At 46.7% G+C, this 72,089-nt stretch overlaps 1 long non-coding RNA gene across 1 annotated transcript; it reads left to right on the top strand.

The window, feature by feature from the left end:
• The first annotated feature begins 45,319 nt into the window (after positions 1 to 45,319).
• LOC128315437 (uncharacterized) lies at positions 45,320 to 54,660 on the top strand. The gene is made up of 3 exons (XR_008298184.1): positions 45,320 to 45,452; positions 51,040 to 51,184; positions 54,540 to 54,660. It is a non-coding gene; the product is annotated as an uncharacterized LOC128315437 (long non-coding RNA).
• Positions 54,661 to 72,089: the final 17,429 nt, after the last annotated feature.

Below are 72,089 nucleotides of genomic sequence, written 5' to 3'. Positions count from 1 at the left end.
AGTTATCTTCAGATTTTTGCCTGCTTAGGGGGCTGGATCCGTAACCCCTGAGTCGTTCAATGGTTCAATCTGGGTGGCTTGAAACAATTTATTGTGTCTCAGTTTGGAGGCTGAAAGTCCAAAATCAAGGGGTCAGCAGGACTGGTTTCTTCTGAGGCTGGGAGGGAGAATCTGTTCCGGGTCTCTATGCTGCTTCTGGTGGCTTCGGGCATTCCTTGGCTTATAGTGGCCTTTTCCCTGTGTCTTTAAGTCCTTTCCCTCTGTGTGTGTCTGTGTCTGTGTCCAAATTTCTGCCTTTTGTAAGAACACCAGTCGTTGGATCAGGGCCCACTCTATGGACCTCATTTTATCTCGATCATCTGCAAAGATCCCATTTCCAAATAAGGCTGCATTCGTAGGTCCTGGGGGTTAGGACTTCACCCTCTTTTTTTGGCGGGGGGGCACAGTTCAACATATTAACAGTAGATTTTTCTTCTCCTCTGGCATGGGCCCAGGTCCCTGCCTTTGGGGGCTTGGTTTTCACCTGGCTGTGGGGAAATTGAGGTGGACCATTGCGTCCCAGGAAAACAGGGGCCCTCTGCCTGTATCCGCACACAGGGCCTGGGTGGAGGTCTTGTGCAGGCTGAATGGACAGGTTGCTGGGAGGCAGAACCGTGCTGGTACCTTATCCTTCCATCCCAGTCCTGACTCCTTGAGCTTGGTGCTGCTGATTACAGAAGTGACCGTTGGGGTCCAAGTGGCAACCTAGCCCATGCACAGTCCCAGAAGGCCAGACTTTCAGGGACGGGAGGGTGAGCCAGTTTAGGGTCCGACGAAGGGCTGAGGATCCAGCCCCCATTTCCTCAGCTATGACAGGGGGGTGACAATGCTTACCTCCTAGGGTTGTTGCGTTAAATGAGATAGTTTGCAGGCAGCGGCTGGTACAGAGCTCGTCAATAATTAGGAGCTCAGCAGAAAACCCCACCCCAAAACTGCCCTAGACTGTCGAGCTGTGAATTGACGCTAAGTTTGCTCAGTTCCTCCTGACTTCTTTCCTCCCCCCTCTCCATCCCCCCACCGTGGCTGGGAACCCTGCAAGTCAACGGCTTTGAACTAGGACTTCAAAGGGAAGCCAGCTCTGTTCTTCAAACAGGTTTATAAAGAGATTTTGATACAAGACAACAATACTTGTCAGCGGTGCCCAGTTATCGTCCTTCCCTTTGTAGTTTTATTAGGAAATAATTTCCCAGCTGGTGAGGCTCCTGCCGGCACGTCTTGTTTCGCTATTTGCGATCGGATCTGCCCATTGGAGGGGCTGCCCCTGTGCACAGCGGTTTTGCCAGCTGGGCACCCCACCCCCCTTCTCGAGAAAGACATCACCGGAAAGGTCTCTGCCGCCGATTTACCATCTGCCCCACCCCCTCTTTGTAGCAAAAAATGCAACTCGTTTGACCTCTGGGGAGGTGTAAAACCTCAGCCTCTTAATTGCCCCCCCCCACCTTATTATTGTTATTTATTTATTTTTTTTTTAAGAGGGGGGAGAAAGAGGAAACCATGGCCAGAAAATACAAGTACCACGTAAGCCTTCCTTTCTGTCGTGTCCTGCATTCCAGGCTGGCGATAAGGATTCCAACAGATGAATGCTACAGAGCCCCGTTCACCAGGGGGAATAAAGCCGGGCCTTTTTGCAAGGTCCAGCTTTTCCAAGCCGAGACAGGGTGTGGTTTTCCAGAAGTGATTATCCCTTCTTTTCTCCTTGGTGCTTTTCCCTGCAGCTCAGGACACGCGACGAGGAGGCTACCGTGTGCGAAGCACTGTGGCAGGTTCTGAGACACGGCAATGAGGAGGGTCCTCTGGGTACATTTGTCAGCACGGGCTGGGGGGAGCTGGACTGAGGAGCAGGCTTTTCAGGGACCGTTCCTCAAAGGGCTCTCTGTGCCACAGCAGAGGAAGGCTCCCCGGGGCTTCAGGAACATACTACTTCAGGACCACTTGCCAGAACTCCTAGAGGTGGCTCTTGACCATCAGCTAGACGGGGAGGCGGGATCCAGTGGGGGGTTTCGTGGCGGTGGTTTAGGAATGGGGCCACTGGGATGCGTTACCACAGCCAGGAGAGGGGACAGATAGAGAGGGAGCTTGAAGACTCAAACAGGAGGAAATAACTGATGTTATATGAGGCCATCTCCTGGGGGTGGGGTGGGGTGAGATGGCCTAGCGGGATTTAGGAAGTTTGAGGCAGGAGTTCCTTAGAGATCATTTAGTTCAGGGTGCCTGGGTGCCTCAGTTGGTTAAGCATCTGACTTCTGCTCTCACTTCTGATCTCACGATTCGTGAGCTTGAGCCCCGCATCCGGTGAACCCTGTTATGGGTGAACCCTGCTTCTCTCTGTCTCCCTGTCCCCCCCCACTCTCTCTTTCTGCCCCTCACTCACTTGCACCACCCCCCACCCCCGTCTCACACACACACACACACACACACACACACACACAAGATAGATCATTTAGTTCCGAGCCCTCATGTTATCTGATGAGGTTCAGAGGGATTGAGAAACTTCCTAAGGTAATGTGTTGCCGAGTGAGCAGGACAGGGACTCGGACTCAGGTCTGCTGGCTCCCGGGTGGGGACCACTGCTCTGCAGGATGCTTGTTACCTCCCTGAGGACTCAGGGCTGTTCTGCACAAAACTGAGAGAAGAGTTGCTGTAGGAGAGACGGGTCAAGGCCCTCTGAGATTTCTGGCCAACGGGGCGTTGGGGTTGCTCCCAACGCCCCTGGTGTGTTTAGAGAAAAGGGGTCAGTGCAGAGGGGAGCTTGGCGTGGTCCAGGATCACCTCAGATCGGCGCACGATAAACAGAACACAGCGGAACGGGAGTCTCGGAGCCGATGCCATTCCCGACTCTGAAATATTTTGCTGACTCAAGATCACTCACCCTCCCATCAACATTTCCCACCGTTGCCAAAGGAAATAGTGAAGGCTTCCACTGAAAAGCCACAGAGTAGGAATTGACCTAAAAGCTTGTTGTTACCGAGGAGAATGTGCCAGACCACAGGAACACGAGTAACCTACTGGCCATCCTGCCCGGGGCCCACGCCAGCGTTATCGTACCCATTGCGCAGATGGGGCGACTGAAGTGGAGAGGTGGATGCTCTCCAAAGATCCACCCAGAGGCAACAATAAAATCCATAGTTTAATGTTTGTGGCGCTCATTCCCAAATCTCCCTCCTGCTGCCGGCTTCCTGTGCCCACGGAGTATGCGGAAAGCATTGACGAGGACAGTGTAAGCAGACCACGGGCCCTTCCCCATGAGGTCTGGCTGGGGTCTGCTGGGCCTCAACTCCAGTCACTTATATCATTTTTTTGAGGCAACCAGCAAAAAAAAAAAAAAAAAAGAAAGAAGCTATAATAAAATGGTTGTAATATATTTTATATGTCTGAAATTAGCGGATGGCGAACTATGGTTTGCAGGCCAAATCTGGCCTGTGGCCTGTTTTTGAACAGCCTGTGAGCTAAGAACGGTTTCTACATTTTAAAAGGGTCATAAAAAGCAACTCCCCCTCCAAAAAAAAAAAAAACCAAAAAAAAAAAAAAAACCCAACAGAAAACAAAGAAGAATAGGCCACAGAGACTCTCTGTGCCCACAACGCCTCCCAGGTTTGCTAATTAGCCCTTACAGAAAAAATTTGTTGACCCTCGATAACAAATGAATTCTCTTATCACAAGAAGGCAACGATGCGGCGTTGAATCATAAACAAGAATAGGATGTATTCAAAATGCTCATTTATTGTAGACTAGGAGTAGGGTGGCTTGTAATGAGATGGATTTCCACTCACGTCAGTTAATCTCATTATATTCACTTGGGCCTGAGTCCCAAATGAATCACGGAGGCCTTTGGAAGCCTGAGGTTTGGCCACACGGCCCGCGTGACCCCCGGTCTGGCGTTACACGTTCTGGGTCTCCTTTGAGCTGGAGGCCAGAAGCAGTCACCCTGGGCGTCCTCTGCGTAAGCCTGTGGCACCTCGGTTTGCCTCGCCCGCGTTACGAAGCTCATCCGTCTGGAGGGCAGGGTCCTTCCCATAGTCCGAGGGCAGCTGAGCCAGGCTGGGTTTGCCAGGCCTGTGACGGACGGACACACGGATTCTCCGGCCAGCATGAGCATCCAAAGCCTTGCGGTGCCTGTTGTAAACGAGCTGGAGGGCCAGGTCACTGCAGTCAGGGAGACCTGTGTTTCGGAACTGCCCGGCCTGCTGGGCTCAGGCTGCCAGCAAGTTCTGGAACCGCCCCACAGCGATGGCCAAACGGGGATCCCATGACACCCAGCGGCTGGCCGGGGGGAGCCCAGGCACGAGGACAGTGCATCAGGGTCACGTGAAGCACACCTACCTCCCTCTTCTGGGAGCCAGAGAGGCAGAACTGTGGCAATGAAGGAATATAGTGGTGAAGTCACCCAGAATGGGATTCAAATCCTGTCTCTGCCGTTTAACTAGTCATGTCAACTTGGACCGACCCCTTCATGACTTGGATCTTTAGCTTCCTCATCTGTAAAATAAGGTAATGAGAGTCTACCTCGAGGAGTTTTTGGGAGGCTGAAAAAAGATACTGGATGTAAACGAAACAAAAAAAACAGACAAGAAGACAAAAAAGGAACAAAAGTCACTGGGGTCTTTGTTCTATTCCTATCCTCTAAACTTTGGGCTTTTTTTTCTGCATAAATACTTCACTCAATGGCCTGAGAGTTGTTTCCAGGGAGGAGAGGAAGAGTGAGAGCATGAGATGTTGCAAGGGAGAGAGGGAGAGAGAAAGAGAGAGAAACAGAGAGGAAGAAAGGAAGGAAGCAGGGAGGGAAGGAAGGGGGGAAAGAAAGAAAGGAAGAAAGAAAGAAAGAAAGAGAAAGAAAGAAAAGAAAGAGAGAGAAAGAAAGAAAGAGAAAGAAAAGAGAGAGAGAGAAAGTGTGAGAGAAAGAGAGAGAAAGAGAAAGAAAAGAAAGAAAGGAAGGAAGAGAGGAAGAAAGGAGGAAAGGAAGGAAGAAAAGAGAGACAGGCAGTTTGTGGTGCAGAAATGACACATTCTGGAAAAAAGACAAATTCCGAAGCGAGCAGCTGAACAGCCAAAGTTCATCAGTTCTTCTTAAACAAAGACAAGAATCAGAGGAACAGCTGCTGGCAGGTACCCAGCGATCACAGAGGCCAAACATCCTCAGACATTTGCGAGGGAACATTGCTTGGTTGTTGTCTCCTGAGGCAGACAGTCCTGGGCTCCGACCCCAGCTCTGCCACTTGCTGGGACTGGGCAAGTGACTGAAGCTCTCTGAGCGTCCACCTCCTTGTCTGTAAATAGGAAAATAACAATAATAGTAAATAGGCACAAGGTTACTGTGAATGTTAATTGTTGGCCTCAAGGTTGTGATAGGAGGGCAGGTGAGGGCCAGGTGCCTCCATATGCCGGGTCTGACGATAAACGGGGGGACTAGGGCATGGGATCCAGCTGGGGCCCCTCGTGACCCGGGTCTCTTCTTAAAGGTGCTATGTGGAGGCCTGGACAAGGTCTCTCTTTGTACAGGACCAGCAGATCTGTGCAGATCAAGTTCCATCAAATGACGACAGTAACAACTCAGAACCTTCCAGTCTATGTCACTGCAGCCAGATCTGTGCGGTTAATTTCCTGTTTCTTAATGGGTTGGTTACCTTCGCTTTGGGTGGAGGAGAAGTCAGTTTTGAAAACACCCCTTGTAATAGGTGTTTCGAAAACACTGTAGCATCGGTATGAGCCTAGTAAATTCTAACAGCTCTGCTGGCCGGGCTTAAAAACATAACCGTACTGTCTGCCTTCTGGACTGCTGGACCATTCTGAAGGGACTTCGTGCTTAAGGTCAAGGAGTTTTGAAGGGTGAACTTCATTCCTCCAAATCACTCTGCTCCCTATTGCCCTTCTATGCAGTATAAATTCTAGGATTGTTTGTCTGCCTCTAGTTGAACCCCGTCTTTCTGGAAACCCATAGCTCCTTCTCAACTAGATACATCTATTTGTGAGTTGTTGCCATCTCAAAGGGATTATGCCACCTCCGGCCTTTTCCTATTCTAACTTTGCCCAAAGATTTGCATGTCCGGAAGCCGCAGATAAGATGATTTCAACCCCAACATTCTGCAGGGTGGGATTCTGACACGTAGTAAGGCTGTTCGATTGCGCAAGTAAGTGTCCCAGGGCCAGAAGTTTTTGCGGAGGGAGAAGGATCTAGACTAGAAAATAGAGAGGTTAAAGCAAGGTTTAGCTTCCCGGGAGACAGGAGGAGGAGAGAATAAACGAGTACTTGCAGAGGAGGCTAGGTCAGACAGGGGAGGGAAGGAAAGGGTAACAATGGCTGCCAGGCTCAGAATGATCTACAGTCTTCTGGAGCCAGGAATTTGGAACCAATGCATTCCAGAGCCAGCAGACCTGGGGGGCAGTGACGTGCGCACTGGAACATGTCGGGACTTCGGACGTGCATCCTAGGAGACTGCAAACTGTTCCATCCCACATGTTGACCTGTGGTTTTGAGACAGCAAGGCAGCAAGGGACAGACTGTCTGAACACCAGCTGAAGTTTTCAACATGGCGGAGAGTCATGAAATGATGTCAGAACTTCAGAAAATGTGTTCAGACTAGCCTCTGTTTTGCTTTGTGGGAATTCAGTTCAAAGCATCCGTAATTTGTTCGTATGGCTAATGCCATCGATTTACAAAGAATTCCTCTCCCAGGCAAACATAAAAAGGCATAAAGCCCCACAATCAAATGCCGGCTCTGACCACAAAGTCAGACTGTCTCAAACCGTCTCTTTCATGCACACAGAAGGACGCATCTCTCAGCAGCCACTGAAAACTTATGAAGTAGATGTTCTCCCTTTATTCTTCCTGGTACTACGGTCTTCTGAGATGGACCAGCACCGGGGGGGTGGGGTGGGGTATGGGGGGACGGTATTCTGAGTTAACGCTTTCCGCTTCTGGAGCGTCCTCTACTGATGTGTAGAGTGACGTGGACCCGGCCACGTCAGGTGGTTCCAGAGCAGACAACACGGTGTCGCGAATAACGAGGTTGGAGGTGGTGGATTCTTTCCTGACTCCGTGTCTTGGGGTCCCGCTGCAACCGTTGTCACCTTCGCATATGCGACTCTGGGGCTTTTAGAGGCTCCAGCTCTGCGAGATGAGATGGAACCAGTATAGCGGCCTGAAGGGCTCTTCCAGGTGAGAGAGGGGCAAGCTCTTGGACTGCTGGCTGCTTCCGGGGAGCACTATGCTTGGCCCGCCCCTTCCGCCGAAGTCACTTATCCCAGCTCTGGCTGTTGTCGGCTGAATGGTGGCCCCCAAACAGAGCCACATCCCAACCCCCAGACCTGTGAATGTTATCTTACCCGGAAAAATTATTAAGATGTGGTTACATGAAAGACCTTGAGATGGGGACGGGTGGGGAGGGGACTATCCTGCGTTGTCCAGGTGGACCCTGAACATAACCACAAGCATCCTTATAAGAGGGAGGCAGAGAGACCCTTGACTACGGAAGGGGAAGTCGCCATGTTGACGGTAGAGGAGATTGGAGGGAGCAGCCATAAGCCAAGGTATGCTGACTACCCGCTGGAAGCCGGAGGAAGCAAGGAAGGACTCTCCCCTGGAGACTCCGGATGGATCGAGTCCTGACAATACCTTGATTTTAGCCCTAGAAGATTCCTTTCAGACTTTTGACCCCCAGAACAATAATAATAATAATAATAATAATAATAAGTAAGAGAATAATAAGAATAGGAACAAGCAACCAGAGAATAAATTCTTGTTGTCTACAAGTCACGAACTTGGGGTGATTTGCTACAGCAGAAATAGGACACTAGAACACTCTTCTCTCCGGACTTGCTGAGAGTGAGGGGACACCCCTCTCTGGTCCTCATCTGGCTGCTGCGGGCTCACTAACAAGCCGCCTGGGGCCCCGTGGAACACCCCGGCACGTGTCCTGAGGGAGACAAAGGCACGTGTTCCCGATCTGCACACTTGGACCGTTTCTCAGAGCAGAGCCCTGCCGAGAATAAAGCAGCACTGAGCAGATGACAGCTCTTCCAACAGAAAACATCAGCATTCTGGCGCCGATCTATTTGCTCTGGTCCAGGGAGTAGGCGACGTTGTTCAAGCATATCTTAGAAACGGGTCTAACTGTAAAACTAGCCATGGCGGGGAACTCTACCCAAATACAAAAACAGAGTGCCCCCAAAACATTTTGGACAGGCTGTCTGTAGGGTTTATAGCCAACTACACTTGAAGGTGCCTCATAAACCCAGCTCGCTCTGTCTACGTTGATACTTGGATGTTTTATTCTCCCCCGGGAGTGTCCGTGCTTTGGTGGGGTAAGGAGCTGACCACAGGAGCTGCCTCCCTTTCCTTTTTATAGTCATGTTTGCTTTTTCTTTTTTCTTTTCCAGGTCCACACCTACTCCTCAACGTCCCGTAAAGCCACCTGGCTCCGTGTCTCATTCGCCGAGAGGCTGGTGCGATTAGCTCCCCGAACCACTAATCGGTGTAGCAGAGTCCAGACTGCTGTCCATTTCCCCATCGTGGCGAGCTCCTTCCTCATCATGTAAACCATGCCCTTTAACATCCGCCTCTCGGAGATGCCGTTATCCTTCTTGCTTGACAGAGTCATTGAATTGCAGAGTTAGAAGGGACCTTTATTAAACACATCTATTCCAAGTCCAGTGAAATAATGAACTTGGGGCTCAGACAGTCTGGAGGAGGGGTAATGGGGCCCAGGGACCCCCCAGCTGAAATGCATACCCCGAGCAATTCTGAGACATGTGTGTTGAGACGCAACATTTGGGAAATGGTGGCCAGACTGGGAACTCAATGGAGTGGAAGCAAAGAGTTGCGACCTTCCTGTTTGGGAACAAATTCTCCATGACAGCCACTCTCGGGCCCCCTTTTCTTTGTTCCTGCAGAATTAGCCAACAGCCCCAGGACGCATGCCCTGATTCACCCCCTTTGGCATGTGCTTGGTAGGTCCGTAGTCGGGTTTTGTTAACCCTGGGACCCACAGGAAAACCTGGGTGCCCACTGCACCTGGGCAAAGGCAGCAAAATTGTAAGAACCCTTCATTGACATGCGGGGCTACCTGGAAAAGGGACAAGCAGTCAGGCGAACCAGAAAGATCCATTTAACCAACTCCGAGGATGGGCATTTTTGATGAGAGCATTAACCTTCTCCGGGCTGGCTGTCATTTCCAGATGACAGCTGCGTGCATGGCATTTCCAAGAAGTCTTTTATCTCTAAGAAGAGAGGGGAAGCAAGGGTCATATCTAATATAGTAGAAGCTGAAAGGAAACCTTTAAGCAATTTGGTACCCTTTGGCCTGTGGGTACTTCCCCTCTGCTGAGGTGGTACGTATTTTAAAATCCTAACCTAGGAGATGTTTTGAAAGAATAGATTCAAACAAAAAACAAAAAATAAAAACAAAACAACAACAACAACAAAACCTAGCTTAGACCTGCTTTTAGGATGTCAGCAACTGTCTGCTCTCGTGGTTAGGGGATACATTCTTTTGGGAGCAAGTTAGGTCCCGAATCAGTTAGGATTCTGTTGGTTGCAAGTGACAGAAAGTCAAGTTTGTGTTTCCTTCGTTAGAAAAAGAGAAGTATGTGTCTCAGGTATCTGGATAGTCTCATTACAGATGTGGCTTTAGGCACAGGTGAACCTAGAGGCTCAATGGTGTCATTGAGGGCCTCGATGGTCTCTTGCTTCTTCTGTGTAGACTTGGGTTTCATGCAGGCTTTCCCTTTCTGTCCACAACAAGGAAGTACAACTTCTAGGTTCAAAATCAGTCACTGTGAGAAGCTACTTCCTCCCGTTCGCTAACATGAAAGTGTGGGCAATCGATCTCCTTGGTCCCAGGTGACCTATTTTGTCACCGCTGGGACAATTACCACGAATTGGGCTTTGATTCCCTGTGTCTCACACTTTCATGTGCATATGAATCACCTGGGAATTTTGTTAAAAGACCCATGCTGACTCGGAAGGTCTCAGGGGGGACCTGAGATTCTGCATTTCTAATAACCTCCCAGGTGATGGTGATCCAAGAACCACGCTGCGAGTAGCAAGGATATAGATGAGGCTTGCCGGCTTCACAGAGCCTGATGGGGGCCTTGAACTCACAGACCGCGAGATCATGACCTGAGTTGAAGTTGCCGCTTCACCGACTGAGCCACCCAGGCACTTCTGGGTGGGATTTTCTTTCTCTTTCTTTCTTTTTTAATGTTATTTACTTTTGAGACAGAGAGAGAGAGAGAGAGCAGAGGAGGGGCAGAGATAGAGGGAGACGCAGAATCCGAATCAGGCTCCAGGCTCTGAGCTGTCAGCACAGAGCCTGACATGGGGCTCAAACTCACGAACTAGGAGAACATGATCTGAGCCGAACGGAGTTGGATGCTCAACCGACTGAGTCACCCAGGGCTTCTGGGTGGTATTTTCTATATCTGTAGCCTGACTGTAGACTCCGATTCAAATGAAGACAAAAGCAAAGTATTGGGGTAGGGCATGGGGAGAGCATTCCCTCAAATCAAAATGTAATAGTGTTGCCACGTGACGAGTTGGGTTCTGGTGGCAAAACAAACGAAAACAACCCCGCCCTCCACATTCCCACCATGGGCTCTCTGGGCTGTTTAGTTAACTGCAACGTTAAACTTAGCTAGTGATGGTCAGGGACGTATGAGTGTCTATGCCTCGGTAGGACCCCGCCCACCCCCCCAACCCAAGCAATGAAAGGCACGACCCTGAGATAAATGACAAAAGATAAACTCTTTAAAAATTCGCTCACGATGATCATCATTACTATTAATTATTAATTGAGGAAGGACTAGCGTGCGCTTGATGTGGGCAGAGATTTTGTTTAAGTACCAGCCCAGAGAGACCTGGAAAGGAAACCAATGGAGAAGCATGAATTATAAATACGGATCCTGCCATAGGAAGTTGATGGAAGCATGAACGTCTCGGGGCTGCAGGCTCCGGAACTGTTATATGGAGTTAATGTGCAACCCAGGAACCTGAACGCAGCAGCGTGTTAATGCTTGTTAGGGGACCAGGGTTCATGCTGCTCGTGACGGAGAATCAATGCAGAGGCAGGGACCGCAACTTTGTGAATCTTGGGAGGCACTTACATTTCTTTGACTCCTATTATACAGGAATTAAAAACTGATGTCTAGAGTGTTGTTTGTTCCTTAATTGCTTTGAATATCATGGAAAAGAGGTAGGCGGACCTGAGCTACTATATAATTTGTCGATAAACTAGGAACACGAGACGCGCTGTTCTGGAGAGCGTTTATTTAGTATGTGGCATTTAAGGGGATTGGTTGCACAATGTAGATGTAGAATGTCAAGACATAATACATATTAACAATGGCCACCCCAATCCCAGCTTGATGGGGGCCCTGCTGGTTATAGAATGTTCTTGTGAGGTTACCAGGTGGAGCGTTGGCATCAGGCTCATTCCCTGGTAGTTTGAGAAAGGAAGGCAGCGTCGCTTTTGGCCTCTGACCGCTGCACCCATCCCTTTGTCTCTCAGCATCCTGTTGCCTTTGGGCTGTGGCAAGCAATCTCTCCCTCCTTCCCTCTCTCTCTCTCCTTCCTCCCACACCCCCATTTTTCTCTCTTCTGGAGCCTATGCTGTTAGTGTTTTGCTGCTGGGAATCCTGGCACCGTGCGAGTTCCTTACATGTATCTTATCAAGTAAGCCCCGCTCCAGCTCTCAAATCCCTGCAGTAGGAGGATGTCAAGGTGTTAGCCGCACAACAGATGAGTTGTCAAGGGCATTTCTAATGCGGTAGATCCACGTTTGGAGTGATCCTCGTCTCTCCTCAAACAGATCCTTGTTTCCACAGCAGAAAAGTTAAATCAGAGTCATTTTTTTCTTGTTTTTGTTCAGCCAGGTAGGCAAGTTCTAGAAGCTTCCTTCTATAGATTCTGAGGGCCTAGACACCAGAGCTCTGGGAGACCACGACCTGCCACCGTCCTCAGGCTGCTGCCCTCTGACTTTCTTCAGCAAGACGTGTCTCCCACTTCCTCTGTATCTTAGCAGTGCCCTCCCACGCAGACTTTTCTGCTGAAAATTCTCTTTCTTCGTAGACGCTCCTTCCCAATCCCCCCTTCCCCCTCTCATCGGCTGTTTTAGAGGGTCTAGTTCTGGCTCAGAATTAAGTCCAACAGGAGATGCTGAACCGGGCCAATTTCCTACGCTCAATTCGGGGTGACAGGTTAACAAGAGGAAACAATGAGAGGCAAAATTGTGAGTCGTCACGCTCTGTGGTCCTAACTGTAAGTGCCACCGACCTTCCGAAGCGGGGAAGAAAAATGTGGTCCCCAAGACGTGAGAAGAGACATCTACCCTGCTGCGTGATCCCCGAGCATCCTGATGGCACTTCACACGCTCTGCGACAACTGCTTTAACTGTGAATTTCCCTTGTTAGACAGCGAACTCCCCCTGGCCAGCACTGTGTCTGTCCCTCTCACCTGCCCGTTTCCGGCACCCAAGCAGGTGCTCAGGACACATGTTTTGAATGAGTTTATTAATTCATCTCTCAGGGGAGGCGTACAAGGATGAGGAGAGCCAGCTCTTCTGCTTTTAGAGTAAAAGGAATCCGTTATAATGGTACTTTTTGAAAAATAGCCAGCAAAGTTGTGACCGGTTCAGAATCTGGAGAATGAAAGTGAAAGAAAGGCGGAGGGGATTAATAGGAATCACCGAGACACTAGGGGATTCTCCATGATTAAAAATTACATTCCACAGGATTAAAAATTAAATTCTATATTATTCTCCTCCTTAAGTCAATTTCCTATTGAAATACAACCATGTGCACAAATCACATGTATACCACTTGATTACTTTTCACAAAGGGAACTTGGGTGATGACCCTCAGATCATGAAACGGAACCCTGGCAGTATACTAAAAGCCCCCCTCTGGGACCCCCTCCAGTCACTTCCCTTACAAAGGTAACTCTCGTCTTGACCCCTGTCGCTATAGATTAGTTTTGCCCGTTTGTGAACATTGTATAAATGAAATCACACAGGGGCGCCTGGGTGGCTCAGTCGGTTGAGCGTCCGACTTGGGCTCAGGTCATGATCTCACGACTCGTGAGTTCGAGCCCCGCGTCGGGCTCTGTGCTGACAGCTCAGAGCCCGGAGCCTGCTTCTGCTTCTGTGTCTCCCTCTCTCTCTGCCGCTAACCCACTTGCATTCTGCCTCTGTCTCTCTCAAAAATAAATAGACATTAAATGAAATCATACGGTATTCTCTCTTCTGAGCTTGACTTCTTTTCACCAGGTTATTACGTCTAGAAGTAGTTCATTCCTTTTGTTTGTTGTATAGTTTTCCATTGTAGAAATACGCTGCTATTTGTCTACCTTATTGTTGATGGCATTTGTTTTGTCTGTAGTTTTTGCCTATTAACAGAGGTGCTGCTATGAACATTCTTGAATGTCTTCTTTGATGCCTGTGCATTGGGTATATACCTGGGAGTTTGCATGATTGCAGAATATGTACATTTTCCGCCTTAGTAGATGTTGCCGATTTTCGGATTGCTTGCACCAATTTGCACACCAGCCAGCGTTCGGTGAAAGTTTCAGTCCCCCCCCCCCCCACCTTTAAGACATTTTTTGGCCAACACCCTCATATCATATCATCATCTTGTAAATTTATCCCTCCTGGTGGGTATGCAATGTCACTTTTCCTTGCTTTGATTTGCATCTTCCTGACATCTAAAGGAGTCAAACACCTTTTTAGGTGCCTATTGACTATGTGGGTGTCTTTTATGAGGTGCTTGTTCAGGTCTTTGTATGTTATTTTGCATATCCCTTGGGCATTGTAACATTTAGTCATTTTACTGAAAGTTGGAAGGAGAATTCCTGTTGGGGGACTTTTAGACTCTATGAATTTGGTTGGCTTTCTTACTTAAAAAAAAATGTTTTTTTTCTTTTATAGCACCAGAGCACAATTTTCAGATAAAATCTTTGGGAGAAGACCGACATGCAAAGCAGAGAAGGTCTCACAGAAGGCAGGATAAAGGGCTCACATCCTTCCCCACCCTTGACCCCTAATATTCCATTCAGCCTTAAATACTGCCTTATGGCAAAGATAGTTTTTAAGAACCAAGGTAACAAATGAACCAGTAAAAGTCTTCATAAACACTTTATTAAATATTTGCTAATACAAAACGACAATCATAACAGGAGAAATAAGGATACGAAAGGCATTTTCGCAACTTCAGTGGGTTATAACGGACATTATACTATTAATTTCCATTGCATTCTCTTGCTTCATGAAGACGTTTCGTGATCTCTTCTTCTCACAGTCACAAGACGCTTTCAAGTTTCTTTCTTTCTTTCTTTCTTTCTTTCTTTCTTTCTTTCTCTCTCTCTCTCTTTCTTTCTTTCCTTCTTTCTCCTTCCTTCCTTCCTTCCTTCCTTCCTTCCTTCCTTCCTTCCTTTTTCTTTCTTTCTTTCTTTCTTTCTTTCTCCTTCCTTCCTTCCTTCCTTCCTTCCTTCCTTCCTTCCTTTCTCTTTCTTTTTTTTCAAGTTCCATTTATTGAAATAATCTCTATACCCACTGAGGGGCTCGAACTCACAACCCTGAGGTCAAGAGTCTCCTGCTCCTCTGATGGAGCCACCTGGGCGACCCGACGCTTTTCTGATGGTATGACTGAGACTTGGAGATGCCTGTGTTCTGAATCTTGCCTCAGTCTCACAGACACAAAAGTACTTGGATATTTCAAGTGGAAACACTTTGTGGTGAGCCTTACTTAACACAGCCGGGGAGGCATTTTTGTAGGCATTTATGTTTTCAATGCCGGAGCCCCACACTTGTCACACAGAAGACCATCTACTAGTTCCTTTCACATCATGTCATTTCGCTGCCTCCCAGGCCCTGGGGCGGGGGGGGGGGGGGCAATGCAGGGGCTCAGGCTTCTCTCTATTCCTCTCCTTTAATCTCTCCCAGACCTTCACGCCCAAATTTCTTTTTCTTCACTGCCATCTGCTTACTTCCCCTTAGTCTTTCCCAGCGCCCCAGTTTCCTCTTTTCTAATTATTCCCAACGGGAATGACTTGGAATCTGTAGATAGAAGAATCTAAAAGAAATAGGGAAATAAATTTGTATACAAGGGAATCTGGCAAAGCAAGGGAGCTCAAAGCTAGGGGGAGGGCTTTCCAGAAGTGTCCGTGGTGGTTACTGGCATGATCTGAAGGAGTGCACTCGATGAACAATTCTCTAAAAATTTGAGGAGTTACATATTTATTTTAAGGGTATTAATATATTTCTTCCATGTGTGGTATTCATCTTCAGCTTGATAAAAGGTCTTTTAAAATATTTAAGTATAAGAAATGGCTATATTTCTCGGGTGAAACTTGTGAATTAGTGACATTTGGGGAATATTGGACGGCTCATGCTCAATAAATCAACACTAATTTTATTAGAGGACTCTCTTCTCACATCAGATCTAGATAAGCAGACGGGAGCACATAATATTTCAAATTCTGCTCCCCCAGTGTAATATGACGTATTAGAATTAAGACGGTCTATTATAGTGGTTTTCAAGGTATAGTCATAGGGCCCTGGGGGGTCCCCAAGACAAGTTGAATATTTTCAAAATAGTACTATTTTCAAAATGTTTTCAAAATAATACTAAGGTGTCATTTACTTTTTTCAACTGTTGACATTTCCACTGTTGATGCAAAAGCTTCAACATGGTGGATGGAGTGCCCGTGTCTTAAGATGGTTCCAGGCATTGGCACCAGATTGCACCAGTGGGGACTGTAGTATTCTGACAAACAAACAGAAAAGCCAGGGTCACTCAAAGTGATCTTGGCAGAGCAGTAAACATGATTAATTTCATTAAATCTCAACACTTTACATCTTTTTACTGTGCTATGTGATGAGACGGGATGGACAAATCAAGCATCCTGCGTACCAAAGTTCATTGGATGTCTCGAAGAGAAGCACTCCTTCTGAGTTGAATTAGCTCCCTTTTTCCGTGGAACGCTATTTTTATTTGAACGAACAACTGACTCACATTGGCTCTGTAGACCAGGTGTTTGGCAGATATTTTCTCAGAAATGAATGAAGTGGGCCTGTTACTTCCAGGAACAGAACTAGTAGGGTTTATAACCAATGACGAAATTTGAGCTTTCAAGTGAAAAATCAGAATTTCGGAAACCTCATGTCATGCACCAGGAAGCTGCTTGACTCCTTTCTAACACCTCCAGGTTCATAATGAGATTGATTGCGATATTTATGAATGTGGGATATTTTTTTTTTTTGATATTTCAGAACAAAATCTGTCACCGTGTGAAGATCTGTGTATCTCAGTGAATCGATATATATATATATATATATATATATATATATATTTTTTTTTTTTTTTTTTTTTTTTTTTTTTCAAATGGCCAATGCATGATGTTACAAATCATGCATTGGTAAAAGATCCACTTTATGAATGAGGTAGGCCAGTGGATTTTCGTGTAACAGAAGGTGAAAAGAAGTCATTATTATGGTTTCACGTTGCCTTCCACAGCATTTAAGAAACTACCATTGTCAAATTTGGGGGTATCAGAAAAATATCAAAAAAGAATACCTATAATTACATCAAGAGGCTATGAAAAGATTTCGCTTTTTCCGGGCGCCTGGGTGGCTCCGTCGGTTGAGCAGCCGACGTCGGCTCAGGTCACGATCTCGCGGTCCGTGAGTTCGAGCCCCGCGTCGGGCTCTGGGCTGACCGCTCAGAGCCTGGAGCCTGTTTCCGATTCTGTGTCTCCCTCTCTCTGACCCTCCCCCGTTCATGCTCTGTCTCTCTGTCTCAAAAATCAATAAACGTTAAAAAAAAAAAGATTTCGCTTTTTGTCAGTGACACAGCTGCATGACTGTATGGCAGATTTTTTTCACGTACTTGCACCAAAACAATATACTGGTGAAGCTGGAGTACAGAAGGAGATGAGGCTCCACCTGTCTTCTCTGTAGCCAGACCCGAAAGAGAGTTCTAACAATGTAAGGTATTGGGGCAGCTGGGAGGCTCGGTTGGTTGAGCGTCCGACGTCAGCTCAGGTCACAATCTCACAGTTTGTGAGTTCGAGCCCCGCATTGGTCTTGCTGTTGTCAGCCCAGAGCCCACTTCAGATCTTCGGTTCCCCCCCTCTCTGTCCCTCCCCCACTTGCGTGCTGTCTCTCAAAAGTAAATAAAACATCAGAAAAAATTTAGAAAGGTAAAACATTGTCAGTTTTCTTAATATTTTTTTTGTTACAGAAAAAGCTAACTATTTTTACTTTTCATGAAAATATTTGCTCGCGTAGAGCAGGTCTATTATTTTTAAAAGAATAAATATTTTTAAATGTCTCAGTTTTCATGTCTAACACAGCATATATCCGTGGATATAATTTACACAAAGAGAAGCTCTTCAGAGTCGTCAATGATTTTTAGGAGTGTAAAGGGGTCTGAGACTAAGAAGTGTGAGAACCAGTGTTCTACAAGACAAGAGTATTATCCTGTCTAATCAAAACACTCCATCTCTCACAACTGACAATGGACTAAAATGTGGTGTGTGTGTGTGTGTGTGTGTGTGTGTCTGGGTACGAGTGACAACATAGGATCTTACATCATAAAAATGGTAAGGGAAGGAGGGGCACCTGGGCGGCTCAGTCAGGTAAGCGTCCGGCTCTTGACTTCAGCTCAGGTCATGATCTCATGGTTTGCGGTTTTGAGCCCCACATTGGACTCTGTGCTGACAGTGTGGAGCCTGCTTGGGATTCTCTCTCTCCAACTCTGTCGCTGCCCTTCCCCTGCTCATGTGCTCTCTCTCTCTCTCTCTCTCTCAAAATAAATGAACTTAAAAAAATAAGGGGAGGGTATACAAAGACTATTGTAGAGAGACTGTTGTAAGAGGGGAATAAATAAGGAGAACCTGGTGCAGACAGACAATTTCCGGCAACTTGTGAAAATGTAGAAGACTTTGGGCGAAACCAATCCTTGGGACAGAAACAAAGAGAAAATACAAACATCGATCCAGAAATAAAAGATATGATGAAAAGTACGGATCATTTTCCTCTTCACCGTGTGTTGTAGCACCCCGCAAGATGACCGACCACCCCCAATGATCCCCACTTCCTGACATTCACATTGTGTGTAACCTCCTCCTCTTGACTGTGGCCCAAACCCAGTGACTGGCCTCTGACCAACAGAATACAGCAGAAGGGATGGGATGTCACTACTGAGATCAGATCGCAAAGAGACTGTGACCTCTGTCTTGCTCACCCTCTCTTACTGTCCCTGGCTGGTTCTGCCATGTCATGAGCTGCCCTTTGAAAGACTCAAGTGGCAAGGAACTGGTAGGTCCCCAGGCAACAACCCATGAGAAACTGAGTCCTGTCAACTACCTTGTGAATAAACTTAAAAGTGTATTTTCCTTTACTGTGGTCTTTGAGTGCAACACAGATCCCTGACCAATGCCTTGATTATTGCATTTTGAGGGAGGCAGAAACACCTACTTCATCCATGTCTGGATTTCTGATCCATAGAAACTGCTAAATAGTTGATTTTTATTGTTTAAAGTTGTTAATTTATGGGGTAATTTGTTACACAGCGATTGATAACTAATACGTGTGTGTGTGTGTGTGTGTGTGTGTGTATATTTTTTTTTCATGCAAAACTTGCACACAATTTCAAGAGACTTTGAGAAATCCCTGAAGCCCATTAATGGATAGTCTATAGACCCTGTTAATAAACCTGCTGTAGGAAAGCATGAAAAGAAAAGACATCAAAGGAAGAAAGAAAATAAGACCAGCCAAGAAAGTAGTAGAAGGGAAAATCTAGACAGTATAATTAGAGACAGTTATATCAGGGAAGTAAAACAAGAACCCAGTGTCTTAATGAGAAGAAAGTTTCGCTAGAACTTTCCAGGGGGACGGATCCCTAAGGATAGCAGCTAAATTGGTAAGGCAAGCACTTTTGTCATGAAATGAAATTGGCTGGATCTGTACCCAAGAAAAGAAAAGACCAGTGTTCTGTATTTAGGTGTGTGGGAAGAAAGTTTTCAACCCAGCCTTGTGGGTAGGAGACATGTTGAGTAATAAATTAAGGAGTCTAAAAGTGGGATCTGTGGAATAAAAAATGTGCATGTCATAGAAAAGACTCGAAGTTACAAGAGCTTTATAATGGCCCGGGTAAGTTGGCAGTGCAGAGGTTGAAGTGGCCTCAAGAATGACCAGATCCAAGGATCTAGCTGATGTCATCAGGTCTCTACTTTATCTTTTTGGTTGGCTTTCAGATAGCCAGGGGTTGGGTGTGGGGTGGGCAAGTCTTCAGAGGGAGCTCCAGGCTTTCTAAAGCCACAGAGAGTGACACTCAAAGAATAAGACTGTCTTCTCTCAGTGTCCACATGTAAAATCCGGGGAAGGTCTCAGATGGTTCCCCTTAGGCAGCCATTATCTCTCCAGATACCCCGGAACCATATGAATTGGCACGAAAGATAATTACCTAAAAGAAAAGGGGGTGCTTGTGTCTGAAAAGGAGAAACAATGTGGGCCAGATAATATGACATATGTCTACTGCAGCGAGTGACAATAATCAGAGGCTGGGAAGGTTGTTTAATATTTAAAGTTATGCCAATACTATAAACTTGAGACTTGAGACTGAACACGGATGTGTAGTGTTTGTGTCTTAACAGTCCCTCATTATAGGAGATTTGGACTCTTTGAACTGACTTGGGATGATGGAGTCTCATGAATAGAGCTCTGGCAGGGGAAATACTGGAAAGGGGCTTTGGGGATGAAAACATGAATTCGGAGGCTTGGATTTTTAAGGAAAAATTCAGCCCTTTCTCCTTCTTGCGCGTCAGCATCTGTTGTTTTCCTTCTAGAACACAAAGTGGCTCGCAAAGCCCATATCCATCTGAATAAAGACAGAACAACCACTGTAGCAAAGGCTTAGCTGCCAGATGCTCTCCGATGTGACTCTGTTGAATTTCTACCACTCTCTGGAGTCCCTGGGAGAGCCCTGGGCTCATGTGGGGACTCCCAATATTTTTGGAACTGGAAATTTGGTTCCAAATGGCAGAGATTTAATTCCTAAGCACACAGAAAGAGTTGGTGCCGACTATTCAGTTTAGCTATTCTTAGGTTGTAAATAAAGACTTGTGATTTGCTAAATTGAGAATCATTGTGGGGGGGAAAAAACCTGACAGTTCAGCTGAGACCAACAGTAACGTAGAACTTGGCAGAAGAGATCTCTTTGGTGGGCGATCTTCCTTCCCAATTTGCCTGCAAAAAAGTGTCACGGTGGGATTTGGTTGGACACGGGCAATGCTAGAGAATCCATGAAAGAACCAACAGATGAGAGATAAGGCAACACATTTCTAACTTCTGTAAAGGTTTTCAACTCTTAATTGGTCACCATCATGACATATGGGCAATATAAATTTCCACTTAAAAATTACGTTGTACTGAATTTGTTTACTTTAAGAAAGGGACATAATTTCAAATCGAAAGGCATGCCCTTGGTTACATTTTATGACCTTGTTCAAAGCCAGTCCCTTCAGTAAGTGTCTGATAAGTGACTGCTTGCCCTGTTTTTCTACATACACCACCTTTTTCTCGATGGCCCAGGCACATTATAAAGATACACCGCTTTATCTCTCCTCTCAGTACCTGAATTAAGTAGACGTTCATGGTGTATACTTGATCAACACTCAAGATGCTTCCCACTGGATATATTTATCTTGAGGATCCCATCAGATATTAACGATCTCCCTCATTTAAGTTTTGCCTTTTCTCTCATACCTAGGCATCTTCTATGTTTTTACCGACAGTCTATCTGGAGTTAAAATAAATAATTTGGATACCCATCATATTTGTGTTCTGTGCTCTGGCCAACATTTTCCATGCATGAAAATCGCCAAAATTATGAGAGGAAGAGGTCAGAGAAATGAAAGGGAAGATTTTTTTTTTTCTAATAACCACACTTTTCAACGCCTGAAATTACAGGAGGGATTTGCTTTGGCTCTTCTGGAATATTTCTTCTGATTTCTGGAAATGACTGCCTTAGAGATTCTGTGCAATATTGACTTTGGGGAAAGAGGGAAAAGAAACATTCACGTGTCCCCTAAATGTCCTTTTGGTGGCTTTTCTGGTAGTTCATTTTGGCTCAATAATGGTTTGTTGAGTCTAATGTATGCACCGCAGTGCTAAGCACCCAAGATACAGATGCAATTCTCGCTTTCCAAAACATTCTGGCCTATAGAACCAGAATTAAGGGAAGAGGCCGAGGGAAGCAGCACTTGGTGATGTCTAACTCTAGGGACACCTTGTGGCAAGCACCCTCATAATTACCTTCACATCACCTTCAGAACCACACTGTGACCTCGGGCATAGCTGCCCTCATCTTAGAGATTCAGAATTTAGAGACTCAGATTCGGATTGTGTGTCCAGGCCATGCAACTGATATGTTGCCAATTAGGATTCAAGCAACATGGGATTCCATACTTATTATTATTTGGTACCAATCCTTCTCCCACTGCTGTTCCGTTTGCCCTGAAACTAAGTCCATTTCTCTCTCTCTCTCCTGGCTGAAGTCTAGAACTGATAATGTTAAGATTGGTTGGTCGGGGCGCCTGGGTGGCTCAGTCGGTTAAGCGTCCGACTTCGGCTCAGGTCACGGTCTCGCGGTCCGTGAGTTCGAGCCCCGCGTCGGGCTCTGGGCTGACAGCTCAGAGCCTGGAGCCTGTTTCGGATTCTGTGTCTCCCTCTCTCTCTGCCCCTCCCCCGTTCATGCTCTGTCTCTCTCTGTCTCAAAAATAAATAAACGTTAAAAAAAAAAAAGATTGGTTGGAAAAACATGCTTTCCTCGAGCCTAAAAACTGATTAGTCTTTGTAGGTTGTGAATTTCAAATCTCACGTAAGCCTTTCGGGATTTGAGTTCATTCAAATCTGACTTTCTATTTCTGAAGGAAGAAATTATAATGATAGTATGCATACATACTGTGGCTTTCTAGCAAAGTATCTTTTTAAAAGAGATTATGAAGACATTGACAGTGCTTGTGGGGCAATAAATAGCTTTTTGCAAGGTAACATTTAGAAGCATTAAAGAATCAGGCATTAAGAACAAAGGTGCTGGAATTATTTGTAATATATTCCACAAATCTTAAATCATATCTGGATTTGCCCCTCATTATCAGCAGAATCTTTATTCAAGCCTGCTTTATCCAATAGGTTTTGTCAAATTCAATGGCTCCATCCCGTGTCTTAGAATTAGCATTATGAAGACAGTCTCCAGATTGAGGTCAGCGAGCTGATCAAGTACAGTTTTCAAAGAGTTCATATAAGGCACTGTTTGGTTTGAATACTGATTAATGAGTGATTTGTGTTGGTAAACACAACCATAACATTCATTATTTAAACACACAGGAATAATTGTAGGAGTACAAGTCAGTGCCATGATGGGCAATTGGGCTATTTCATGAATAATATATTAGTGAGCATTTCTTTTTATTTATTGTTTAGGCCTAAGAGTGTTGGTCTGACTCCCCAGGTCCAGCCTAAACCTGGCACATGTCCATAGTGGCCACACTGTCCGTGAGAAGTACATTCAGGCTGCAGAATGGAGCGTGTGTTTGTTTAAGAAGGAGGGCAATGACATCACGTCATTGACCTTATACTCCAGAAGGCCCAGGAACCCATGAAAGAGCACAGCCTCCCTGCTCAGTTAATGCAGACCTAACACCAGGATTTCTGTCTTCGGATTTGATTTCAAGGAGAACCAGGTTGGAGAATTCAAGGGGAGACTATAGATTTTTTTTTTTTTTTTTTTTTTTTTTTTTTTTTTGCTTCCCACATTGGTTGGTTGGCCTTGAACATGGTATTTGATTAATGTCGGAGAGCTCTAATTAGCAATGGCTAATCAGGTCCACATGCACCAGGATATTGATTCCTGCCTCCAGAAAACTAATCTAATTATGCTCCTTATCATTAGCAAATGGTTGGTGTATTAAAATGATGACCCATCCGTGTATCGGAAAGGCTACTCCATTATGACAGTTCTGGAATGGAAGCGAGTCTAGAAACTGCCCAACAGTAGTGTTAGGAAAAATATCTCTGATCCCCAAAGGAGAAGAGTCACAAATATTCAGGATGAAGTCTTCCTTTTAACTTTCCCCACAGAGGAAAACTGGCACGAGACTCAAACGCGTCCTTTGGGCCACAAGAGGGAAGGAAGTAAAGCAGCCTTTGCTGGCCTCTCTTGGCTTTTGAAACGGTTGTCCACACACCTGTGTCTGTCTTCCTGCTACCCTCAAAATGCTGGTGTTCGTTCTGCAGTAATTAAAGCAGAGACAGAGACAGAGTGCAAGCCGGGGAGGGGCAGACACAGAATCCGAAGCAGGCTCCAGGCTCCGAGCTGTCAACACAGAGCCTGACACAGAACTGGAACTCACTAACTGTGAGATCATGACCTGGGCCGAAGTCGGCGCTTAACCAGCTGAGCCACCCAGGCGTCCCTCGGTGACACTTTTAAATCAAGAGCACCATCCAGTGAAGATGGTCTTCTTTGTCTCTCTAAACACAGCACTAGTCTTTTTTTTTTTTTTTTAATATTGACATCTAAAATGTGATCATTTGGAAATTTTCTCTAGAAAAGCCCATAGGCGCCATCACTCCAGCCACGGTGGAATAATCCTCTGATAGCCGTGTCTGCTTAGTGCCCCCCTGGAGCAAGTATTACACATTGCTGCCTTTGTGTTATCATTCTTATTAGCTATTCCTGTGAGAGCACTTATCACACTGTATTGCCATTATTTGTTTATCTGTCTGTCTCCCCAACTAGGCTGGAAAGTCCTACAGGGCAGCGGCTTTATCTGATTCATTGGTGCAAAAACTGAATGTCTTAGGTGCTTGTCACAAAGTGGTGAGGTCACCTCTCTCTTAATACTGTGGATTACAGCAGGTAGGAGCTGCAGCCCACCCCCCCCTTCCGATGTCCCCTGGCCTCTCCAGTTCTCTCAGAGTTTCTCAGGGTGCCCCACGTCCAAGGTGCCCAGTTGAGGTGAATCTGTGAGGTTGCCTCTGTCTCTTCGCCCTGAGGATCTGCACTGAGATCCCGCTGTTGTCTCCCAGCAGGTCTAAGACCACCCATTCCCCTTGGGACAGTGCTGTTACTGTTAGTCCGACATGCAGGGTGTGACGGTGAGGTTTCCCTTCCCTTGAATGGAAGCCATCATGGTGGAAGTGAAGGGGAAGGGGAATGAAGTTAGAGAGGCAGGTGGCTTGCAGACATGATAAGGAGTTTGACTTTGATTCCAAATGCAGCAGGAGACCTCAAAGAAGGTCACGATTTGCTAAAATTTATTTAAAAGATTACTCTGGTGTTGAGTGGTTAAGCAGGCAGGCCAGTCGGAGGCTGTTGGAACAGCCTTGCGTGATAGCAGCGGAGATGGGCATGGGAAGGAGTGGGGGTGCATTGGACATGGAACCAAAAGCAACCTTCTGACCGGCTATGAATGCAGGAGAAAAGGGAAGAATTGAACCTGACACTCACTGTTCATTGAGCAGATGAGTGGGCTTATTACAAGCAGAATATCTATGGAAGAAAGGCTTGGGACCCACAAGGGCCATCTTAGAAGTTCTGGTTGAGATGACTATTGACTAGCAAGGGTCCACGTCGAGAAGGCAGTTAGATATGCAAGTTTCAAGTTCAAGGAAAAGTTAAGGGCTGGAGATATAAATTTAAGAGTCATCAAAATAGGGATGGTTGTTCAAGCCCCAGTAGAGGCTGAGGCCACGGAGGCACAGGGTGCAACTACAGACGAGAAAAAGACCAGCCACCAGGGCCTGAGGCCGTTGAACTTGAGGAAGAGGGCCAAAAAAGTAGTTTGAACAAGAGGATCCAGGGCTGTAGGAGGAGAACCAAAAAAGAGGACAGTTTGAGAAGCCAAACGAGGAGAGAATTTCAGGATCGAGGAAGCAGTCAGGCGGAATGTGGAACGCTTGCACAAGAAGACAGAGAAACGTCCATGGTTTCCTTCTTCCGCCAGGCCTGGGGCCACTTCTCAGGCTCTCGTTTCTGTGTTCTAAGGCAGTAGGAAGAGCCCAACAGGCTAGCACAGGGGAACGCGGTATTCCAACACTGACGCATTTCCCAAGGCGCGTTTTATTTGGTCTTGAATAACGCGGTGTGCAGGACACCCACGTCTTAGAACAGCCTGAACCGCAAAAAGCCCATTTCAATAGTGAACCTTCTTTTATCCCCATGTTAGGATCACGCCTGAATGTCCTTCTCTCCTCAAGAGAAACAAAGGCTCGCTGGCGCGGGGTACGACCAGATCCGCGTAGAGAAAAGGCCTATCCCTGCCACTCAGTCTCTAAACGAATAAGTAAATAAATAAAAGAGCACCAACAAAAGAAGCAAAGCAACAAAAGCTTTGGCTCAACCGCAGGTAAAAATTTACAATTAGAGAAGGCTTTTGTTCTCGTCCTAAAACACGGCATCGCTGTCATTTCTGAGCGTCCGCTCTGAATAACAGGTGGGTGTTTGCTTTGCATTTGGGCAATTAAAGGGTCCCCCCAGGTTGTTTATTCCAAACATGGGGGACAATCAGACCCAAACGTGAATGAATTTCGGTCTCTCACTCTTTTGCTGAGATTCAAAAGGACCGATTTTGCAGTTTCAAGTCCAGTCATTTCCCCCAGGCCTAGGATAGTGCCCGGTCTGTTACGCGATCAGTGGCTGCTTGTTGCAGGAGTGACCGAACGAGAAGGCCTCGTGACGAAGTGGGATGGAACGCTTGATTTAATTAGAAGATCTGGATTCTCGGGAGGGTCATTTATACACTCGGCACCTGAACATTCTTAAATGTGCCGCCCGAAAACCCAGGAGTTTTAAAGCGATGTGTTGAAGGAGCAGTTCAATAGGCAAAAATAACAAAACCAAATTCTACTAATTTCTCACATGTCTCAGATGAAGTCAAAGGAGATGCAAATACATAGTCCATAACATATATTAAAATGTTCCTTTGCTCATGCCCCACAGCTGCCCCAATGTCTCTCTGTCCTTAACATCCTGTCTCAGAGGACTTGTCCTCCACTCTCTTAACTGTAGCTGGTGAGACTTGCCCATCCTCAGCACTCTGGTTGTGCCTCCCTCCAGGAAGGATTCTGTATCTCTAGGAGGGGAAAGCAAAGGAGAAACTGGGCCCAGAGGGTTATCTTTGGCGGTGTGGGAGAGGAGGTAAGTCGTAGGCGATTCTCATGTAAGTAGGTTTTGCACCATCACATATGCAAAATGGGAAAAATAATTCCTGCTCCCTGGTCTTGTTGGGATGATTAAATGAGATATGACCATGGAGCCGTAAACTCCCCACAGACACCCACTGTCATTGTTCTGTGCGCTGCGTAAGCATCGTTTAGAGCCCTTAGTGCAATTTTTGATCTTATTCTCATGAAAGATTAGTTTTACCTCATAAGAAGCCTGTATCTGCTGTCCTATTGAAAAATAAGTTCCAGAGCACCTGGGTGGCTCAGTCGGTTAAGCGTCCGACTTCTGCCCACGTCCTGATCTCACGGTTCATGGGTTCCAGCCCCCTGTTGGGCTCTGTGCTGACAGCTCAGAGCCTGGAGCCTGCTTCAGATTCTCCCTCTCTCTCTGTCCCTCCCCAGCTCATGTTCTGTCTCTGTCTCTCTCTCAAAAATAGACATTAAACAAACAAACAAATAAATAAATAAATAAAAATAAGTTCCAGGGGCACCTGGGTGGCTCAGACAGTTGAGCGTCCCACTCTTGATCTCAGCTCAGGTCATGATCTCACGCCTTCGTGGGTTCAAGCCCTGTATCCAGCTCTGTGCTGACAGCATGGAGCCTGCTTGATATTCTCTCTCTCCCTCTTTCTCTGCCCCTCTCCCACTCTTGCTCTCTCTCTCTCAAAATAAATAAACTTAAAAAAAAATAAGTTCCAAAATAAATAAAAAACAAACTGATAGCCTTACAAAAAAGCCAACACAAGACATATCTGGAAGTGGCTTTGGATGCATTGTTAAGGTTTTCATTGTCAGCCCCAAACATAGCAGTTTAGAGTAGTGAAAATCTGTGCTTTTGCCGCTCATTTAAAAATAATTTTAGTGTCCATGTGAATTTGTTGAGTATACCCAGTACCTTCGATGAGCTATTTGTTTAAAGGAACCACATTCGAGAATTGTGTCTTAAGTAGAACATCAATGATAAACATCCAGAAATGCTATTCTTTCAATTAAAAAAGTGAGACTTGTGGGTTTTCTGTTTTCTGTGTTTGTTTGTTTTTAAATCATTGATTTCATGAGGATTGTTGATTCTCAGAACAGACAAAATAGAAAATCTTAACAAAAAAAAAAAACAAGAAAGAAAGAACATCTGCTCAATTCTGTGTTCGTTCCTTATGGTTGCACCAACATTACCTTAAAGCTTAGTGAGTTAAAACTCACTCATGGTCTTTTGGGTCTTTCTGGCTTGGAGTCGCCTATGAGATGGCAGTCGTGCTGTCAATGGTGGGATCTACCTGTGAAGGCTTGACTGGGGCTGGAGGGTCTGTTTCCAAGATGGCTCCCTCACGTGCTGTTGGGAGGAAGCCTCGGGTTCTCACCATGTGGACCTCTCCGTAGGACTGCCTGAGTGTCCTCATGACATGGTGGCGGGCTTCTCCCAGAAAGAGTGATATAAGAGAGAGTAAGGAAAAAGCCACAGTGCCATTTATGTCTTTATCTCGGAAGCCAGGCGCTGTCACTTTGTCGACATTCTATTTGCTAGAAGTCAGTTTGCTCGCACTTAAGGGAAAGAGAATTAGACTCTACTTTCTGAAGGAAGGAGTATCAAAAAGCTTTGGGGACATGTGGTAAAAGCAACACAAGTTCTTTGGCATAAGTTATGTTGGGAAATTATGTTCCGAACAAAATATGAGTCTTTCACAAGCAGGGTAGCAACTTACATTACTAGATTCTCAGGATATAGAACATAAATCTCTTTATTGGTTATGGAGAAATTGAGTTCAGAAGCCTAAGTAAGCTTCTTCTAGGTATAGAAACATTCAGCGTCCAAATCTGGACTTGGATTCGATTTTCTGATATATAATTCCATTGTATATAATTCCAGTGTGGAATTCCAAAAAATGATAGCAAAAACAGGGCTCTTTTGCTATTCTGCACTTAACTTTTCTAACTTTTGGCTACTTACATGATCTCAAACAGCTGGATTTAAATTGGAAACATTTCATGAAAAATTCGGATGTTTCCAAACATAGGAGAAGTAAAAGAGCTATCCAGACCCTTTGGTAAATGCGTAATTCTGCATGCTGCTGAACACTTCATTCCCCTCCCCAACGTATATTATTCTATGTGGGAAATTTCCAATGTCACCAAATGTTAAACTGGATATTCGGACCAAGGAAACGAGATCCCATAAATATCAGATGGCAGAGTGAGGTGTGAGACAGGACCAGCCTGTAAGTTCTGAGACAAAAATATTTGTAAAATTATCGCACAACTTCTGTGCCCTACTTCCTGGGTCCTTCACCCAGCTGTGGCTAAGTCAAGGCAGAGCTTACAAGGAGGGTTTTAGAATAAGGCAACCAATCCCCCCAAAGCAAGGAAGGACTTTGGTGGGACCACTCAGGATTCATAAGTGTCTTCTGTAGGCAGAAGGCACAAGGAAGTGGTCCCTCGCCCTGGACTGTCAGACTTTACCTAAGAGAACCGGAAAAATCATGGGGATTTCCAGAAGTTTCATCCAGCAACAGTGAAACCATTATCCCACAGCACGGATTTAAAGAGATAGTGAAAAATAAAAAGCAAGAAGCTTTTACGATGAGCTATCCTTCGCACACGCTCTGTGTTTAACATAAAGCTTCACTGAAACATATCACAGGTATTTCCTGCCTTTTAAACAATGAAAGGTGAGTTATGAAGAAAGGATTAAGTAGTTTCAGTGTAATCATTAGTTAATGCAACAATTAATTATTAATACAATAAGGCAAGAAACTTGGACTTTGTATACTACAGTGTTTTCAAAAAATACGTGTCAATATCCCCAGGGTTTAGAGAGATGTATAGGGGTCTTTACCGCTAACTCGTAATTCTCATAAAGTTGTTTCTAACTTTCCTGCCTCCTCATTTGGTGGCTCTTTTGTCATTTCTCCCTGTTTTCTGTATGCTTCATTATTTTATCCCCTCTCTTCTTTAATTGATAGCTGGTGGGGAGACAACCTTGCTGGGATTGTGAATTAAAGGCGCTTAGATAGGACCATCGTGTGTCCCCTCCCCCCCTTTGGTTGCTCACCAAAGTTCTTCAGGGAAAGTTGATGGAGAGCTGACTTAGGACAGAAGAGATCTACTTAATCTTGCGATCAGGTAAACAGCAGAGGTATGTCCACACGAGCTGATCACTGAGTATTGGCTGACTAAATTTGTTTTTGGTTTTAATGAGCCTTTTCTCTACATACATAGTTTTCATTTGTTAATTGATCAGGTGTATACTGAGGTGACTACTCTGTGCCAGATGCTGGGTGTGGATGGCTCAATGCCGGCATGGATTGAGTTATTTAATCAACTGATTCTACGCAAGTTCCTGCACTCCGTCCTAAACGTTGTGCTCTGTAACGTAGACCGAGAAGTGAATTTTCCATGCCCTTTGAGAATGGCAGATCTTATACGCCACTTAAACAGATAAAGAAACAATGGATTTAGCACCAGATGAGGAATGAATTCTAATATCACAAATGGCAGAGAGCTTGGCCTTCTGAACTCTGTTACAGGTGAGGTGAAGGGTGTTTAAAGCCCAAAGCTGGTGATCAAGTCAATGTGAAAGCCCATCTTCAGTCTATGAAATCCAGTCTTTTCTCGCTCAATTCACGGCGGTAGACGTTACCTCTCTGTGCGTCACTTCGGCTTATGTCGTATTGGGTTGATTCTGATGCAACGTGGGTTAAATATTTGGAGAAGCGAGTGGACACACTTACAGCCGAATGGGTTCCCCAGAGCTTGGATGTATCGTTAGCGCCTCTGTTTTGGAGCCTGAATATTCTTCACCTTCTGCTCTGCTTAATAGAAGAGTTGAGGGACCAGAAATGGAACTGAGGTTTAAGAATGGTTTTCATGCATCGAGCCGTTGGCATGGGTCCCTGGTAGCAAACCTCTGCCCTTCGTATGCCAGGAAGCTGAAGTAAAGGCCTACTGCCAAAGCTAGATGCTTTGGGAGGAGTTATTCCTCCCCACCACTGACTCTTAAACAGCAAGGAGGAACTGAGGCAGGTGAAGGCCCAGGGTGTCCTACCTCTCATAGACTTCAGATGCCCCAGCTGCCATGGGAGAGTGAAGCCACGGAGGAGAAGCAAATTTGCCAAACAAACGGTGGTACATCCAGACAATGGAACATTATTCGGTGTTAAAAAGAAATGAGCGCTCAAGCCACGGAAAGATGTGAAGGAGACCTAATTGCACGTTACTAAGTGACAGAAGCCAATCTGAAAAGGCTACATATGGTAGAATTCCAACTCTACGATATCACGAGAACGGTAAAACTATACAGAAAGTAAAGACATCAGTGGTCTCCTGGGGGTGGGGGGAAGGGATGAATGGGAAGGGAAGGGAAGGGAGCACAGAGGATGTTTAGGGCAGTGCATATATTCTGTATGACACTGGGGTGATGGGTACACGTCATCACACTGGGTCTAAACCGTCAGAAGGAACACCAAGAGTGAGCTGTAATGGAGATTACGGGCACATGGACTATGGCGATAACGACATGCCAATGGGGGCCCATCCGTTGCGATGGGCGCACCACTCTGGTTGGGGGAGGTTGAGAATGGGCAAGGCTGTGCCTGCGTGCGGGCAGAGGATAGATGAGAGACGCCTGTACCTTCCTCTCAATTTTTCTGTGAACCTAAAATTGCCCCCCCAAACATAAAGTCTTTAAAAAAGACAAAGGGAGAATTTGCCTGCCCTAATGGCGGCCCTACTCTTAGAAGCGGGGATCCTCCCGAGAGAGTTGTTGGGCTCGAGCCACTGAGGCTGAAACACATTTAGGGTTTGCAGCCAACTCCAGCATTTCCCTCATTGCACATATTGTGTTGGGACAATGGTCTGATCAAATGTTTCCTAATTTCATTGCGGACTTCCTGTCTAATGAGTCCCTTTCTCCCCTGCTCTAAATAAAGAAGATGCTAAAAACGTGACACACGCTACAGATGGGTCACCCACATCTGGGCTTTTCATTTTAAAAGGCAGTGTGGGGGCGGGGAGGACAGTGAAGCAGGATGTGGCTGGCTTTCTTATGAAGGGGTGAGTTGGGGGAGGGGCGCAAAGAGACGAGGGGGTGAGACGGAATCATCCACCATTGTTATCGAGTGACAGACGTGTCCACTGGGATTAATTATAGTAATGATCCCGGCCCATAACCGACTCGGGGCTTGAGTGCACCTCTCTATGCCAAGTTCTCAAATTTGGGCACCTGGATGGCACCTATGAAGTTGGCATTTACCAAAGAAACCGTGTGCAGATGGATATTTGCATGTGAAAACCGGGTAATTGTGTGTGTGTGCGCGGGAGCTTCTGTGCACAATTATCAGCCTCTCCTCAAGATGTTGGGAGCAGTGTCTGGTCCTTTGGAAAGCTGGCCCGCAATTTGCTGGTGCAGAGCCGATGGCACGTGCCCAGGTTTCAGAGAAGTAGCTCAGATGAGTTGTTATGTGTGCGTTGGCCGGCGGTGACGTGTCCCGGCACTGTCACGGAGTGAGGAAGGGCTCAGACGGTGCCATCGAGTGGATCTGCATTAGGATTCCAGCTCCACGACAGCATTCGCCAGGGCGAGGTGGTGGGAGAGAGGAATTCGTTTGAGGAGCTGCAGGTAACTGGGTCCTCGTGAGCCCTCCGGCTGCGTGCTGTTTTCAGAGAGGTGTCTAGGGAAACTGAGACTTGGAGGAGAGACTTTGAAGCTGTGGCGGAGCAGGGTTTGAACCAGGCTGTCCTACGGATTGTCCTGAGCTCTGCCGTCTCTCAAGGGCAGGGAAAGAAAGTGGGACCCCAAGAGCAAAGACTTTCACCTGCCCGTCATTCTTCCACGGGAGCATCTCCCTCTTTTGTTCGTGAGCCACAACTGGGTCCTGGGGAGAAGAAATCTCCGAGCCCGGTGCAAAAGGCGTGGGTACAACTTCCATAGCCAGTGCTGTCTCTGGTCAGCGTTGAGGACAACAAGAGCCGTGAGAGGCCAGATGGCGTCAGTCAGTCGCCTTCCCCACACTTGACTGTGCCTTTGGCTGGAGCGCCCCTGTCTTACTCGTTATTTACATGTGTTCTATGCTTTCTTCAAGCTCGGATCAAGGTGCACCTCTTTCCGGAAAGCTGCCCCGTAAGAGAGGTACTAGTCCTGTGCCCATTTCATGGATGAAGAGCTGAGTCACAGAGACATGAAGTAACTAATCCAAGGTCATAAAGCCCAGTGAGTGCTGCAGTTGAGCACTGGTCACCTGGCTCTCCAAGCCAGTGCTCTTAGCCGTTGCCCCATGCAACTGCTCCATTAGAATAATCTCTCTCTCTATGTATAAAAGCTCTAAGGGCCCTTGTCATCTTAGAGCCTCTTGTGGCGCTACGTGCTCAGGGTACCCAGTGGTAAATTTTCCACGAAGCCGCAGAGGAGTTTGTTCTGGCCCTGGACAGATCACTTACCAGCCTTGGTTTTAAAGCGCATTTTGATGGTTTTATAACATTCCTAGAGGAATACAGTCGACAACTGAGAGGGACGGTGAACTCTGGTTCCTGTAGCAGTATTTTTGTTTTTTTAAAGCTTATTTATTTTTGACAGAGAGAGAGAGAGAGAGACAGAGCACGAGTGGAGGGACGGGAAGAGAGAGAGGGAGACACAGGTTCCAGGCTCTGAGCTGCCAGAACAGAGCCCGACGTGGGGCTCAAACTCGCAAGCTGCGAGATCGTGACCTGAACCCAAATCAAACGTTGGAGACACTTGGGGCGTCTGGGTGGCTCAGTCGGTGAAGCGTCTGGGTCTTGATTTCAGCTCAGGTCACGATCTCACTGTTTTGTGCGTTCGAGCCCCGTGTTGGGCGCCGTGCTGACAGTGCAGAGCCTGCTTGGGATTCTCTCTCTCTCTCTCTCTCTCTCTCTCTCTCTCTCTCTCAAAACAAATAAATACACTTAAGAAAAAAAGAGTTGGACGCTTAACCAGCTGAGCCACCCACGCCCCCCTCTTGTAGCAGTTTCATGCCACCAGCTGGCTTCCGACAACCTGCCACCCAAAGGCAGTTCGCCTCAGAGGAGCAACGCGCCTCAAGAGAAAGTGGTGTTACTCGTGCTGAGGTGTGACAGACCACGCGTTCCGTGGCCAGTGGGGGTGGGATGTCATGCTGTATTTTCTGTGAGAGGCCCAGGGTTTCTCCCGAAATCCTCCTCAGCCCTCCACAGTCTCTCTCCCCCCACCCTCCGCACAGCCTCCGGGAAATCAACTCACTTTCCTTTCCTTCAGAAGCTGCCACCGTGCCTCGGAGTGTGGCCCCCTCAAAACTCTCCAGAGACAAACACGAAGGACGGTTTTTGTTTTCAGGCTTTTAGTGCTGGTCACAAAGGGAGAACAGAACGCGAGGAAAGTAGCGGAGATGAAGGAGCGGCAAACGGTGGTGCGTCTTATGAAGTCCTTGTCGCCTTGATGCCTTGGATATAGTTTCAAGCTCTCTTGGGGATCGTGAAAGGGAGCCTCGAAGGTGGTTTGGCCTTTTCTGACGATGAGGCGCACGGAATCGTCCCGCCGTGTCCCGATTCTACTTTGGCCTTGTTACAGGGATCGTTTCTTTCACACGATTCATTCCCAGCCTGACCACGCAGCCTCTGCCTTGGTTTCCTGTAGATATTTGACTTTTCAGAAGACCTCTAGAGTGAGTTGTGATGACTGCTTTAATTGACTGTTGCCTCTCTGGGTATTTTCCTGTGTTCACCTAAAGCCCCACGGGTAGGAACCGACCCTCCACTCTCCTGTCTCCCCACCTGTTGAGGCCTTATTGCCCAGGGCCTAGCGTGTTGTCTACACAAGCCACGTAGAAATAGTTTATAGCTTGACTTGGGGCTTTTGCATCCAAAGGCGCTTCATTCTCCAGCGATAAACTTATACAATTATCTTCATCATTGACCGGGGATCTTCAGCGAGATTCTGTTTTGTATTTTTGTATTTAAAAACCATCTAGTACATGCTAGCAAATACGGGAATAGGTGAGTGGGTTGCGCCAGCCTCACAGGGTAGGGACTATCCACTTGGAAGTGGCTTAATACGACCTGCTGTCTTGAATAATGAAATAAGTCTTGGAGTCAGGGAGACCTGCGTATGGGTGTGGCTGTGCAGGAAGAGGGCATCCGAACGTTCTTATCGTATTTCTATAGTTCGATGCGCTTTGATGATCTGGTGCCAGAAAACCAGACAGACACGGCTGGGAAGAGACAAAAAAGAGGAAAGGAGGGTCGGAGGATCAGGAAAAGGGGCAGCCAGATCTGAGAGGCAAGGTCAAGGGACCAAGCATCCCACATGGGTTGGGAACGACAGGCTTTAATGAGGCAAGAGAGAGGGAAACATGATTAAAGTATGGCCAGACACCGAAAGCATGGCAAGTGGAAGCCAAGAGCTTTGTGAAGCAAATAAGGAATGTCAGGCCCAAGGTTTGCTCTGCCCGCAGGATGGATGGCCTTTTCCTGTTCGGTCTGCATGCCTCAGGCGGCTGTAAGTGACGAGGCTACCCGACAGAAGAAGGAAGTCCCCGGACCCTCAGCTCAGGGAGCCTTCTATGCCACGGGGTAGAGTGTTGCTGGCACTGACCAGCAGACCAACGTGAGCTTCTCCCGGGAGAAGTGGTCCTGACAAGACACAAGATTTAGAGCAGACTATGATAATAATTGCCATCATTTTGGCAATCATGGAGGTTTGCACATGTAAGGCACTAAAAATCTTCTGGTGCTGGTGATTCATTTTAATGGGAATTTGGCACCGATTCAGAAGACAATGCCTCTGGGCATTTAGCAGGCAACCCCAGGAATGTGATTGCAACAATTTAAAATACTTGCCCACTAAGAAACAAAACAAAACAAACCAACGACAACAACGACAATACGTGCCCACTCTAAAATGATACGTCGAGACTCTAGGAAATGGAAGAATAACTGTTATAATTACAACCGTAATGATGTTAATTATTTTAATTTGAATGTGAATTTCTGATAGTGATCTGTTCCACGCAGGGTCTTTAGCCAAGGAAATGCATGTACCTCATCTATTGTGCAGATAAGGTAGTCATGCAGTAGTCCAAGAGCCACTTTGTAGATTTGGCATTAGTTACATTAGACGTCCAATAAGGGTCTGTAAAGCCATTATTTCTCCAGTGCCCTTATCCTTAAAATAGCCCAGAGGTTAAGCTGTTCACTGCTCCCTTCTGGGGATCAACATCTTCCCCAGGGTCCTGGAGGGATCCTGACGCTGGCTCTCACATCTCCTGGCCCCCTTCATGGCCAGAGTCCTTTATGTTGACCCAGAGGCCTCATCTCTTACTTCAAGCTCCAGATTCATCTCCGTGTGGCTATGGGTCTCTGAGGTCTCATTACCTGATTTGGACGGCTTGCCCAGCACCGAGCGGCTGTCAGACTCTGCTCCCTGAGTATTTCCACCTAGGACCTCTGGCTGTTCATCTCCAATACTCCCTCTTACTACCCTTCTTGCTGAATCCGAGAGCTGAGGGCTCACTCCTCTCTGAACAAGGCGGCCTTACATTGGATCTTATGGGGAGGTCTTTGGGAGTTGCTTTTCAAGAAAATCTGTTTTATAAAAGCCTGGCATGTATATAGTTGAACATTCAAAGCTAACTCTTACCGTTGTTGTTACGACGCAACCCCACTCTCCAGTCTCAATTCTTGATATCCCAGTGCAAATACTTCTCACTTTTTTCAGATGTTTCATCCCTATTTCAAGTACTGTTATGAGTTTTAGTTTTCCATGCTCCCTCTATCCTCTTCTATGAAAAATAAGCATTTAGCTTCTTGCTTTCCCCTCCCTACACGCACACACACACTCTCTCTCTCTCTCCCTCCCTCTTCTTCTCATCCTCTTAATTATGTATCAGATATCTACTACTGCAAAACCAATTACTGCAGAAGTTAGTGCCATAATGTAATAAGCATTCATTACCTCATAGTTTTTGTGAGCCAGGAATTTGGGGGTTCTGGAGCTGAAGGATCTTGATTTCAAGGCCATTCACACGGACGGCCAGTGGGTGTTGGTTGCGGGCCAGAGGCCTCAGGTCTTCCCTATTTTGGCCTTTCTACAGGATGCCCGAGTGTCCTCGTGACACAATTGGGGTATCTGGTGCCTCCCTCCTTCCTTGTTGACCTGTGAGTGCACGGCGGCCATAGCTTCTGTGAGGGGGCTGTCTCCTAGAGCTACAGCTGTCTATCCATGTTCAGGAAATATGGCCTCCTTTCGTGCCTTCAGCACTTAGCATTGTAACAGCTCCCTGCTCCCGCCGGCCTTAGGGTACTTCATCGTTTCCGGCTGAATTCCCTTAACCCTGGCCATATTTCTGTAAATAGTTAAACTCTTCTCAGTTTGAGTGAGCCGTCTTGTTTCCTGACCACACTGACTGCCACAGAAGGAAGTTTTTGATCCCTCGTATATCTGAAAATGTCTTTATTCTACCCCCCGCTTTGGGTATAAAATTTTAGGTTGAAAATAATTTTTTCCTTAGGACTTGAGAGATGTTCTGCCTTACAGCTTTCAGTATCACTTTTGATAACACAAGTGCGATCCCGATACCCAATCCTTTGTATGTGACTTGCGTTTGCTCTCAGAAACCTTTGGGAGTCTCCTCTTTATCTCCAGTGTTCAAAAGTTTCATGATGATATGCCTTGATATATGTTTTATTTCATTCAGAGTGCTGTACACTCAGAGGCTCTTTTCAGTCTGGAAAGTTCTGGGAAATCCATTTCTTCTTTGATAACTTTTTCCCTCCCCTTTTGCTCAGTTCTCTTTTCCTGGGACTCCTTTGAGTTGAAAGAGGACTTTCATGGACAGATATGTTATCTTCAGTTTTCTCTCCTTTTTTCAACTTTCCTTTTTTTTTTTGTTTTTTGTTTTTTTTTTTTTTTTTTTTTGGCTTTCCAAGAAACTTTACCGTCTAGTCCATTTAGTTTTTTATTTGCCTATCATATTTTATTCGTTCCTATTTTTCTTTCACGGGTGCAACCTCCTGAATATTATCCCCTTTTGTCTCCCATAATTGAGACGTCCCTCCGACATTTGGTTATTCAGATTTGCCGTCTTCCGTTTAAGAGTGAGATGCCAACTTTCTGGTAGGAGCTCTATGTACATGAATGGAGCTTGTTAGCTGTTGGGAGTCACTCTGGGTGATCAATGGACACCAGTCTCTGTAGGTTTGTCTCTCAGTCTGGTTGGTCTCCTCGGGAGAGGGACTCTCTCATCCAGGGCTGTCCCACGAAAACGTTCAGTATCAGCGCTGTCCAATATGGTAGCCACCGAACGGCTATTCGGTATTAGCAATGTGGCTAGTACAGCCGAAAAAGTTAATTTTGAACTTTGTTTAATTTCGCTTAATTGGAACCCGGTCACTCGCGGCTAGTGGCCACCATACTGCGCAGCTCCAGCCTAATGTGCTACGTTGGCTGCCAACCTCTTACCAGCTACGGTGGAGGAAAAGTTGGGGAACCCCATTATTCAGGGTGCAGACTCACCTCAATTTCCCCTTTGCGTAAGCTCTCCCTCTGCCTCCAGCTGTTTGGAGCCCAAGGTCTACCTTGCTGAACTTCTCTAGACGTCTAGTCTTCTGAGGCAAGGGGGGAGGGACAATCATCTGACCGCACGACACAGAAGACAGACTTTGGGGATCCAGATGCTACTCACACATCTCCCAACTCGTCCTCCTGTTTTCCTTGCCTTCTGAGGGCCCCGTAACACGAACATCTGGGTTTCCAGGATTCCTTAGGGAAAACGGTTAGTTTCGGCAGCTTTCTCGGCTGCAGGTCTGTTTCAGCGTTCTCTGATCTGCTAAGTCAGCTGCAGTTGACCTTCCAGCTCTCAGTTCTTGCTGTCATCTCCTCTCCAGGTCTCCTTGGCCATGCGGGTTGGAGTCACTTCTTTTTTTCTTGCCTGTATTTTAGTGGGGTCTCTGCAGGCAGAGGAGAAGAATGGGCGTGTCAGCACCTCCACACTGGCAGCCGATCACTTGGTTTCCACACTTACTTGGTCTCACTCTTCTGCCAAAGTCATGGCTTTATTTATTTCCCCTACAGATGTTTTTGTGATGTTCTAAAATGGAAGCTATTGTTCTAGTTGCCGTTACGTTATGTATTTTAGCGATAGTGGGATGTCCTGTGAAAAGAGGTGGCCAGAATTAGTTGTTCTGCTTTTATGGCACTTTCCTCGGACTTCATCTGGTGGCCTTAGCAGGACAGGCTTGGGTGTTCAACGGGAACATCTCCGTCTCACTCGTCTGCTCACACAAGGGAAACCAGGGTTATAAAAATACCCTTCCTGGCTGCAGAAAGCTGAATTGCTTCCAGGATTCTCTTCTCAGATTTTTTTTTTTCTCTTAGAATCCCTAAGGGTGTTCACGTGTGTCCAGAAATCAGCTCTGGTCATGTACGAATCCATGGCCGGCCAAGCCAGGACCACACAATAGCTCCGAGCTGGAAATTTCCACTACGGTGTCATTCTGCATTTAGAAACTTTCTCCCACTGCACTGCTGGTGCAGCTGGAGATAGCATTGTTGGTGAAAACAGCCTCTACCTCTCCGAAAGACAGAGGAACAGGCGCATCTCCTCTACTCCAAGGATCGGTCACATTTGGGAGGTGAAAGATAAGTGCCAGTATTGGAGTACTTGGGGCCGGAGGTTCTCAGACCTACCTGTGTTACACCTCACCTCTGACTCTGGTGTGGTTGAGCTTTGACTTCCCCCTTAAGCCCTGACAGACCCGCAGAGACTCCCAGCATGCAGTCACCCGCCCCCAGTGGCTCTCAGTAGACCTCTGTTAATCTGTCCAGACGACATCTCCACTGTAAGAGAGAGAATACCCCCTCTGCCAACTCTAGATTATTTCGGCAGGAGTTTCATAGTAAAAGTGCCTGCACCCAATGTTATCTGGCTGTATCGGCTCACATTTCTGCCTCCAACCCACCATCTTCTCTGCTACTCTGACGCTCTGCTCTGAGTTCCCTCTCAGGGACCCACTACTCTCTCTTTCTACCCAGCCTCCAGCTGGGAATACTACTGTTTGTCACACATGCGCCTATATTCCCGAAACCCCAGGGATCTTATGATTCAATCCATTTTTTTCTTCCACGAATCTCCTGAGTAGCGTCCATGTGGATGTCTAAGTGTGAATAGGTACAGGGGAGAAGCATGCCCCCTCACCCACCCTGCCCCAACTCCACTGGCTAGCCGTATCCCACAGGCAAGTCCGACCGAATAGATAAAGGATAATTTTGTCTAAGGCAGTGGTCTTCCAAGTGAGCTTCCCGAGATGGCACGGGGATAAAAAAAAAAAAATAGAATTTCCATTTTATTTGAGTTTATTTGATTGAGGTGTAATTGACGTGTAACATGATATTAGCTCCTGGCGTACCACATAATGATTCAGTATTTGTGTATCATGCAAATTGGGCACCATCCATAAGTCTGGTTAACACGGGTCACCATACATCGTCTTTTTTTCTTATGATGAGAACTTCTAAGATTTATTCTCTTAGCCACTGTTAAATATGCAATACGGAATTACTATGAACTCTAGGCGCTGTGCTGAACATTTCTATTTTTTAATCTCACACCTAAACGTTTTTTTTGCATGCCTGTTTCACACACATGTATAAATGTTATAGTCCACAGTCAAACATTTTTTTTCCTCGTGTGGTACAGTCTTATTAAAGTAGGCAAACCAATATTGCCCACATATGTGCCTGGAGGCCCCAGAGGCCTCGCCATGTTCGTATATTTAATACTTTGCACATGAAGGGTTACCAGGGTACAGCTTTGGTGTGGGCATTAAGCCTGTTCACCATCAATAGGGTGACCAAACTCTTTGGATTTCAACTTTCAGGAAACGCACACAATCTTTGCCTACCACGACTTTTAGGTCCAGACGACAGCACTGACTTTGAAAGCATAGCACATTTGAACTCATGTTATTAATATTGTTATTACCTACATCTTGTTGCCCACACTGAGATCAGTGTTCCGTGTTTTTTTTTTTTTTTTTTCCAGCTTGTGAAACAACTGTTTCCTTTACGTTTCTTTACAATTGCTGTGTGGTTGATTGCTTTCAGCTGCAAAAAAGCCTAGACGTTTATAGGCTCCTCTTTGAAGTAGAGCTTGAAAAATTTGAGAAAGCCCTTACAAACGAATCCATTCATCACAGCAAACTGAGCTGTATTTATCCATATCAAGGCCCACTTATGCTGGTGGGGGTTGCCGACCGGACTTGGGTTGAGTGTCAGTATCACTGTGGTAGGAAGATGTGTGTATAGAGAATGGGGAGGGTTTGACTTTGCTAGCTGCGCAGTATCTTCAGGTCGATGACTTAGGTGCCATCGAAGGCTAAGTTCACTGTTTGCGTGGTCTAAAAGTGGGCGTTTCATTCCTTCGGCCTCCGCGACGGCCCCCAAGGACCCACACCTCCTGGTACTTATACTCGGTGAGCCCGCTTTCACACCGGACAGAGGCGATCTGTGTGACCAAGAGAATATGGCAAAAGTGATGGCGTGTTACTTCCAAGGTCAGGTTTTAAAAGACACCGTGGTTGTGTCTCGTTTGCTTTCCTCGTTCTTTGTTGGACCATCCACTCTAGAGGAACCAAGCGGCCATGTCGTAAGCAGCCTTGTGCAAGAAACTGTGCTTGATACGTTTAGGATGTAGGGAGGTAAGATATATCCCCTGTTTTTGAAATAATTTCGTCTTGTAAGGGAAGTGAAAGGGTCTCAAGCAAGTTCACTGCAACTGTACTAGGTACAACAGAAGTAGAATGGACAGGGGCACCTGGGTGGCTCAGTCGGTTAAGCATCCGACTTCGGCTCAGGTCATGATCTCACAGTTCATGGGTTTGAGCCCCGCATGGTGCTCTGTGCTGACAGCTGAGAGGCTGGAGCCTGTTTCCGATTCTGTGTCTCCCTCTCTCTCTGCCCCTCCCCCACTCATGCTCTGTCTCTCTCCATCTCTCAAAAATGAAGAAACGTTAAAAAAAATAAAAAAAAAAAGAAGTAGCATGGACAAATCTTCCATGGAGTCTCAAGGAGGCCATCTTTGTTTCAGCTTTGGTTAACTAAAGAATTGCCTTTGGAACTGGAGAAGAACAACTAGAAAAAATGGGTTCCTGGAGACAAACAGGAAATGAAGGGGGAAGGATCCTTTCAGACAGACAACTGAGTATGTAAAAGCAGGGAGTTGGGTTCAATTAGAGCGTACTGGAACAAAAAAGAATTTATTGGACCTTCTCTCATTGATCCCAGTGAAAAGGTCAAAGATGGCTGAGAGAAAATGTCTGTCTCTAAAATCATACACCTTCCCAAGACTTGAAACTGTGAGATCACTTGAAACTCTTACGTTGACACTATTAAATATGGCAGCCATTCTCATAATGCAGCTGGTCCAAACTAGCTGATGACTTCACCAAAAAAAAAGGCAAACTATCCCATTAATAACTTTGTACACTGATTACATGTTGAAAAGATATTTTTGATATACTGGGTTAAATGGAAAACACCATTAAAGGTGATTTCACGTGTTTCTTTTAAGAAAGGGGCTGCTACACTTCAAATTCTGTCCATGTGGCTTGCCTTGTCTCCCTTTTGGACGGGGCTGGTTTGGAGGCTGCTTCTGTAGTAGCCCGAGAGCACCTCTGTCACCAGCACTGCGGGTGATGAGGAAGTGTTGGGGTCAAGAGGTGCTGAGGGAACCACGGACATGTGCTTGGTGCTACACTCTGTGCTGTGAGTGTCTAATCTGGGGCCTGGAGAAACTTAGCTGGAGGAGAGGTGGTGCAGGAGTTTGGAATCCAAGGGAGGGTTGTGTGTGTCCCGGGCCACTTGTGGTGTGGACTGGCATTCTCAGAGAATAGTGTGTGTCAGTGATTTAATTGTACCCTCTCCCCCATCTGAACCTCTTTGGTTCAGAATTCTCTGGGTCATCTGCTTCACGTTTGCTTCTAATATTGTGGTGTAGACGGAGGGGGTGGGGACCATGCTAAGAGAAAGGCAAGGGGTGTACATCCTTGGCAATAGAGAAAAGTTCTACCTTCTCTAGAAGGGTTGAGTCTGGTTCTGGATGTAGCCCATTAGCTCTGCTGGAGGGTCTGAGATTCCACTGTGTCTCTATCTCTCCACATGATTTGGGGTCTTTGGGGGGTAACTCTGGGGGTAAGCCATAAAGACATGTTTAGCTTTGTGAGTTGCGAGAGACCAGAATTGGGTTTTATTGGGCCGGAAGAGACAACAGCAGCCTTCTAGGCCTGGAGATTCTACCCGTTGGCCCATAACCTCCAGGGGCTGACAAGGTCAACTGTTGGAGGCATTCAGATCCTTGACCATGCGCTGCAATGGAGCATTGATTCTGTTCCCATCTTTGGCACGGACTGCCGTGTGATCTTGCCAAAACATCTCTCTGTGTCTTTATATCCTTATTGGTTAACCCATTTCCCGATCTGAATAGCCAGAGTGCCCTGTGGATTTACTTCAGAACATTTTTTAAAGTGCAGCGTCAATAAGAACATTGTGCTTTTTCAGGTCGAGAGCACTCTAAAAGAGAATAATTGACTGTATTCCAGGACCTCTCTGTGGAACTGAAATATTAATAGGAGAGGTCATTGCCCAATGATGGGAATGTTGCCGGGGGTGGCATTGAACCCCGGGTCACAGGATCTCTCCTGCCCCCTCCAGGGGACTTCAGACAGTTAAAGAATACATGGTCTGAAGCAGGTCCACGCTGCAGACCCGGGTGGGCTATTTCTCCTAATGCGAAGACATTACATTGAGTCTTAGGGAACAGCTGTTGTAGTCCGTTAGGGCTAATAGGGTACCATAGGTTGGGTGCCTTAAAGAACAGACATTTATATTCTTACAGTTCAGGAGGGTCCAAGGCCAAGACCAAGATGTTGGCAGGGCTGGTTCCTTCTGAGGGCAGTGAGGGAGACGGTGCTATGCCTCCCTCCTGCTTCGGGTGGTCTGCTGGTGTTTCTTGACTTGTAGACGTACTGCCCTAACCTACGCCTTCCTCTTCATGTGGTGTTCTCCCCGTGTGCACGTGTCCATGCCCAAATTTCTCCTCTCTTATAAAGACGCCGCCATTCCTACTGGACTAGGACCCCATCCCAATGACTTCATTTTAACTCCATTACCTCTGAAAAGATCCTCTTGTCCAACAAAGTCATCTTCTGAGGTACCGGGGGTGACCACTTCACCACCTAAATTGGGGGGGGGTCGGGGAGGAGGCATATAAACTAGCCCTTAACAAGCTCTATTCGAGCAAGTGTGGATATGTGTTGCCTTCAGTTAGTTTTACGTACAGGCAGCAGGTCTGATTACCTTCCCTTTGTTGAGGGATAAATGTAAACCCATCTTCCTTTTCTATAACTGGGACCGTTTGCGTGCTCTCAAGGGTTCCCTCTGCTCTCGAGCCCGGGTCCTTAGGCACATCCCACTCCGGTTCCGTCACATTTCATGCATTATAATGGCCACATTTGGTTATTGTGAGTCTGACCTATTCTTCCCCGTGTAAGGGGATTTGCTTCCGGTGGTACGGTAGATACCCTACAGGACTCTCCCAAATATACAACTAAACTATTGATTACAGGAAGAAACATCTTTTTCAGTGGACCACCTACCTGGCTGGAAAAAAAGCCGGAAATCACCAGAGTCTTCTTTTTATTATGTTTTTAATGTTTATTTATTTTTGAGACAGAGAGAGGCAGAACACGAGCAGGGGAGGGGCAGAGAGAGAAGGAGACACAGAATCCGAAGCAGGCTCCAGGCCCTGAGCGGTCAGCACAGAGCCCGACGCGGGGCTCGAACTCACAAACCGCGAGATCATGACCTGAGCTGCCGTCGGACGCTCAACTGACTGAGCCACCCAAGCGCCCCCGGAGCCTTCTTTTTAAATAAACTTTGGATTTTGGAAGAATGATGGATTTACAGAGAAGTCACCAAGATGGCACATAAGGTTATCATCTTCTACCATTGGGGTACATTTGCCAAAACCTTCCTATTAGCTTAAACTGCAGACTTCGCACAGAGTTCACCGGTTTTCCTCGTCTCAGAATCCAGGCCAGCGCCCCACAGTGCATTTACCTGTCACGTCGCATGAGTCTCCTCCTGTATTTCGTGACCTTGACGGTTTTGAAAAGTACAGGTCAGGTATTTTGCAGAATGTCTTTCATTTGGGCCTGGCATGATGATTATCCTAAGGTTATAGAGTTTGGAACAAAAAGAAGGGATGCTATAAAATCCGTGAGTTGCCAAATATCCCCAGGACTTACTGCCAAACCATAATGGCTTGAGATACCGTTAGTTTTTCTGGCCTCACAGGGTGTACGCGACAGGATGTAAAACCTAGGGCTTTCTCAAGGTGAGGAATAAAACAGGAAGGCGCTGTCTACCCCTCAGTCTCCATCCCCCACCCCCACATGTTAAGTTGGGAGCCCGAGGAACTATATGGTCCCTGTGAGATTAAAGAGAAATAAACTCCACCACCAGAAAGGGACTGTTAGAAATCTGTCCATCAAAGAGCTCCCCACGAGAACGTGTAACCCTAAGCCAACTCTCATACACGTTTTCAGTCTGAATTTGCACTACATTGGTGGGCTGACTAAATCTCGCACATGTAAAAATCTAATCTGAAAAAAATCCTGAGTTGGAATCACACTAGGTACACTTAGTGTCATATTTCATATATTTTAACATATTAGTAGATGGATGGTTTAGAAATGAAAAATATATAATAGTTAGAATTGAAGAAAATCAATGATGAAGGAGGCTGAAGAAACGGAGAAATTGTGAACCAGAAGATTGACCTAAACAAACCATTCAGTCTGTGGTCCTACGAGACAAAGAGTCAGAAAATGTGAGAGAAAGGTTAAGAGAAAGTAAGAGTGGAATGAAGAACTCTGTCCTTGCTGTCCAACAGAGCCTTCTCCAGTGATGGAAATGTCCTAAAGAGTCACGTGTGGCTAGTGACTACTCTACTGGGCATCACAGGGTTAAACTTCTGTCGAATCAGTGTTCTAGAAGGAGACCATTAGACTCCGGAAGAGCAGTATCCAGAGAGATCACGGCTGAGACTTTTCCAGAGTTACTGGAATCTAAGCAAGATGAAAAGGAATACACAGCATGAACCACCACCGGCAAAGCTCAGAATACCAACTAGGATAGAGGGGATTTTTCCAAAGTAGCCAGTGAGCAAAACCAGGTGACGTCTCATCAGCATTAGTGGCAATTTCTGGACAAAGGAACAATGTCTTCAGGGTTCTCAGGGAAAATGTACCAGTTTACCATACTGCATCCTGCAAAACTAGCTTTTATGAATAAGGGTACAACAACCACATTTATAGACAAACCATATCGGGCAGAGTTTACCACAGAAAGACTGCCATCAAAGCCAATTCTGAAAGATTGTGTTAGAAGGAAAGTGGTCCCAGGTGAAAGGTCTGAGATACAGATAGGAATGATGAGAGCACAGACGTAAGCAAACCTAAATAAAAGACTTTAGAACAATAAACATAATGCCTGGTTTGTGCGGAAAACTAAGTCAGAGAATCCACAATATTACAGACAAACAGCATGTAAGAGGGGAGAGGCTCGATCATGGTTGTATAAGGTCTTTGTCCTGTTTAAGAGGAAGAGGGAGCACTAGAGGCTAGGCCAAAACCTTTAGCTTTCAAACAACTAGAGGCTAACGGTGGGACAGAAAAAAGAAAAGAAATAACCCAACCAGAAGGAGGGATATGGAAGGTCTGAAAGGCACAATTGGTGACCTTGATCAGACAGGCCCGCATAGAGCATGGCACCCCGCTGTAGGAGAAAATACCTTATTTTCAAAACACATGAAATATTAATGCAGACTGCTCAACTGCCAGGGCCATCAAACTGGATTTCAAAAGATTATGTTCGCCCATATTGGGGTTTCATACGACAAATAAATTAAGTTAGAAATAATATATTAAACACAATGTAGGAAAACCACACTCATTGGGAAATTAAAGACATACAGTACATGTAACATGCACACAGGCGTCCAAATAACTTATGGCTCAAAAAAGAAATCCTAATGAGAATTTAAACATACTTGGAACTAAAAAAAACAAAAACAAAAACCTAGTACTTGAATAATTAATATATTAGAAATCAAAACTTGGGAATGCAGTTAAACCCATTAGAAAGTTAATGCTTACATTAGAAAAGGAGGAAGGATCGGGGCGCCTGGGTGGCTCAGCCGGTTGAGCGTCTGACTTCGGTTCAGGTCATGATCTCACGGTTTGTGAGTTCAAGCCCCGCATTGGGCTCTGTGCTGACCGCTCAGAGCCTGAAGCTTGCTTCTGATTCTGGGTGTGTGTGTGTCTCTCTCTCTGCACCCCTGTCTCTCAAAAATAAATAAACATTACAAAAAAAAAAGAAAGAAAAGAAAAGGAGGAAGGATCAAAAGTATTGAGAGAAACCGTAAACTTAAGGAGTATGAGAAAGAACAGAATGGAAACCCCAGAAATGTGGGAGGAAACGAACAGATGCTGATCAGTAGAACACGGTCCAGTTATGACTCTTACTCATTCATTGATGTGGGCAGTATTTACTGAGCACCTAATCTGTACTAAGAAGACAAAGTGCCTAACCTTCCAGGTTCGTTTCTAATGGGGTAGCAGACAGTGCATAAGAAAATGAATGAATGAATGAATGAATGAACCAACGCTGATGATTTCAAGAGGTGAGAAGCACATCGACGCAGAAGAACATACAGCAGAGAAAAGGCATGGAGGGTGGGGCGAGGTGGCGGGTTGGTGGTGGCTATTTTAGACTTCAGCGTTTCTTCCGAGGACAGGAACCCATGCAGCCATTAGGAAATGAAAGAAGCCCACATCCTAAATAATAGAGTGATAATGGGCTCCCAGCCTGATGGCTTCTGCATGTGGCCATTTGTGGCGGGGCCAGGGCTGTGGGTAGGGAGGCTTCCAATACGGACACAAGATAAAGCAGGTGGATAATTGCCCCCCAGGACTGAGACTCCAGAAACTCTGAGCCCTTTGCCTGATTCTCTCCTGACCGTTGGACTCATGTCCTCGTGTTGCCCCTGCTGGTCCTGCCTTCCTGGTGGCCCCTCCAGTCTTTTTTTTGGAAGCTCTCCATGCTCAGACCATTGTCCTCTTACCCACCTCTATCAGGCTTTGTCCTGCTTTCCCAGGAGCCTGGTGGGATGGCCAGAACAGGAGGTGGCGTGTCACAGCCAGCTCTAAGCCCAGCCGTGTCATGTCGGCTAAGTCGGTCTCTGGGCCTCGGCTTCTTCATCGGTGAAATAGGAAGGTCAGCCCATGACCTCTCGGAGTCCTTCCGGGGCTCTGATCCCACAATCCTGGGAAATTAATCGGTGCTAAGGAATACCTAACAATGCAGCCCGTGGGACAAACGTGTACCCCTCCCAGGGCGCATTTACACCGTAACAGTGCTTTTCGGCACCTTGGCCCCCCTCCCCCCCCCATAGAGTTCTATCAGGCATAGTGAGGGACATGGATGGGGGAAGGGTCATGCTATCACTTGAGAACCCAGCGGCCTCCCAGAGAGCGAAGAAGCCAAAGTTTACCGGCAATCGAGGATCAGCCAAAGTTCCGTACGGAAGGTGGCATTTGAGAAGGGGTTTGAAGGACACGTAGGAGTTCGGTAAGTAGGGAAAGACCTTTCAGGATAAGGGAGCGCTGTGAGCATCCTCAAAGGGGTAGGGAAGCGGATGGCCTACGTGCCCTGTCACACTCTCCCTGGGCAGGAGCAGGCAGCAGGTGGGTGCAAAAGCGTAAAGAGTTACTTGTCGAGAGAGCGTGTAAGGAAGCAACAGCAACCTCTACTCTCCTGCCGGGGGCGGCTATGGGCCTCACATACCTTCGCATTTCAATCCTCAGACCAGCTCTATGAGGTTGGGCACTACCATAACCCCGTTTTACAGATGATGAAACCGAGGCCCGAGGGGAACTCCGCGGTGAGAAAGCTGGAGCCGGGAGGCAGGTCCGGCGGGCCGGGAACCGACATCAGGCGCCTAGAGAATTCAACAGAGCCCGGGGGGGGGGGGGGGGTGCAAAAGAGCTGAAGGTGTGAGCTGGGCACGCGGGCGGTGGGAATGCGGGAGTCAGCAGACGGGAAGAAATGCTGGTCTGGGCACAACGGGGCCAGAGAAGGCTTGAGTCGGCCGACTTTGGTGGTTTCGTGCCTCTTTGGAGTGGAAATGTTCGTAATGAAAGTTCTGCGTGACGGATGATAACGGCTCTGGAGGGAATCATGAGGCAAGACGAACGTGTGCTCTGCATTGTCCCGAATGCGGTCGCTGCGGAGAGCAGAGTGGTGCAAGGCCCGTCGTTCTGTCCCTCGGGGAGGCAGCGCACGGCGTGTGCCCTGGAGGCTGGGCAGCCGCCCTGTCGGAGCGCCAGCTCACACGCACCTTAATTCGCAGCATCCGCTGACTTCATGGTGTATATCCCACCACCCCTCCCACCCCCCGACCCCGGGGGGCTGATTTCAAGGACCCAAACTTGATGTCACTGCACGCGGGGCTGGGAGGAGACGAGGACGGTCACACGAGAGTCCCTGCGCGCAGGTCCCGGCGCCCCCCTCTCCCAGGTATGTGTCTCGCCTGGGGACTAGATGCTAGGCGGGTGGGGTGTCCGATGCATTCGTTCTTCGCTCCGTGTATCCGACAGGTTGGGCCTCTTTTCTTTCGTGGGAGAATCTCCCACGGGTGCGAAAGGAGAGAAGGTGCGAGTCCGCAAGAGTGAGAACCCGCGCGGGGCCCATCTCCCAGGCCGCGCGAGCTGCCCGCGAAATGAACGGGAAAAGTGCGTAAATGAACCTGTGCAGCTCCGAGAGGCTCGCCCTCGCCCTCAGGGCCGGCTTGTGCCAAACCCGGTGTTTCCATCCGGGGGTTACGGACGTGCCTCCGGAAACTTGGAGGAAGCTGCACCGCACGGCGGTCAAGAGCATAGGCCGGGAGAGAAGGCCAAGGTCTACTGCTTATTAGCTGTGTGACCTCAGACAGTGTCTTCACCACTCTCTGCCTCCATTTCCTCATCTGTAAAATGGGGGTGGGGTGCTCCCTTCACAGGGCTGTTGTGAGGGTTAAACTGTTACATGTAGAGCCTTCGGAGAGCGTCCGCGGCAGGCTTATCACCATCACCAGCATCGGCATCGGTAACTATTATTCTCATTTGCTGGTTTTCTCCTTCCCGTGCAGACGGAAGCTATAATTAACATGCACACGTTACAGTTTCTTTTCATGTTTGTGTGCCTTAAAAAAAAAAGCCAAAAAAAACCCACAAAAAAACCCAACCCAGGTTTAAAGTGGCTTCTCCACTTGCGTATTCCTTGCGCATAACGTCTGCTTCTGGGGTTCAGAGGTGGCCTTCACAGCCCGGATGCCCTAACCGTTTGACACGAACCCTTGGGCAGTGAATGAGTGATTAATATTTTAGCCCAGAGCATTAAGTTCAGCATCATTTAATAAATGTGCAGCCACAGCCACTTCTGGGGGTAGTAGGGGTCGAGGGGATCATCCGGATAAATTAAACATACCAATAATTCCCAGGCCTAATTTGGCCAGTATTTCACTAGCTCGCTCCCATGAGGCTCTATGATTTTTCCTGACCCAGAACTCCAGACAGATGTTTTAATGACTGGCTTTGGAGGGTCGTCCCTGTCCCTCCCTGCTGTGTGTCCTGGGGCTGTTCGGATAGGCAGTAGGCAGCCTGCAATTCCCCACCTGCGACAGAGAGCCAGTGGGCAACTGAAGGTTAAATTACCTTCAGGGGCGCCTGGGTGGCTCAGTGGGCTAGGTCTGACTTCAGCTCGGGTCACGATCTCACGGTTTGTGAGTTTGAGCCCTGCATCGGGGCTCTGTGCTGACAGCTGGGAGCCTGGAGCCTGTTTCAGATTCTGTGTCTCCCCGTCTCTCTCTCTCTGCACCCCCGTCCCCCCCAATCTCTCTCTCAAAAATAAATAAACATGAAAAAAAATAAGTTTACCTCCAAAGAAAACCCAGTTTCCTTACCAAGATACCAGAACACTCTCATTTAAAGAAAACCTGTAGCTGAGTCTTGTTCAAATTAGCCAAGGTGTTGTGTCCGTGCCCCCCGGGGGGGCAGTGAAAGCAGTGTCATTGCCAGAGAAAGCAAGTCTTATTTTCCTGGATTAGATGGAAACAGATACAGCGAATCATATTCCTTACATCTTCACAGGCTGGCTGGGATGGGGCAGTAAAAGTAACCTCCGAGCCCCGCCTCAAAGGCCCTGCAGTCAGGGTCCAAACTTGGGTTCATTTGTTCAACGACATATGCGTTGGCTCAGCCGCCTTTCAGGGACTAAAGATACAGTAACGAACGTGCTAGACAAGATGCCTGCCCTAATAGAGGTTACATTCTAGGTGGGGGAGGCCACAAACACGTGACGTTTAAATCCATAATTCGACGTCCCCCGGTAGATCCGTGAAGAAAAAGAAAGCAGAACAAAGGGTAGAGAAGGACGGAAATGAGAAGCTATGCAGATGAGGCGGTGGCGGGGGGGGGGGGGGGGGTGCAAGCTGGACCGAGACCCGATGCCCGTTCGGAAGCGAGTCACGTGATGATCCGGGTAAGCGGGAGTAGTGAGTCAAAGGCCCTGAGGCGCACAGGAGCCTGGCCCGCTGGAGGACTAATTAGAAGGCCAACCTAAGTCATCACATATCAGTCGTAACAAAGTAGAACCTGAATGCGTGCTCACTTCATCCAGTTTTATCTGATGCCTCATTTTCCTGTTCAGCATCCCTTGTAGCGAGGACCCAGCTCGGCCCTGCGGTCAGTGACGGACTCAGCTTCCCGAGGAAGCCGGATCTGTTTTCAGACCCCTCATTACTAATACTCGGTTCTACATATGGAAAGTCCTTCAGGCCTCCCCAAGCTTTCAGGTGCCTGTTCTGGTTTAATCATGTTGAACTGCACAAGATAAAGTCTAATTCCTTTTCCGTAAGACGGGCTTTCAATGACTGCAAGACAGGCATCTTATCCCTCGGTGTCTTTTCTTAATAAGCAACACGGTTCCTTCACCTGTTCTTTGTACAGCTTGGTTCTACGTCCCTTCACTTTGCTGACCAATCTCCCTGAAATAGATTCCAGAGGGTGCATCTCCCTTCTCCAGGCGGGACCCAGAAATAAATGCGAAGATCCAGGTATGAGCTGGGCAGCGGAGACCACGGTGACCAGGCCCTCCTCCTCCAATAGATTCTTGACTTTTATGAGAGTGGTACTCTGCCATTTTCGGGTTTTGTTTTGAGCTACGTTGTGTTTAATCGCTGTGAAATTCACTGTTGACGGAAGCTCTTGAAGCTCTCGTAAGAAACACCAGCTGCCTTTACACTGAATGTCTCCCTCCAAGTACCGTGAGAATTTAGGACTTCGTACTGAACTCTCAACTTTATTAAATCTAATTATTTTTAGATTTTTTTCCCCCTGTCATTCCAGGCCCTCGAAAATCCGTTGTAGGCTCTGATTCTGCTATAAAATAATCGCATTATCACACCAAGCTCTGTCTCCTCTAGAAGTAGTGAGCAGGCCCCTTGGATGTTCATCCAGGTCACTGATAAAAATCCAGAGTTTGCACAGGGCTGCAAGCGACTTCTCTGGCAGATCACCAGGACACTAGGAAGCCCTCACCACGTTTGACATCAATCCATTAACGCGTGTTCTTTAAATATGACTCCTGAACAGTTAATAGCCCACTAAAACGCTCTAGCATCGAACCCTTTCTTCTCTGTCTTCACCAGAAGTATATCATTAGAGAAATCGCCAATTGTTGTGCTCAAGTCCAGATGCCTGAGTGGAAATGTGCGTATATTGTCTCTATCTGCCAACCCCCCACTGAGGAATGGAAATGGGCCGGGCTAACAGGACAAGTTCTCGCGAGCTCATGCTGGGTCCTATAATCACTTCTTTGTCATTTGGGTGCCTATTATAACATCGCTTTAGTAACACATTCTGGAATCTCGTGTGAGATCCATACCCAGGGCAATCATCCGTAGTTTGCAGAATCCATTTGCTACCCGTTTTAGAAAATTGGAAGGGTATTTACTCATGGCCAGCCTTCAAAGTTCTCTTGACTTCTTCCCAGACAGCGTGCCTAGCCTGTCCCTGATCGCCAGTGCCCCCCAAATATAGCTGAAAGGTATTCTGCTTTTGTTTTTGCCTTTTTGTTCGTTTGCCAGCCCCAGGTCGTGTTGATAAAATTCTGGCACTTTCTTACACACTCCTTTGGTTTGTGCTCCTCTGCATCCCGTCCTTTGAAATCTGAGCATCCATGGGGTGCCTGCGTGGCTCTGTGGGTTAAGCCTCTGACTTCTGCTCAGGTCATGATCTAGCAGTTTGTGAGTTTGAGCCCCGCATCAGGCTCTGTGCTGACAGCTCGGAGCCTGGAGCCTGCTTCGGATTCTGTGTCTCCCTCTCCCCTCTGCCCCTCTCCCCCTCCCCCCCTTAAAAATAAATAAACATTAAAAAAATGAAATCTGAGCATCCAGAGCAGTGGTTTGCAACCATAACTGAATATTGGGATCACGCAGGGGAGATTTAAGAAAAAATGATCTATGCTGATTTCTCTCCGTAGACAAATTGAACCAAAACTTCAGGGAGCGAGGGAGGTGTTTGTAATTTTGTTTTGAAGGTCCCCCAAACGACAGCCCAAGTTGGAGCTCTAAGGGAGTGACCCGTTAGTTTTGGTTCTATTTTTGTGTGCTGCGTTCTGTTACTTGTGTTAGACTTTCTGTCTCTTTTTCAATGCCGTCACCTGTATCTGCATTGTGAGATTTGAATGTTTTGAGAAATCTGTGAAACATTTTGCATACAATGAAACTTCCTTCTTCCTGCCTTGCAATTATGCCTTTCTTTACCTCTGAATTCGGTCTCTGAATCATGTTACCTTGTATCCGCTGGCTCACACCATGTGCCCTGGGTGACCTTTTCTCTGAGATTCCTTTCTCATCCTCTCTGATAAACACTACGTTGCCCTGGAAGGTCAGAGTTAAATCGAGGACAGTAGTTTCTGCATTTGCGTGCTTGATCTTTTTAGAAACTTAGCAAGTTTCAGGCTGTTCTGTTTTTGGCCAAATGAGGCTTCCAGGAGTTGTCTATAAAGTTGAAATCCCCCACCATTATTGAATCACGCCTCTCTGGTTTTTTAAAAAAAATGTGTTAGGGGGCGCCTGCGTGGCTCAGTCAGTTAAGCGTCCGACTTCGGCTCGGATCATGACCTTGTAGTCCGTGAGTTCGAGCCCCGTGTCGGGCTCTGTGGTGACAGCTCAGAGCCTGGAGCCTGTTTCGAATTCTGTGTCTCCCTCTCTCTCTCTGCTCCTTCCCCGTTCGTGCTCTGCCTCTTTCTCTCTCAAAGATAAATAAACATTAAAAATGGTTTTAATTAATAAAAATGTGTTAGGAAACGATTGCCCTTTTTATTCAAGTGGGACAGTGGCCCAGTCTGTGTATTAGGGATTCATAAACCGAACCGATCCTCATTCAGGACTACTTGGAGAGTCGCAGGAATAACATTTTAGGATCTAACCCCAGAATTTACGATTTACAAGGGACTCAAGAGATTGCATTTTAAAGGTCCCCTAAACAATTTTGATGATTGGCTAGATTTCAGAAACCTTCACCTGTACCACAACAATATCCCTTCTGTTTCTGTTCCCTTATCTCTTTGCTCTTTGGCACGCATCCATCCACACGACTATGGATTTCCACAAAGATGTCTGTCTTCTTGACGTAGCATTCTATCTGATCTCTTCCTCCAGCAGGCCTATTTGTCTGGAAGAGAGCATATGTTTCCATCAACATATTTCAATTCTGTGTCTCCTTTTTCCCAAGCTTGGTGAAACAAGGTCAGATTTATTGCCCTATCTTGGAAGAATTTCTTTCAAATTATCTCCAATCCATTTTGTTACTCACGCACTGCTGACTGGCGTAAAATAAGACCTCTAAGATTATAACAATTTTTTTTTCTGTCTCCCCTGCTCAATTGCTTTCTGGTAAAAAAAAAAAAAAATTAATAAGTAAATAACCTGTCTGGTTATTCTTCTTTGCTTTTGCTATGCGATGTCTTCTGATTTTCCCAACAATGAGTTTAATGGATTTATTGGGGCATTTTAATTTCTCCTCATCTATCCTTCACGTTTAAGACATTCTTCTTGCCCTTTTCAATTCTCTTCTGTTAGAAAAACTTTAGGGGCACCTACATGACTCAGTTGGTTGAGCCACTGACTCTTGATTTCGGCACAGGTCATGATCTCGTGATTCGTGAGACCGAGCCCCGCACTGGGCTCTGCACCGTGAGTGGAGCCTGCTTGGGATTCTCGATCTCTACCTCCGCCCCTCCCCCACTCGCGCGTGCACGTTCTCTCTCTAAAATAAATAATAAATAAATAAAGCAATTAATTCGTGAAAACTTTTTATTGTGAAAACGCCCCAAGATACCCTAACGTAGAGAGACTGATCAATGAGACTTTAAAGACCTCACGCGGCTTCAACGGCGTGTCAGTTGGCTCTTCTGGGAAGCGGGTGTTGAGATGACGTGAGGAGGGCAGAAGCTTCGTGTGGGGTGACACCCGTGGAAGGGTGTGGAAAGGGGCAGGATTGGGCCAGGGGAACCACCAGATGGCGATGGAGAGCCAACAGAGTTTGTCACAGTCCAACAAGGAGGTCCAGGGCCAAGCTTATCGTGAGAGGAGTCCAGTGGTGGCTGGAATGGCTGGGCCCTTAGACTTCATCACTGGCTGGGGCCACCCTGAGAAGATCGTGATGTGTGGTATACCTGAAGGATTCACAGCTAGGAGATGCCAGCTGACCACATTCCTCAAAGCAAACGCACCCACTCAAGCCTCGGTTGCTGCTTTTCCTTTCACAATCACAACTGGACCACGAGGCATTCTGGTGGATCTCCTGGGTCTGCATGTTCCTTTCTGCCTCCATCTTGTAATGGCGGCCCTATTTCCTCTGCTGGTTAAGCTCAACTGCTTCTGCCGAGGCGGCGACTGCTCTGCTTGCCTGCTGGTCCCTGGACCCGGGAGTTCAAAGTGCCCAAGCAGTAGTCCTAACTTGTGGTTTCATGGGACCTTTGGGGAATCTTGCCTTTTAACCCCGAAAAGCCCAGAACTCCATGGACAGGAGGCACAAAGATTCCCAGTGGGTCATTGGGAATGATGGTAAGTAGGCCACTCCTGGATGCATCCCTTCGTTCATATATTTTTCCTGTTGGGGACATGGCATCATCGTATGACTCACTACATCCTGGAGGATCTTTGCAGATGGCGTTTCACCGTTTTTTTCAGCAGCCCATTCCAGACACTTTCCGCAGGGGTCAGACTGCTGAATTAAGTGGAGCTCTATTAGGGACTATCACTTTGCATGTCTAGATCTTTAAGAGGGGCACTAATCTGTTATCCCCTCTCCCCAACAGTGATGATGATGATTATCTTTGATCTCACTGTCTTGGCTGAAGGTGAAAGGGAGGGCAGTTGCAGTGCCTTCCACATGTCTTACACTATACTAGATCTTACTCCAGACCAAAGTTCTAAAGTGGGGACGATCCCAACTTTTTTTTTTTTTTAAGAGAGAGAGAAAGAGAGAGAGAGCCCAATGTTGGACTCAATCTCATGACCCTGGGATCACGACCCGAGCTGAAATCAAGAGTTGGATGCCCAACCGACTGAGCCACCCAGGCGCCCCATCCCAACTTCTGAATACGTCAGTTCTGATTATGCCTTTGGGGATTGGAGAAATGGCTACTAGGGTGTCCTTGGGCACAGGGACTTACTGTAAGTTGGACTTTGGCCAGGAGGTTCATTACCTCTTTGTGTCAAAGACTATCTATCCATGATACCCAAACTGAATGGGGCGGGTCCTCACTGCCAGTCAGTTGTGAATGACCCAGTCCCCAATCCCAATCGCTAAAAAAAAATTTATATATATATATATATATATATATATATATATGCATTGATTTTTGACTGTAGTAAAATAGGCATAACACAGAATTTGCCTTTTTAACTATTTTCAAGTAAATGGTTCAACGGCATTAACTACATTCACATTTTTGCACAAGCATCTCCAGAACTCTTTTTACCTTGCAAAACTGAGCATCTGTCCCTGTCAAATGACTCCCCATCCCTCATTCCTCCTAGTCCCTGCAAACCACCATTCTACGTTCTGTCTTTGTGAATTTAACTACTCTAGGTACCTCATATAAGTGTCATGCCGTATATAAGAGTATCGTACATATCATGTAAGAGTCATACGGTATTTGTCCTATTGTGGCTGGCTGATGTGAGTTAGTATGATGGCTCCAAAGTTCATCCATTTCGTAACGTATGTCAGAGTTTCCTTCCTTTTTAAGACGAAATAACATTCTAGTGTATGGATGTACCACATTTTATTTATCCATTCAGCTGTTGGTGGGCATGTGGTCAATCCCCATCCTACTGTCTGCTTTGTGGGACTGCTCCTGGTACCCCCTCTGGGACCGTGACGCCATGATGCTGAGGTGGAGTTAGAAATGCAGCAAACAGGATTGGGCAGAGGGGCTATCAGGCTTCCACACACATGTGATAGAGTCTCAACCAGCCCCATGGAGAGGTCTGGAGTGAAAATTAACCCATTACAGGAGTCCCACGTGGGTTTAAATGGCTGAGCTCTTGGAACGCAGTCTTGCTTAATCATTGGCTGGACCCTCCCTGAAAAGGGCATGACCTTGGCTCAGAAACTGTGATGGACCTGACGGAATTGACATTTGGGGGCTGTCTCTGACCACCCTCCTTGTAGCGGAGTCAGGCGTCCCTTCTTAGAGGCAATCAGCATATTGCTGTGTCTGCCCTAGAAAAAATTATCAACATTTTGCCAGTCTTGAATTATTAAAACACACTTGATTGGGTCAGTGAGTCTCTGGGCAAATTCTTTCTTTCCTGTCCTCACGAAATGCGTTTTTACCCTCAGCCAAAAGCCCGCCATTTTGGCCTCTTAAACCATGGTCCAGCAACTTAGATCCCACCCACGGTACTATCTGCAGGGCCAAAGGCTCATCTCTTCCACTGCCCTCTCTCCTCCTTAATCCCAGCCAGTGACATGAAGGAACGATGAAAATACCACCCAGTCTTCCAAGTCCTCCACTTCCTTGTTTCAAATTTCATATCCCTTAAAAATATATTGCTCGTCACTTAAATGACATTATTCACGCCCCTGAGAACAGTAGAGATGGACGAGGTTTGTGAATTCGAGAAACCTTGGAGAACTTTCTGTCACATCCCACCTTCTTCATCCAAGAAATTCGGGTCGTGGCCATTTTCCAAGGACCTGCCTCCACTTCTCAACATCGAGTCCCAGCTCCGAAGCCCCTTTTGTCTCACACCATTAGGGCATTCCCTGGCGTCCATCAGGGGTTGGTCAGTCTCCTCATCCTTCCGCCTTTTCTCCGGAAGTTTGAGCTTCACTTTCACTAGACAAGAGTCTGCAAAGCTCTAAGGATAGAGAATTTCTTTCCTTGGCTTTTTCTGTCTCTGTCACATTTCCCTAATCTTTGACTCCAGTTTTACATTTTGAACTTCCTACTTTTTGCGTTACTCCTTGCGTTTTCTCCAAGGCTGCCCCTCATATAGAGAGATGGTTTTTGTGCCCCTCACCTGGTTCTCAGTGATGAACACTGGTTTGCTTCTGAAGCGAATGCCTCTACTTATAAACATCTCCCATGCGGCACAGGTCCCAGGGACAATTCTGCGAGTTCCCACTTTTCCTGGTTAGGGTTGAGAGTCCAAAGGCGAGAGTGTCCATCCCAGACTTGCCGTCAGGGCTACTTTTGATAGCCACGCCATCATCCAATATCTCTCATGAGTCTGCTGGTCGGAGAGAATCTCCTGGCCCCTTCACGCCATCAAATTACCAACAATGACAAATGTTTGTTTAACGTTTATTGGATTGTCAGTAATTAACATCGTTCTGCCACAGCCACCAGATTGCAAAACACTGAGGAACCAGAGAGAAAAACGCTAAGGACTTCAGTGATTCATTCACTTCTCCCACATGCCAGCCTCTGCTGCAATGTCAGATTTAATTTTTGTCTCTCTGGATTTAGGCCGGCAAGAACAACTCGCCTACCTTGACTGTCTCCACATGCAAAACGGGATCAACATTTTCGTCCGAGTTGAATGATCAATTCTTACAAAAAGGTGAAACAATCAGTTTGACTCTTTTGCTTTGCACTTAGTTGTTGAGCTGAATTGACCGATCCAATAGCGACAGATTCTAAGGTAATGAAAAATACCGTTGGCATCTAGTTACATCACGTAGCAAGCTCTTTTGTGGGAATCCTGCCAGGTTCTGTATTGTCCTGCCTGGTCTGCAGGATATTTGAGTACTTCCAGTGACGGGGAGAGTGCTACTTCACCTACACTCGACTCAACCCATTTATTAATAATTCATCAAGTTGCCCTGGAGTTGGTATGGAGACATTTAACGGACACACACCTTAGTTTCACTAAAAAGTGTTCTCTTCAGCATAGTGTCCTAGAAAAGAGCCCAGGAAATATAGTTTTGTACTTATCTGGGACACTTCCTACACTGTCCACAGTTTTGCTCTAAATACACCTCCTAATGCCCTGTGACCATACCTACCCCCATCTCAACCATCCCTAGGACCTATCCATTATTTCTTCCAGAATCATCTGGACTCTATGCATGTAAGTCTCCTAAAAACTCTCCCTGGTGGGCCAAATATTTGGATAAGGGCCTGTTGAATACCCCCCCAAACCCTCCTACATTTATGACCTTCCTATGAGAAAGGGAGACCCAAGAGGTGACGCTATCTCCATGCTGTAAAAGGGGGTGATGGGGCTCCCTGGAATGATTAAATCATCATGCCACTGTCACCAGCCACCACTGACAGGCATATCTAACTGATTTATTCATCTACCCATTCCTTCTCTGTCTTAGAATTCAAGGCGATGCATAGAAGGCATATAGTGAGAAAAAAACTTAAAAGTAATTGTCAACCCCTCCCCTCCCCCGCCCCCAAACACACATACCACCGCCACCACCAACAACATCAAAACAGATGCCAAAGGGGAACAAAAAGCAACTAAAATCCAAACAGGTAGAAGGCTAAGAAAAAAACAAAAACCATAAGCCAGTATCTTATACTTTTGTTTATAATTAAACCACAAGTTTCTCTCTGAGCTTTCCAGAGAAAGAAGGCTCAGTTGGTAATTAACAGGGCCCATGAAAATTGATGAGCACTTAACTGCATACCAAGTGTTGGCTCGGGATCACGTTAGGCAATGAATGACATTTAAGTTATAAGAGTCAGCTACAAAAACAAAGGTTCCTGTTTTCCAGCCGTTTGGCAAAGACAAGGAGGAAGCGTGACGTCTGGAATGAGGTGTGGGACACGGGCACCGTCAGGCTCAGCTGTGGGGACAGGGAAGTACCACAGCCCTGCTGAAGGGCTGTGTCATCTTGTGTCAAAAATGCACATGGGGTTTTTTTTGGCCCAGAAATTCCATTTCTTTTTTTTTAATTTTTTAAAAAAAATTTTTTAACGTTTATTTTTGAGACAGAGAGAGACAGAGCATGAATGGGGGAGGGTCAGAGAGAGAGGGAGACACAGAATCCGAAGCAGGCTCCAGGCTCCGAGCTCTCAGCACAGAGCCCGACGTGGGGCTGGAACCCATGGACCGTGAGATCATGACCTGAGCCGAAGTCGGACGCTTAACCGACTGAGCCACCCAGGCGCCCCCAGATATTCCATTTCTAAAAACAAGTCCTAAAGAAATAAGTGGACAGGTACACAGAGATACATATCGAATGATATTTATTGATGTCTTATTTTTTAATGTTTACTTATTTATTTTGAGAGAGAGAGAGAGAGCATGTGCACATGAGCAGGGGAGGGGCGGAGAGAGAACGCGAGAGAGAGAGAATCCCAAGAAGGCTCCACAATGCCAGCGCAGAGCCTGACGCGGGGCTCAAACTCATGAACCACGAGATCATTAGCTGAAATCAAGAGCCAGACTGTTAATTGACTGAGCCACCCAGGTGCCCCTATTGATGTCTTATTTTTAATAATGAAAATTAAAAACAATCTAAATGAATGGGCAGAATAGAAAGCTATGCGGTGATTGAAAAAGAAACGTAGCTATATCTACACTGACCTGGACAGACATCCATGATATATATATTGGAAAGGTTAACAGATTCTGTGTAGTGCAATCACATTTTTATAAAAAAGGAGAACAACTATTTGCCAAAGTACGTCAGTGAATACGCATCTAAAATTTAAGAGTGGCTATTTCCAGATGCTGGGATCTTGGAAGAATGTTGCTGTCTACTTCGTCCTTTTCCATATTGTCTTAATTACTTCACGATGAGGATCGACATTACTTTCATTATCAGAAATAAAAAGATCCCTTGCTCGTGGCTCTGAGAGATGATAGAGTCTATCCAGTTCAACTCCTTTACTTTATAGATGAGGAAAATGTAGAACAGAGAGGTGGTCATGGGCTTTTATGAAATTTCCCTGTCCTTATAATTATTATTTTAATGTCTCTATACTACCGCAAAAAGTATGCTGATTAGGTGATTACGCTCATCAGCATTCGCACCACAGGTCGCACTCAACTTTGGCTTTTGCGCCGGATGTGGGAAGGGATTCCAGAGAACTGATGGAGCATCGTGTTTGAATTTGGTCGAAACCCAGTAGGTAGCCATCGCAGGAATGAAGGGTCCCCAACGGCGGGGCCACTCCCACCTCTGAGTCCTCGCCAGGTCACTCAACCCGTGGGAGACTTGGCCCCTGTCCCCGAGTTGCTACTCGTTTCTGGGGGATGCCGTATCCCCCCAGCAATAAGGTGGGCCGAAAGGGGACCAGAGCCTGCACTTGTGGCTCTGTGTTCTCATTCGTATGTCAGTATGGGTACAGGGCAACGGTAGTAGCACACTGGCCTATAAATAGATACACCAAAACAAAAATCGTGTCTCCAGTCGTAAAGTTGAAATAAAAGTTCACCTGGTGTCCCTGTGTAATGTGGTCCACGGGGAAGCTGGCTTCCAGCTGGCTTCCAGTCTGACCGCTCAGACTCAAGAAACTGTTTGGATTCTGATTCTATAAAAATGTGTTGGGTTGGGGGGAGGTAGGGATGGTAAGGGCAGTTCTTAGGGTTCCATATACCCTGGCTTAGAGGTAGAAGCAAATCTTTTGTACTTTGCTAACACTGGTGAAGCATTGATTGGGGCGACCTTTTCATTCTTCCCTTTTCAAAAGCATATCTTCCTAAAACATTTATGAGTACATAAACTGTTCTACATGGGCCAGTACAGGCACCGAGCTCCACCGATGGGGCACTTTCTTCTGCCTGGGCTTGGCTTGGGAAATCCTAAAGTTACAGACAGTTCAGGAAGGCACGTGGCAAAGACTTCTGCTCATGCTAATGTCCTGCTCGTGCTGTGTCTGAGCTTGCGGGTTGGGCCAGAGGTGCGGGCTTCTAAGGCGGAGTCGGCTTAGGACCCGAATATCAGGTCCCGTCCCTGGAGGAATGAGATACCTGGATGGAGTGTTACTTCTCTGTGTTCTGGAAGGGTCCCTGCGAGTTGGACCTACTGATGGGCAACTTCCAGAGTTTGAAAAAAAAAAAAAATCAGGAAAGTCCTCTTTGTCCTGACACTTGTAGACCAAGGCTTTGTAGACTTGACCTTGTAGAGCAGTTCTTCTGACTTCCAAGAACAGCTGAAGCATGGGCAGGGACCCAGCTGGGTTTGTGTCTTCTTTGCCCCCACTGCTCCCATGCCTGGGCTTTGGAGAAGCACGCTATTGCTTTCACAAGTATCCCCACAGATTACCCAAGAGAGGTACCAGGAAGCTGGTAGCTGAATGGGATGGAGGAGATGGAAGAAGGGAAGTAAAGATATTTTTCCCCATCGTTCTACAAGTTCTGCATCGTAAGAACCAGGGTCCTGAGAAAGACCACATCCAAAAATAGCTCCCGCTCATACTTGGATTCTACCACTTGGCATTTCCTTATTCATGCATTCACCCACCCATTCATTCACTCCGTCCATCCGTCCATCCATTCATTCACTCATTCACTTACTTATTCACTCATTCATTTGTTCATTCATTCATTTATTCACATCCACCCATTCATTCATTCACTTCTCTATTCACTCATTCATTTGTTCATTCATTCATTCATTCATTTCATTCATTCACATCCATCCATCCACCCATTCATTCATTCACTTATTTATTGACTCATTCATTTGTTCATTCATTCATTCATTCATTCACTCATTCATCGTGTCAGGCATTCCATGACTAGGATGTGATAGACACAGACCTAATCCCAGCCCTCACAGGATTTATAGAGTCTAGTGAAGAAGGAGATAGTAGCCAAAGAATTGCAGAAGTAAGTACTCGGTTTAAAAATGCCATGAATGCTCAGTGGAGAAGCACATGGTGCCGTGGCTATAAAATAAGGTAACCGGGCTTCATGAGGAGGTCCAGGGAAAGACTGATCATTACTGCTTGTTCCCTTCAGTGTAAGGAACTAATTCTAGTTGAAATTAACAACGCCTGGCTCAGATGACACTCAGGAATGAGGGAGAGACAGGTCTCTGATTTTGGAGGTGCTATATCATAGTTTCTTCCTCCTCCGAGTCTTTCTCCTGTATGTCACCTTTACTACTCCCACAAAACATGCGCACTTCTGACACCTCTGGTCACCAAACGCGTAGGGACTTTCCCCCACACCAAGCAATTCTCTGCCACGCCAGCTGGGTGCTACAATGTAACCCAGTTCTCACACTATCTTCCTGGAGTTAGTGTCGGATTCCACAGGTTAAGGGCTCAGTCCCCCAAGACTGCTCCCACCCTACCTCAGCTACCCGGGTCGTTACCTGGGCTTCTGATCAACCCGCGAGAAGGGTGAGGGCTCCACGACCCCCTCCTTGGGTTCAATTAATTTGCTAGAGTAGCTCACAGAACTCCCGGAAACACTTAACTTACACAATCGCTTTATTAAAGGAGATGATACGAGATACAGATGAACAGCCAGATGCAAAGACACAAAGTGCCTGCTGAGCACAGGAGCTCCTGTCCCCGTGGAGTTCGGGTCCATCCCCCTCCCCGTGTGGATGTGTTCACCCGCCTGGAAACTCTTGAGTCCCATATTACTGGGATCTCACCGTCTGTGGGTTCGAGCCCCGCGTCGGGCTCTGTGCCTGATAGCTCAGAGCCCGGAGCCTGCTTCGGATTCTGTGTCTCCCTCTCTCTGCCCCTTCCCCACTCACACTCTGTCTCTCAAGTCTCTGTCTCTCAAAAAATGAATAAATGTTAAAAAAAAAAAATAAAAGCAAGCAAGCACGGGTTGCACGGCATGGCCAGTCCTGTCCTATCTGACTATCTGAGGGCGAAATGTCACAGCAGGAAGCCCTGGCCCGGGGTGGAACACCAGTGTGACTATTACGGCAGGGGGGGGGTGTAAACATATTTTCCCACCCACAGGACACGAGCACCAATTGGTCAGAATGGATGGTAGCCTCGGGGCCAGAGAACTGTCAGTCCTGGAACTGGGGAGGTCTTCTGGGTTTTGGGGAGGCAGGGAAGCACTGGGAGTGAGGCTGGGGGCGAGGAACAGTGTCTGTTTGCCAGATAGCTCAATGTTCAACGGCACCCAGGCCACCTGTTGAATAATAACCCTATTACAACCTCAGTGACAGCTTAGCCAGAGGTTAAAAAAAAAAAAAAAAAAGAAAAGAAAAACAAAACCAAACCAAACAAAAACCAATGTATCAGTGTCTCTTTGATGGCAACTGGCCTGAAGTCTTGTTTAATCCAGAGAGTAATAAAAAAGAAATGTGGGCCAACCTGCAAAATGGGGAGAGTCAAAAGTCCACTTTCTTTTAAAAACAGATCTCGGGGTCTGGCATCCGAGGCCCCTGGGGCCCACGGTGTCCGCCCGGCGATAGCAGAGTGGAATCTGTCCCCCTGTGTTCAGGGCGGACTCCCCAGGTGATGCTTCTGTTGGCCCAGCCCTGAGGCCAAGGACGGGGGGGCCATTCAGCCTGTACTACTGTCTCATAGAAAGTGATTTCCCTGCGTCTGTGTCTCTATCAAAGTCAAGTCATAGAGGGACAAGAGCAAGTTATTTCAGGAAATATGGGCAAGAGTGTCTTTCTCTACAGAATAGAAAGCTCTTCCCACTCACTTTTAATATTGCAAAATTGTGTCTATGCCAAAACAGCGGACTCATCCCCCTTGTTCACCTCGTTCCCTGCCTGGTTTCTCCGGGCGCCGAGTTTATGAGCCGTCATAGTCGATGTTTCAGACGGTTCTTTTGATGCCTCCTTTGTGGCCCAGCTTGCACGAAGCTGGAGATGTGGGTCCGCGTTTTAACACAGTGATTCTCAGGCAGGTGGTCCGGGGGTCACCCTGGAGCAGGGGCTGGCCAGCGCTTTTTGCGAAGGGCCGGATGGTAAATATTTGAGGCTGTGCAGACCGCACTGTCTGTCGCAAGTACTCAGCTCTGCCGGTGTAGCTCGGAAGCCTTCAAGACAGTACGTAAATAAATTGAGACTGGCCGTGTTCCAGTGATACTTTATTTACACAACAGGAGGAAGGCGGGCAGGATGTGGCCCCCCGGGTTGCCGTTTGCTGACCCCTCTGGGCAACAAAATGAGACGGTTTATGACAGTACTGGGTGTATGGTGATGTCTGAGCCTGGGCTGCCCCGAGAGCGGAGCCTCCAGCAAAGACCGCCAGGCGGAGCGAGTGGCTTATTCGGCAAAAATCCCAGGAAACGGGGCTGAGACAGGGGTACTACATGGGGAGTGGGGGGGGGGGGGGGCATTCGATGCCAAGATGGCCCTAGGAGACTGGGAGGCTTACTTCCCAGACTCTGTGAGAATCCGGATGGTGGAGCCACTACCCGCCGAGGTTTGCCCCGTGAGTTCCTGACTCTCCCGCACCTCTGGGCTGTACGTGTGGGCACGGAGCGCACTCTGCAGAGGCCCTCAAGTCGGAGACGTCGGGGAGGGATGCAAGAGGCATGAGATTCATGCCTAAAGTGAGGCACGATGAGGTTGTGCCGGCAGGAAGCCTGCACAGACGGGTCATGGCGGAAGTGACGGGGAGGAACAGGGGAGATCAGTACAGAGGGGTCAGGGGTCATGGCGGAAGTGATCGGGAGGAAGAGGGGAGATCAGCACAGAGGGGTCAGGGGTCATGGCGGAAGTGACCGGGAGGAAGAGGGGAAGTCAGCACAGACGGGTCTGGGATCAGGGCGGAAGTGACCAGGAGGAAGAGGGGAGGTCAGCACAGATGAATCATGGCGGAAGTGACCGGGAGGAAGAGGGGAGGTCAGCACAGATGAATCATGGTGGAAGTGACCGGGAGGAAGAAGGGAGGTCAGCACAGACGGGTCAGGGTCATGGCGGAAGTGATCGGGAGGAAGGGGGGAGGCCAGAAGGATTTGAAGCAGTGGACAAGCAGGGCCTGATTCGGTGACCATTCAGTCACCCTGAAGCCGATCAGCATTTCAATTCCTTATTCTCAGGAGGGATCGAAGAGGACAGCAACGGCCTCCAGGCTCGCCATGCTTAGAAATGGTGCCATGTTGGGAGGCCTCCTGAAAATCCCAGCTGCAGACATATTCACTCTTAAGGGTCACAAAGCATTAGTTGATTCAAATATGTAGACAGTTCTGATTTCTTTCTCAATTCTGCTTGAGAGGCCATTTACACAAATACTTCTTAAGCACGAATCGCCACGCCACCATCCTGTAAAACACTTACTGGCACGCCCGTTTTACAGATAAAACATGAGCACAGAGAGGTTGAATAGCTGACACAGTTTTGCAAGTAGTTCCTGACCCCCGTTCTGAGCTGAAGTCCCTCAGTTACTACCTGGCAGAGGGAGATTGGACATCTTTTCGTTGGCCGCTGATTAGAGCCGATCTGGAGAGGAGAGGATATGGAAGTGATCGTCACTTGGTCCAGAGGGGGCATCAGTCAGCCAGCCAGTCATTTACATGGCACGTGTGGGGTTCTTACAGGCCATGGTGCGAAGGAGCCCAGGGTGGGTGGGAGGACTCAGGTAGCGAGCAGAGTTGTGCGGTGGCCTCAGCAGATCAGATGCTCTGGGATAACTGTTGTCTCTCTTAAAAAAATTTTTAATATATTTTTTTAATGTTTATTGATCTTTGAGAGAGAGAGAGAGAGAGAGAGAGAGAGACAGAGCTTGAGCAGGGGAGGGGGACAGAGAGACCCAGGGGCGGGGCAGAAAGAGACAGAGACCCAGAATCCGAAGCAGGCTCCAGGCTCTGAGCTGTCAGCGCAGAGTCTGACACGGGGCTCGAACGCATGACCTGAACCCAACTGAAGTCGGAAGCTGAGCCGACTGAGCCACCCAGGTGCCCTAACTGTTGTCTCTCTTAAAGGCATAGGACCCCTTTGAAAGTCACCCTTGTCGGGCTTGGAAAAGTCCCTGGGAAGAGAATTCTGCTGGAGTCACTCTGGCAGAGCCCCCTGAGCCACACTTAAAATTAGATGGGGCGGCAAAAGGGCAGCTCAAGGGGAACGGTATCTGTGCGTAAATTAATGCCGACCTTGTTGGAATAACTCGCACTCTTCAGTGTTCGCAGCTGTGGGGTCCCTAGGGAGTTGTCTGGCTACATGTGATTTTACATATCTGACAGCTAAATCAGAGATCCAAATGCCAAATCCGGCGCTCAGGAACATTATGTGGATTTGTGACACTCCCAGGGGGACTTTGGATCCATAAAGCAATGAATGGATTACAATGAGGCATAAATATAGCATTTTCATCTGTGACATACAATCCTGCTCTACTATTTCTCACATTGTTATGTGAAGGAAATCTATACCCACTCTCTCAAGTCTGTTCTCACAGAAATTAAAAATTTTTTGAAAAGAGCTTTAAGGAGAAAAAAAAAAAAGAAAGAAAGAAAAGCTCTCGATGCATCTGGAATAAACTAGAACACGGCGTCGCGAGTGTGAGAATTCCGCGGAGGTAATTTGCAATACAGGGTAAACGCCAGGATCACGCGCGTTGTCAGGAAGCAGTGATCCCAGGCCGGGTGTGTCAGCCCCAGCACCAAAGAGCTGCGTGGCTTTGAGCAAATCGCTTCATCTCCCTGGGCCTCAGTTTCCTTATTTGTCCAGTGGATTCCAAAGTTATGGGCGTATGCTCGTGTGGGGTGGGCAAAAGGACCGACGGTGTGGCACAGGAAGAACGTATTAGAACTCCGTTGGTACTTTAAAAATTTCTAATTATGTATGTATTTTTTTACAGGGCACATTATTAGCATAATGGTCTTATCTATTGTTTATAAATGAATAAATACACATATATGGGGAGGATATGCAGAAAAGTGCTTTAGTGCCAGAAGCCGGTGAACAAAACCTTTGGAGGCCACCGATTTAACCCATCTGGTTATCCCCAAAAGGTGGGAAGTCCCTGTTAGATCTCATAGTCCATGATTCTATGTACTTGAAGAGATTCTCAGATTTCCCAGATTCCTCCCATTAGGGTTGAGTGCATCAGCTGTCTAAGGAAAAGAACTTATGCCCATTGGGGTCGGGCTGCAGATATGCGGGCTCAGAAACCCCAAGACGCAATTAATGGACCCCTTAGAACCGTGCCTTCCACAGTCAAGCTCTGTGTTAAGCTATCTTTGCAAATAATTTTAAGTCCTCATATTTGCTTCACACCGTAGAGTTCACAAATCAGCTTCAAAAGTAATTTTGTACATACATACAGAAACAGGACAGGTTTTTTTTTTTTTTTTCTGTTTTATATGTGAGGACAGATTCCAAAAGGCTTAATGACTTCCCCACGGCCACCCAGCTAGTATGTGACAGGGAGACCCCCTCCCCAAACCCCCGTTCTGGTAAGGACTCCAGGGGTCTTTGCACTTCTAACCAAGTGCAAATGTGCTCCCTGAGTCCCAGGGAGAATTAGGCGACCGTGTAGGAGGGAGCCAGTGTAAATGCGACCCCCAGCTATTTAAAAAACACGCAGAGCTTGGGGCCCGCTGTTGGTGGTCTTGCGGGCACAAGACCTCGCATTATTCAGGGAGGCCTGGCAGAGGGGGAAAAGCAGATGCGTGGGCCCCTCGTGCCACCAGCTGTCATGGCTTGCTCTGCTGCAGTTCCTGACAAGTGCTGTTGTGACAGTCTTTCTACACAGTTGCGGGGAGCAGCTTGATAGAAACAGGAGCAAAAAGCCTTGTTTACAGAGGTGTGAGGGAACAAAGAACCCAGATGTACTTAAGAGAATGGAATTTTTAAGATCTTTGGTCCTGCCAGGTGTGTCAGCACTAGAGGATGCCAGGTATGGCCACACCCGGGCACCGACCACGGGACATGGGACCCGCCACTCGGGAGAGACGGGTTCCCCACTGCACTTCTCTGCACAGCCCTGTGATCATGACCAGCAGAAATGCTGTGTCCTGTTTACCCTAAAGTGACCTCCCTGTGCTAAGATACACGCTGCTGTTTTGCTAACCGTGATGGTGCTGATGGGGTTGTAATAGAATTTAAATATTTACTTGTCTGTGTCCTCCCCAGGATGGCAAATTCCTTAAAGGCAGAGATCTCTCTTGTTTATTTCGCTATCCTCAGACCTTTCCCCGTGCCCCCCCCCCCCCCGCCGCCCCGAGTCTAATCCATAGAAGATCGTGATATTTGCTTATTGAACGAATGCATTGTAACTCACATGTTGGCTATCCCTCTGGGAAACCTCTTTCTGCCCTGCATTTGCCTTAAAGCAGGACTCAGAACCTCTTCAATTCACCGTAAAGAATTACTTTAATTAATGCTTGCCACAATGCAGCTCACCGGAAGAGGTGTGCTATCAGAATATGTGAAGAGTTGCCTGCAAGTTGAGAGACATACGACCATCTCGTGGAGAAATGGACGGATCAAGGATCGAGCAGGAAATGCACAAAGGGGGAGCCCCAAACAGTCCAGGAAAATATGAAAACAAATGAAAGCTTGTCCTTACAAGTAATCGTGGAAATGCAAGTTTAAGACACCGAGAAACGATTTTGCTCCCTCCAGCATAAAAGCGTTAACAACAACAACAACAACAAAACCCAGCTGTACGATTTGTTGGAGTGGCACGGAGCGGAGGATCCCTTACATTGTTGGCATGAGTATAAATTGGTACAACCACTTTGAAGAGCAATTTGGCACGATCAAGTAAAATTGAAATTGTACCAGCCCAGCAGCGATTCTGCTCCTAAGATAGATCCCAGCGGTCTTCAACCATTTATGCAGAGAATTAAGCCCTAATGACCTGAGGCATCATCGTGTGAAATGAATTAACTTCTCATTTAATGCATCTGGAATGGCGCTAGTTGCATACCATCCATGGGAACTCGAAAAATAGTCGTTCCAATCATCTTCTGTGTTCTGTGGTCCAGAGGGAGAACCCCGATGGGGAAAGGCTTCCCCTTGGCAAAGTACGCGAGAAGTCACGAAGAATGTCAGGGCTGTGTTGTTTGGAAAAAAAATTCAAAATAATCTAAATGTCCATCAAGAAAAGAAAAAAAAAAAATGAATCGTGATCTGCAATGGAATGTTATGCAACAGTTAAAAAAAAAAAAGACAATCTGGAACCACTTGTATTGATAAAGATGAATATAAGAAATGTCACGGTAAAGGCAGAATCAAATTGCGGTAAGATACACGCAGTATGATTCCATCGATATGAAATTGAAAAATGTTTATTTCTTTATTTTGAGAGGGACAGAGGGCACGTATGCATGTGTGTGCAGGGGAGGGTCAGAGAGAGGAGAGAGAGAATCCCAAGCAGTCTCCATGCTGCCAGCGTAGAGCCCAACGTGGGTTCTGTCTCACCAACCATGAGATCATGACCTGAGCGGAAATCAAGAGTCGGATGCTTAACTGAGCCGCCTAGGTGCCCCTCTATGAAATTTTAAAATAGGCGATTTGCTCTCAATTGTTTATTATATATTGCCCATATGTACTTACATACATGGTAAAAAGTGTTAAAACAATGCATTGGCATGCATGATAAACTCCAGAGTCAGAAGAGTGGTTATCCTTTATATTATTTTTAAATTATGATATAATATTAAAATAATATATAACCATGCATTGACACATTATACTTTATATAAGAAATGATGTTACATAGACATATAATATAAAATATAATATATAGTTATAATTATTATATGTCATTGATAGATTGTATCATTCCCTAACTTGTTCTGGATGTTAAAGTAGATGATTTCAAGAACGCACCATGTTAAAAAAAGTAGGTAAAATATACACTCCCCCACTCCCACCCCACCCTCTGTCCCAATCCACCTGCCCTAAAGCAATTGTGATGAATGACTTGTCTTTCGGGAGACAGAGGAAATTTTTCTTGAGATTATTTTATTTTTTAATTAATTTATTTTTTAATGTTTGTTTATCTTTGAGAGACAGAACACAAACAAGGAAGGGGCAAAGAGACGGGGACACAGAATCCGAAGCAGGCTCCAGGCTCTGAGCTGTGAGCACAGAACCCGACACGGGGCTCGAACTCACAAGCCGTGAGGTCATGACCTGAGAGGAAGTCGGACGCTTAACCGACTGAGCCACCCAGGCGCCCCAAGAGATTTTTTTTTTTTTTTTGACAGAATCTGATCATTTCACTCCCCAGTTCAAAGGGTATGCTGGTTTCTGAGTGCTGCTGACAAAATCCAAATTCCACAGGCAGCTCTTTAATTTCCCATCTTCGGGCACTTTACATTCCTTTCAGATGGGAGTGTTGGCCATTTTCCAGATATACCCCCGTGCTTTTCCTGATCACATTTTTATTTTCTGAGAACTCTTTTCCTCCTTTTTGCCATTTGATGTTATGTCCCAAAGCCTTAAGAACAGGCCTACTCTTGGACACAGCAGATCTCCTGCAAAGAAATAGTTCGAGATGCGCGCAAAGATTTAGCTTAAGAATGTGTGCTGTAGCATTGTCTCTAATGCTAGAATATGAACAATAACCTTAATGTCCAAGGGATCCATTCTACACGGGACACACTGCATAAAATTAAAACACAGATTCTCAACCAGAAGGCAGACTACCCAGGTCAAGTCCCAGCTCTGGAACATTCGGGCACATTCCAGCTGTATGATCTCAGCCTCTCTCTGCCTACATATTCTAAGCTGTACAATGGGACTAAGCCATTACCTCCTTCAGAGAGTTATTAGGGGGATTACATGTGTTAATGCACATGAAAGCATTTAGAACAGGATCTGGCATGTTGTAAATTCGCTTATGGATGGCGAATTCTGGAGATATGTTATCTACAAACTCTTGACGTAAGAGAATGGTCGCTATCTATCTTGGTGTCCTGAACCCAGGCATGGTACTTGGTATTTAAACGCAGCATCATGCTAACCCAGTGAAGGGCTTAAAAGCTCTATGCTCAATGCACAAATCACTACTATACTAGCTGAGTGCTTTTTAATTTTAGGTTCTGAAGTAGTGAATCAGTTTTGAGGAGTCAAGTAGAAAAACCCAAGGGCTGGGGAATGAGTCTTACAAGGAAAGTGAGAAGGAACTAGATTAGGATAGAAAACCAAGCAGAGGAATGAAAGAAGAAACACACGGGTTCCAGAGTCACTAACTCCGACTCTGTCACTAACTTTAGGCTGTGCCCTTGGGCCCATTTCCCTGACATCTTGTTAGGTTTCCTGTTTTGTCAAAGACAGACAATAATATCCACCATCATTAGCTCATTGAAATGTTTGGAAATTATA

This window comes from Acinonyx jubatus, chromosome B2 (assembly GCF_027475565.1).
Source record: "Acinonyx jubatus isolate Ajub_Pintada_27869175 chromosome B2, VMU_Ajub_asm_v1.0, whole genome shotgun sequence".
NCBI classification, from domain to species: Eukaryota; Metazoa; Chordata; class Mammalia; order Carnivora; family Felidae; genus Acinonyx; species Acinonyx jubatus.
Note: the sequence above shows the minus strand (reverse complement) of the source record. Positions and strands in the feature narration are given on the sequence as shown.